The following is a 60,948-nucleotide window of genomic DNA, read 5'->3' on the forward strand; positions in this document are numbered from 1 at the left end:
TTGAAAATTCAAACAAGAGGCCAATGTTAGCCTCATGTACTGACCTGTTTAAGGTAGAAATAAACATTTGAAAATGAAAAATGGAGAATAAGAAGCTAACGTCTTCCGAAAATGGCCTTTAAGGTGGAAAGGGGGAAAAATAAATAAGGAAGGCAACATCAGCTTCGACTAGTGACAATTAACACTAGGAGCACAGAGAGCCGGTGTGTATTTGAGCGCTGTGACTGACTTTACTCCGTGTGTTGTATTGGTTTTGGTGTGAAAGTGAGACTTTAGTCATAGCTGTCAAACCAGCGGCTCTCTTTGCTCCGGTTTCAGTCAGTCAAATAAGTGCAATGCTTCTAGTGTTAAGGTGGAAATGAAAATTCTAATATGAAGATGGGAAGCTATTTTCTGATTTCACATCGTAATTTTTATCACTCATTTCATATAAGTAAAAAAAAAAAAAACAAGCAAAGGAGGTATTAATTTAATTTTTTTTTTAGCGTATTGGCTTTCATTTAAAAGGCGAACATACCAATAGGGATAAAGCATTACATACCTTAAGGCTACCACACACGGGCCATATCAGTCCAAGAATGGCAGAAGTAAACTTAAGTCAGGTAGAAGCTAATTTAACTCAGCTAACGCTAGCTAGTGCTACCTCACGGAGGCACAGAGCAGGAAATTTATCTGAGGTATCGCTAGCATAACTGACCTAGCGTTAGCAGGCAAGAAATAACATCAAAGCAACGCCAATGTTAATAAACACAGTACTTCCAAATTGGGTACACTAGAAGATACAGCGATAAACATCATAAATATAGGTTTAGTAAAAATCAACCTGAGTCAGGTAGCTAGTCACATTAGCCTAGGTCTTTAATTCCTTCGGCAGAATGATAATGTCCGTTAGTCAGGAAACTGGGATTTACTCGCTGACCAGAAATATGAACTCAACTAAGATCCCGATTAATACAAAACGGTTTTAATCTATAGATTAAAATTATATAAATGAAAAAACGTACAAATATGCTCACGGCCAAAAGAAATTCTTCTTTCTCTGGTGTTCAGCTTCAGTTTCTTCTTTTCTCGCTCAAACTTCTCGGCTTCCCGCCTATTTCGACGCATTGCTGCTGGGTTGTTGTTGTGAACCCAAATAAAGTCAAAATAACCCAACATCATGACCCAACATGCTCAGCACAGCAATTGGGTTATAAAAATAACCCAGCATTTTTTAGAGTGTAGCACTTTTAATATGTAATTACTTTCATGCAAAGCTGTGTCCTAAATTTGGAGTCAGTTCCACCTTAAGTGATGTAACTTGGTGCATCTTTTAAGGTAGAACAGTGTGTTTGTGTAAGAAACTGTACCTTGTTTGTAGTTGAAATTTAACTTGTCTGTAAGCTTTTACTCTCTGTTTGAATCAACACACTGTGTTGGACTAGTGCCCCCTCCAGGGTGTGGACCTTTCCTTGCGCCCAGTGATTCCAGGTAGGCTCCAGACCCACTGTGGCCTTGAACTTGATAAGTGGAAAGTGAATGAATGAATTCCCAGAGAAACTCATTTGCAACTTGCGATGTTTAGTTTTGTAGCACTTTCAGTCTGTGTTTACATTCACAGAAAGTTAGCGGATTTGGAATCGGTTCTCCGTTAAATAGCGCATTTGTAACAGCAACAAAAGTCAATATTACTCACCTGTGGAGCAGGAATAGAGCAATATCCTCATCTCTTTCATACTTTTCAATGTCCTGAGGTCTTGCCACTGTCTCAAATGCATCCAGATGCAGTTTCTCAGCTGTGCCTGAGCAAATGGAGGGGTTTTTCACAGAGACACTTGTTTTTTTTCCCATTTACCAAGCTGGGACTGTGTATAAAAACCTGACAGTTTTCCAGTGTGCAGCAGATCAGAGAGTTAGCAAAGTGTACAGACATGCCCAGAGTGGAGGGCAGCCGTAGTCTGGTGGTTAGGGAACTGGGCTTGTAATTGGAAGGTTGCTGTGTCAATCCCCAGAGCCGACAGGTCATGACTGAAGTGCCCTTGTGTGCTCACTAGTGTGTGTGTAAAAGTGTTTCACTGCACAGATTGGGGTAAATGTGAAGAACAATGTCCTCTGTGTGCAGCACAGTGGCCAATAAAGTGATTCTAATATTCAAATTCTAAAATGGTAATTTAGAATTAAAAAGTTGTATTAAAAGTGTATTGTACCAAAATCATGAACATTGCCTTGAAGGTCACTATGCCTGGTGTAAATAGTTAGCTAGAGGGATTAGTGGGCTAGTGGGATGTTTCACTTGAGAGATGTAGCACCGTAAGGCATCTTTGGGATGAGCTGGTGTGGCTTTTGTGACTCAGAACCAATTGCCCAACACCATTATTTGACCCCAGTAATGTCCAGTAATGGGCAGAAGGCAATCAAATCTTCATACAAATGTTCCATCTAGTGTAAAGGCTTCCTAACAGAAGATGCCATTACTGCAGCAGACAATGTCTAATGAGTGTAGATTCATTGAGTATCTAAAAAACACAAACAGCTGATTTGTTCAGACTGTGGTCCTGTGATTTACTGCCCTCTCCCAGAGTGACACCTTCCTTCAGACAGGCTGCATTTACCGTCCATTATGAGAAGGACTTTGAGCGTTTGTGTCAACAAGGAAATATACCTCTTTTAACTGCAGCCATTTATGCCATGTCTCACTTGTTTTGGCTTTAGAGTGCGCCACTTTGCAAAATTACATGCTTCCCTCGTCTTGTTTCTTGCCAAGTGTTGAAAAGCTGAAGCCAAAGCAGAGGTTGGCAGATGTCATCAAGGCAGCATTCTTTCATTCCACCATTTCAAAAGTCTCTCATGCATTAGTTACTAGTGAGGGCTGCCTCTGGACTCCAGGCCTGTTTCTCCGGCTGTCAAACATGCCAACTGTCCATAGAAAAGAGCAGGGAAGGAACATTGTGAAGGGGCTAATACTGTACCTCGGCATATTCCTGTTACCTCGACTGCTGAAATCCATGGCCTCATTCCCACATTGTCCTGGGAGCTAGCCATAGCCCACCAAAGATCAAACACACACACAGAGCTCAGCAGGTCGATTATAAATTATGAATATCCCATGAGCGAAAAGTGCAGCATGGATTTTCATTTTAATATCACAGCTGTGTCATCGTCCCTAAATCATTCATTCAGTCCACACCGCTGTATATCAGGTCCAGTGTCACCGACAAACACAGCAGCGCAACACTGTGGCCTCTATCAGCTGCTTAATGAACAGTTTTGTCCCAATTTGTCCAACTGTCCCACTGAAATTAGTGATATAATTGTGGTAAGTTCCAGCCAGTTTCAGTAGCTTGGTCTCAAAATTAATATAAAGACTAAAAGACCAAGCCAGAGAGTGTTTACAAAATTTGTGATCAATGTCCTGTGTGGAAAAAAAACACACACTCAAAGCTAATTCTACCAATTGTACCCTTAATCTTAACCCCAAACCTAAATCTAAGTTACCCTAACTCTGACACTAACCCTACCACCCCCAAAAGAGTGCATTGCAGTTTCCACATGTCATCTCCACATGATTTGACCTACCATTAGCATCAAGGCCAGAGTAATCAAAATGATCCCAGACTACTTTACCATGACCTTAAGGAAGGAAACTGTCCCTGTACAGTGTGGGTGGGGTCCTCTCGATGGGATCCTGAAGGTACTTGTATGTTTCAAGCTTCTATTTGTAGATGGCCTTCTTGGACCGAAGACCAGAGGTGGCCTCATACTCTCCACTTGGCCTCATTTTTGATGTGGCACAGATTTCACGACTGAATTGAGCCGTGCCCACTGAGACCTTCTTTAAGATGTGGATAAATATGCAGGACATACTTGTCAACAGAGTTTGATCACTAACGTCACACATCGCTCAGTTTAGCATATATCCTCATGGCCATCCGACACTTCAGAAAACAGCATGTGTAGTAAGATTACTATACTCTAGCAGTGATATTGAATGGAGGACACTATTGGACACTTTACCAACCAAATGAGAGTGCACTGAGAATGCTTTATTTGTGAGAGAATAAAAGATGTCAATCTGCTGCTGGGTTAAAAGGCTGGTACTGTTGGTTAACAAACCAGACAATTCACCAGCAGTAAAGAGTAAAACAGTAAAACACCATCTAACCATGAGCTGATAACATGACCCTACTGTGCTCTTTGGTGGTAAAGCCTTCTTGTTCTGCTGTTGAAAGGAGTTCTTTGCAATGTCTTACTTGGAACCTTCCCTTCAGGGTGTCGTCAAGACACTATGGCCAGCAGAGTCAGAATAAAGCCCACATCTGGAAGGGAACTGAGCAGGTAGGTTGGCGGAGCACTGCATTATTAATCTGCATTATCAGATTTGAACCTGAAAAGAAGTGGCTTGATCTGCTAATACTCCTCTGTGAACTGAGGCACTGCACTGCAGAGGAATGCAAATGTCCTTCGGGCGCTGAGAGGCCATTCGAAAATGCCAAAGGAAAAGCCAAATTAGGACGTTTCAAATGTGCTCTAATACAGCATTTGTCGAATCCATAATAATAGATTGAATGGCACAAAATGAATGAGTGACTAAGCCGATTAACATGTGTCTAGCGTTTTCAGAACAAGTTCGAATATATAGCACATGTCAAAATCTCCATAATTAAGAGCACTTTGATAAAAGGCTCAAGACCGCAATCCAGAAATAACGACAAAGCCGATTAGCATGTTTACATTAGAAGTTTAGAGATGGAACTGTTCGAATCTGTCAGAATACTGATGACGCTCGCCTTGAAAAATCATTAGAAATGCTTTGTTTATCTGAACTGCCATTTGCAAGAAACTAACCAAAGATCTACCAAAAATAATGACTTACCATAATATTGTACACTAAATTACAGCTTCCTAGAGTTGCTTTAATTCGTCCAGCCCCAAAAGCCATCACAGACCATTTTTACAGAGCGTCATGGTCAGAGCTGCAGGCGTTAGAAAACATTATATTTAATAATAACATTCAGCAATGACTCAGCAACTGCCAGAACTGCAGTGACACTGACGTGGTGGTGTTGTGTGTGTTGTGTTGATACATGTGGATCAGACACAGCAGTGCTGCTGGAGTTTCTAAACCCCTCAGTGACACTGAACTAAGAATAGTGCACCAGCCAAAAACATCCAGTCGACAGCGTCCTGTGTCACTGATAAAGGACTAGGGGATGAGCAACACAAACTGTAGAGCAACATATGAGTTACTGTCTCTGACATTACTTCTACAAGGTGATATAACACAAAAATAATGATTATAAACTGCTGTGTGGGATTCTGCTTTAAAAGCTTATGTTCCTCAAAGCATTCCATAATAAAAGTCACATGTTATTGTTCTGTAACACATAGTGAAGTCAGAGCAATTCTAGTGGAGCGCTGGATCAATAGTAAGCCCTGTTCTTCTTATCAGATTTCTGATTATGTTTTTAATAACCGCAGTCAATGGGTGGGTGCGTTGTGGCTGTTTAGTTTTTGTCTGCTTCGTCTCACTAAAGCAGTTTTGTATCGATGTTGTTTTGCTCTGTTTTGTGTTGTTGGCTGAGTCTGTGCCACTGACAGAAGCGAACAGTGGAGTGAAGAGTGTTCATTAGTGTTATTAAACATGATGTGATGGCAATGCGATAGAAGCCAACGCTGGTCGTATTGTTTTCCAAGAAACTGAAAATAATTATCTGTATATAACAGAAGTGATATCAGTACACATCCACAGACCCCCACTTAATAGCAACTGCAGTGGTGGTGTTTTAATTTCTAATGGTAAATTTGGTCAGTTCTGTCTGCTCCATTTTTAAATGGTGCATTTATGTATTTGTAACATTTATTCATCTTTTCATCAGCTGCCGAATGGTGTAAACATTCCATGATGAACTGAGCAAAATGTAAAGACTAAGTAAATAAGAACATACGGGTACTGAGTATATATAAAGCCTATATAAGCATGGAATAATATGTTTATTAGGCATATAATAGTAATTAATTACATATTAATAAAGCATGCATAAGCATGGGATAATATAATCATGTATTTGTAACAAATAGCATATTATAAAGCATTTATTAGTAATGAATAGCAAAATTAATAAAGCATGCATAAGCATGGAATTAAATATTTATAAAGCGTATCTAAGTAAAAAATTGTAAATTAATAAAGAGTGTAATAGTAACAAATAACACAATAAAGCCTGCTTTAGTAATAAATAAGTAATAATTAAGAAAACACAAAAAAGCTACCTACTGACCCTCACCTGGTCTTAAACTTACAGGACCTGAGAGAGAACCTGAGAAACCAGATCATTGCACCCTTTATTATATTCCCTCATGCTAATGTCTGTTAAACATGAATTAATGTGGATAGTTTAACACCGGAGAGCAGCTTGTGAAAAGCAGCTCTGTAGAAGCATTCACCCTCTGTCATTTTCTGAGCTACTGCTCCCTTTCGATATTTATTGGTTGGTGATGAATGCGTGTGAGCAAAGGCCTGAGGTTTTTCCGAATGTGAAACACTTATTGATGTGGTGGGGAGCAGGGGACAAGGCCTGAGAACATGAAACCAGTGGAGAGTGGACTGAGACATACTTTTGAAAATGTCTTTAATTGATTTAAATGTCGTTTTATGGATTTAAAGCTCCTTTCCAGGACTGGACAAGCTGTTTGTAAAGCTCTGCAACAAAAAAGGTCAGCAATGATCAACAACCCCAATTACAGGGCCTTGGAACGCTTACCTTGTCAATCTGCACCAGGACCATTATGGAGCTCCTACCCTGCACTTTTCATGTATGTTATTTTCCATTTGTGAATGTGGTTCACGCCACATCCGTACTCTTTTTATATGAGCATTTTCTGGCCTCTCCTTTGGGCCTAGAGAGCTGTTATATGTAAAATAGCTTCATATTGTGCTTCATTCATGATGTAGTCCAGTCTGAAACACTCCTTATAACTTCATCACAAATGAGCGAAGTTGAGCTGCTAATGGCTAAGCAGAACAATCTGATCTCGATTGGATTTCAGACATCCAAAGGTCCGTTATTAGGATTCATACAATGTGTACAAAATACCTACCCAGCCTATACAATCAGCCTTAACCCTAACCCTTTATTTTATTAGCCTAACTTATTCTTATTTAAGGGTTTTAAAAATAGTGGGATATAATGTATTGTGTATGATTTAATTCTTAATTGCATGCTACAAATCTTTGATCCTTGTGGTATATTTACTGAAGCATGTGAAGACCTCAGAAACTCATTCATTCATTCATTCATTATCTGTAACCGCTTATCCAATTAGGGGTCGCGGTGGGTCCAGAGCATACCTGGAATCATTGGGCGCAAGGCGGGAATACACCCTGGAGGGGGCACCAGTCCTTCACAGGGCAACACACACACACACACACATTCGGACACTTTGGAGTCGTCAATCCACCTACCAACGTGTGTTTTTGGACTGTGGGAGGAAACCAGAGCACCTGGAGGAAACCCACGCGGACACGGGGAGAACACACCAACTCCTCACAGACAGTCACCCGGAGCGGGAATCGAACCCACAACCTCCAGGTCCCTGGAGCTGTGTGACTGCGACACAACCTGCTGCGCCACCATGCCGCCCACCTCAGAAACTCGTGAGTGTCATATTAATAATGAACTGCTACACCTTGCTTTTTGGAAAATATAACACACACCATACTAAATGCTTCAAGACCATTTAAAGGTACTCCACATTTGTTATGTGTACTGTATATTGACACCTCGGGCGAAGGCTAGTGGAAGAAAACTGTTTGTAAGGTGAATTCCTGGGTAAATAATGGGATGTGACCTTCGCTGTGGCATTGATAAATAGTGAAGCTGTGGATAGCATTGGCGTGAGGGAAGTACCTTGTGGGACCCATCCAAACATTCATCCAGCTGATCTGCCCATAATGTCCTGCTTCTGAATGGGCCCTGGGATGGACGAAGGAGGGAGGGATGGAGGGAAGAAGGGAATGTGAGAGCTTGTATTTCATGTCCGAAGGCAGTGGTGTGTGGTGGCCTCCTTGATTGTTTCTCCCATTCCCTTCCCATTGCCGGCTGGCCCCATAGCACAGAATTTAAATGTAAATAGATAAGTCATTTCAAGCCAAGGAAGTGGAACCACAGATGCACTCGCTCAGATCGAGAACTCCGAGAGTTCCCAGGGGCCAGGAGACTAATGTCCTCACATACTGTACAGGAACAGGGCTCGGGACTGAGAAGTAATTTGGTCTAATTACTAAAACTGCCCTCAGCCTTAAGCCAGAGAAAGGGTCCTTGTTATCTTTGCCCTGCAGAGGAAATTCATTTGGAATCTCAGGCAGAGCTGGAGCCATTGATTCTACTTAAAGAAAGGCAAGCAGCTCCTTAATTTGGGTTCATTATGTTTTGTTTGGCAACCTCAGCTTGGCCAGGTTCAAGTGCAGCACTCCTCACACTCTAAAGCTCATTTGCCTTGGTGTTTTTTTACCTACAGACTCAGCTCCAGCTTCTACTCTGGACTGCATTTCAACACAAAGACTTCAAACATATTATAGTGGACTATGCCCAATTTACAGTGATGAGACTCTCCCAAGGCTGGTGAATGCCTAATGTCCCACAGGATCTTTCCATTCTGATTAATTGCTCATAATATATGACTTTCGTTCAAGCATCTGTGTCCTACAGAGCTCTGATAGATGTGCTGCATTGTCATGTGTTCCCAAAGCATCACCTGCCTTCGTTAGAGACAGAAACATCGGAATAATTTTCTCCTTCCACATATACATCAACCAAGCCACTTGCCAGGGGACACTGCCTGTCCTGTAAACGTATAAGCCTTTATTAGACCTGTTGTCCTTACTTTTTAATCAGGTGTTCTGAAAGCCATGTGTTCTCAAAGATTCTGCATAATTAAGGCTTAAGGTATAAACAACAGATTTCACTGGAGTTTTGCTTCTTGAATTCTGGTTCATCATGCACTTGGGGTGTTTTCTCTTTTGAGTTTTAGTCCCTCAATGCTTTTTCCTTTTGAGAAGTCTTGGTTCCTGTTATTGCCTTTTTCCACCAATATGGAATAGGTTCAGTTCCTGTTCGCAAACCTAATTTGAAGGCATTCTATTCATTTCCACCAACATAAATAGGTTCCTGAGCAAGAAAATCTGTTGCCAGCTGGAACCAAAAATAGACAGTTATTTAATGTGAAATGTGATGGCGCCTGGGAGCATGTCGAGTTTAAGGAAATCAAGAAAGAGCACAGAGCCTCAAATAAAGCATTATTGTGCAGTGAAGCGGAACGGGTCTTTTCCAGCATGTTATTTTGCTGTCAATGCTGTGCTGGTCAAAAGGCCATTGAACCAGATGGTCTTTGTTTTTTAAATGGAAAATAAATGGAAGGTGGGAAAAGGTGGGCACTGTTCACCAGCTCAGCCAAACCATATTCTAAAATACTCAGACATTAACAGACAGAAGTCTACATAATTTCCATGTGTATCATATCATACTCTGATCTGACCATGCTGTAAACAATGGATAAACCATGACCTTGACTCTATCAATTTATCTATGGCTCTGGCATTGAATTCAGCAACAGGAACTGAGGGACCCTACAATGATGATGATGTACCCTTGGTTTACATCAAAACTGGTGGAAATATGGGACCAGAGTCCTGGTAGAAATGGGTTATATGAGAGCCTTGGTTCTTCTTAGTGGTGGTTCTTCCTCATGTTTTAAGGGAGTCTTGGTTCCATACAGTGTTTAATCCGTAGTCTCTCTTCATTTTAATGAAGCATACTCTTCATTCATTAATTCATTATCTGTAAGCGCTTATCCAGTTCAGGGTCACGGTGGGTCCAGAGCCTACCTGGAATCATTGGGCACAAGGCGGGGAATACACCCTGGAGGGGGCGCCAGTCCTTCACAGGGCAACACACACACACACACACACATTTACTCACACACTCACACCTACAGACTCTTTGGAGTCACCAATCCACCTGCAACGTGTGTTTTTGGACTGTGGGAGGAAACCGAAGCACCCTGAGGAAACCCACGCGGACACAGGAAGAACACTGAAGCATAATCTTGGATAAAATAATTAGATACGATACTAAAAAAGCCAAGCTGTTCCTCATGGCAAAATGCACACTGAAGGGCTACAGAGACCACACCCCCTGCACTGTTCATTCCTCCATCACATGTACAGCATATGTCCAAATGATTTTTAGAAACCTGACACTCAGCACTACTGAAAGCACACATTTGGGTTCATATATTTATTGACAGTAATAGCATTGAAACATTTAAGCAACAATTAATGCTCACAGTTGCTTGCTATCTAATAAATCAGAAAAGCTTAATGAGCAATTACATTTAAGACAATAGTTTATTTATTTATTTATTTTTTGCCTCAATGTGTTTTTGTAACCCATCATTGATAATGTATTGGGGTTAACCGAGGTTAAGGAAGAAGCCTGAAACTATTATTAAGAAACTATTATTAAGAAAAAAAATGCAGAGGCCAGGCTTCAGAAGCTTGTGGGAAAATACCTTATATTTATAAAGTTCTGTATGCAACTAACTATGTGTCATGGTTATTATTTGTATTGTTATAACGTCATGTCTGATGTTGACAAAAAAGTGTAAACTGGTGATAGTATATGATATAGTCCCTAAATTATCCAACATTTCCTATTAATTCCAATAAATTCCCAAAGTTCCCAAAATTTTCAAGGAAAGTTTATATTTTGGAATATTTCCAAAGTTCCCAATCTAAAGTTCCCATGGAAAGTTAACAGTAATTTACTGAAAATTTACTGGAAGTTTATCCACGCCTTCGCAACCCTAGCCATAATCCTCTGAGAGATAGAGATGATGACTTATACCTATGATTTGCACACCCCACTGCAGAGTGGCTAGGCCTTCCATTGACTGCAGTCATAGGCACAGTGAATATTAGCTGTGATGCGAAGGACGGAACTCTATAAACAGGGCCTAACAGCCCATAAGCCCATAAACATAGAGAGAAGCCTGTCAAGGCAATGAGGGGGTAATATATGTTCAAGCATTATGGTGTGTATGTGAGGAGTATTCCTGAGACTGGGCGCCTGCCTTTCTCACCACTTTCTGCTTTCTGAAGTGCATTTACACCAGAGGCACATGTGCTGTGGACCTGTCAAACAGCTCTCTTCAAAGCAAGTACCTTTCGCTTTCCCAAGCTCCTTGTTCATCCTGCCACCGCGGTTCACCAAGTCATATTCCACACTGTGCATTTAGGACTCCAGTGTTCGTCTGACAAGTCATGTAAGTAGCAGAGGGCTTGATGGATGACTCTTATTTTCTTGTCAGCCTTGAACTACTTTTATGTTTATCTTGATATGTCTCAGATGGGCTTTCATTTGTCTCGTACAGTGCTGGAAAGAGGAGATTTCAGAGCTGAGGGAAAGGGAAGAACAGCATCTCAATAAATAGACTCGGAGAAAGAGAGTTCTCTGAGTGATAGCCGTGCATTGGGAGGATGCCACTTCAGCACAGACACCCAAATACAAATGAGAAATTGCCTGGGACGAGGACAATTTATCAAAACCTGAAACACAAAGGGTTCATCCAGAACCTGAACAAAACAGAAGGAGTCAGGTAACACTGTTTGTTTAGATATTAACCCCGCAATGTTATCCAGCAGGCAATGTTTTCTTTTTCTCAAGTTGGTTATCTTTGGAATTAGTCAAGACACACATTGAGCTTGAAGCAAAGGAAGTGCCCAGGTGGCCTTCTCAGTTCAGTCCAGACTGCTGTGAGTGGACAGTGTCCTGTGGCTAAAGTGACAAAATCGTTCCCCTGAAATTGTTTTTCAGTGCTTTCTCTTGGAATTAACCTCATGCTCAAGCAGTGCAGACACCAGACAATAGTGGATCTCGCCTTCAAGGTGGTTCATTGCTGATACGCTGGAGTTTTCAACGGTCTGAAGGTATACACCTAAAGATTCTCCACAGTCATATTTGGATCCAATCCTTCAGTGTTTCACATTTTAACGATTTGTTCCAATTTCAAAAGTGTGTTTCTCAGGTTCTGGGTGAAGGCCGTTCAGTCTTACTGCCCATTTGTCACGTTTGTTTGTAAGACTCTGCTGTAAGATCAGGATTATTTTTATTTAGATTAGTTTTATCAAATATGGCGGTGAACCGTGATGATTAATGTTTTCCAGTTAACCACAGTCCATCCTCAGTCTAAGAAGATAATACAGTACAACATCCCCAAACTCAGGATTGTTGATTTGAAGCAGAGAAACAATTCAAAATTAGTCAATATTCATGTGTGCAAAAACATCGTACAAATTTTGGCAAAGGTCTTTCATGTCTGGCCCACAGTACAGGAATGAAAAAATTCTGACATTTTTCACTGATTTATTTATTTATTTATTTATTTATTTATTTATTTATTTATTTTTGTTCTTGATCGTTGGTCCCCACATTACATGATCCACCCTCAATCAAACACCACAGATTTGTAGATTTGACTCACTCCCAACAGACTGCTACATTGTAAGAACAGGCAGGAGATTCTCTCACTACATATAAACGAACACAGCGGATAGTTGTGGAACCATAAACCCAGCTTGGCTCTCATTGTGTTATGGTCTTTTAGGCCTGATGGTAATGTCCTGTTTCACACCTGAGAGAGAGTCACCATCCACCCCACACTAATTTGAATCGTAAATATTGAACATATTTTAAAAGTAAAAATCACAATCAGAGGCATCAACGTTGGATTACGTACTCCACACTCTACAGGATCATCTGGGAAGATTATAGTTTACGATCAGACTTTTTTCGCAGTTTTAGAGAGCAGCAAATTGGCCTCAAAATCAGCCAGATTGTCACGTAGTGTGGGCCATCAGAAAATCTCTATATTTGGCCTGCAGTTGGCAAACAAGAGAAAGAAACATCCTGATAAAGCCTGAGTAGACTGATAAATCAATGTGAAAAGTTGGTTATTTAGATAAGAATTTGAGTTCTTAACAAGAATAATAGGGGCTTATAATCTCCTCAGTAAGTTGTGAATGGTAAGCATCAGTGTTGAAGAACTCACCAGTAAAAATGGAAAAGAGTGGATGAAGTGAAGTTACAACAGCAGTATTTGTGTTGGTGCTTGATCGATATGTTTTTTATTCTGATAGTATGTATGAGAGTACGTTATGTTTTTAAACACGCTAACAGTTCACCAGCTTTCAGCTGCCACTTATTATTCAGAGTAATTTCCGGCTGTGTTCAGCTACACGACAGATTTCCATTTATTTAGTGAGTTCACATAAAAGAAAGAGTGCTGTTCTCGTTTTTCACCTGAGTCTGAGCATATGCAGGAACACAATTACCGCCCACCCCGTCTCTTACTGCGAGAAAATCTTATGCCTCATTTATCTAATGTCATCACCTGGGTTCTTCATGACAAGGCACTCAGATGCTAATGAGCTGGACCGGAGGAGATGGAGAACGGCCGTATGGGGGCCACAACTCATGCCACAGAAAAACAGCTCAAATCAGCACCTGGGAATGAGACAGATGTAGAACACAGCAGATGGGTTTAGAGAGTTGTGACTGTGTTATCATTTAAATATGAAAAAAAAAATAAACTTCCTGAAGTTCTGAAGAAACATTTCTGCAAGCTGTAGGTTTCTCATAAAGATAGGTTTATCTCAAGCTCCAGACTCCTATTTCTCCCCTTGTATCAATTGGTTTTGTTGGTTTGCATCATATAGATCCTCAAACTATTTCTCTAGAGGTGGATTTTGATCTACAGATTGGAAAAAAATCTCCTCAGAAAGCAAAGATGAAAAACAAAGTTTTCAGAAGTTCACTTTGTGGACTAGCTGTGGGAGGTAAATATACTTTGTGGACATTCAACATTTCTTCTGAAGTTAGGGGAAGGCTTTAGACTGCTGGAACCTTTCTGTGAGGACTGAATGGCATTTGCCTCAAAGAAAAGTGATGAGGAATAGCACTGATGTTTAATGATTAGTCCTGGATCACTGGATTAATCCTGGATGACTTCAACCAGTCACAAGGTTTGATCACATGATCAGTGACTCTCGAGGGCTAATGATAAGGGTATTGGCAAACTTTGGGAAATGCAGTGCCATTCGTCTGCGTTGCTAAGTGTAAAATATCCTTCATGCCTCGATATGGTGTTAATCTACATATTATTCTCTGATATGAACCAATAAATATCTGTCTGAGGAAGTGAATAATCAATAACTGCAGCCACCTTCTATTTTTTGTGGCTTGCAGTACATGCATTACAAGAGACGTAGCAAAACTTTTCAATTCGAACTTTACAGCATATTAACTTCTGTAAAACTGTGTAAGTGCCTAAGCTGGTTGTTCAGAACTAATTCTGCTCAAGCCAAAATAACTTCACTACTGCCCTATTTCCCAAGCGACATGGAACAAGGCGTCTAGCTGTGGAAGACTGCTTCAGTTCCCAAAGATCAGGGATCAGTTTCCCGTACCCATTCTTAGCTTAAACCACTGTGAGCTAAATCACAACAGTGTTTTCTCAGATCACCATGGAAAGCAGATTTTACACACTCCTGGGTTTAATCGGGTGGTGTGTTATACAGCGCAAACAGCTGCATCGTCTGGAACGACCTTGTCTCGGGAGGCGGCGGTTCGCTGCTCCCACCACAACAGGAACATCAATTCTGGGTAGCCGTCTGTGTCTGTTGTCTCCACATCTGCACACTCTGAGCCTTACAAATCTGACTGTTAACAGCTAACACTCTGCTTACTCTGTTTAACCTGAGGCTTCTACTTTGGTGGAAGTTTCACTCACTGGGCAGAGACTGAGAGGAGATATGGAACATAAGTTAAAGAGGCATGCCAGCTAGAGGTGGTATGGTACAATTCCTCTTTTTCAGTATCAGATTGCTTCCTTCTCTAAAACCCACTACAATTGAAGTTCACTTAATATGATCATCTAGAGACAGACCGCCTTGCCGAAACAGTCTGGTCACAACATGAGTTGGTATATTTTTAAATAAAAGGCCATTCCCATTCCCAGTATTTGTAAAATGTGCCCACTTGATGATCTACATGTGAATTTCTGATAGCTAATGGCCCAATGATAAGCTGCCTTTAGCCATAACCCTAACACTAAACCTCTACCTAAGGCCAATCTTAAATGCTAACAGGTTAGAAGCAGAAGGATTTTCTCATGCAACATCCTCGCACAACACATTTACAGCACTGTTTCTTTGATTGTAACTAGAACTAGAAATATATATATATTTTTAAATGTTACGAATAGCTGGGTGGCTCCTTTTACTAGTATATGTACCAATTCTTGGATAAAACTCAGATTAAAATATCCTACAATACCTCACAGGAAGAACATGCGCACAGCTAACCACGACACACCACACAGTGACAGGCTGTGCTATTTCAGAACAGATTTGTTATAGGAAGGACTGGATCATAAGACATAAGAATAGACATCTGAAATGTCCAAAGTACTGTCTGTGCACGATGCATGAAAAGTGACCTATAAAATGTTTTATTCATCCTAATGAATGGTTAATAAATAGCCTGCTCTCAAGGTGGCTTCATACACATTAGTCTATAATTCCCAGAATTCATACAATGTGTGCTAAATCTGTTTGGTCCTGTATGAAGTGTGCTATTCGTAATTGTGAATATTCACTTTTAGTTTCTTAGAACACCTCAGAACGTTTTTTGAGTTTCTGATTACACGATGTGAGAAATCAATCTTTCCCTAAACCTAACACTAAAAGCCAATGTAAAAATAAACCCAACCCTAACCCTACAGCTAAATTTAAACCATAAACAATAAGCTCCAAAAGGTTAGAGACTGTGATGCTTTGTGCTTTGTGCCCTAAACGTAATCAAAACCCTAAATTTAATTGTAAGTTCCAAACAATTAGAAATAAAATGCTTCTAAATTAGTGCAATACAGTTACCAACAGGAAACAGATGTTTGACTGAATATGGCACAACAACTGGAGCACTCTCTTTAGTAAATCTTGCACATTTTTTGAAGATTTTTTTTTGTAATAATAACATGCAGCCAAACAGTTATGGCAGTTATGGATGAATATTAATAAAACAATTATAAAGGTTTCACAATGCCCCTCTAAACTGAAGTTTCACCTTCTGTTTTACTGAAATCAAATGAAAAATGATTTTATTTAATTAATTTGAAATTAAATCATAACAGTTCATAACCCCTACACATTTGTGATTTCCGGTTAGAGTCAGACCACCGTACAAGATTCACTGGATATGTTTAGACTGCCTTCCTTCTTGCAGCTGAGCGCACAATAAACCTTTCCCTCTCCTCCTAACCATGCAGGAAAATGCTACATAGGAAAGAGCCTCATGCTTTTGTCTTTGCTTACGAAGGGTTTGTTGCTCTCTGTGTCATATCCAATACTGTGCTGTCCACTAGCATTTTTTCCACTTTGTTTATCAGAATGTGTTTTCATTATCAGACTCCCTTACCTCTGAGCAGCTATTGTTTTTCTTCTCTTTGTCTTCTCCCTGGGCATGACAAGCTCGGCAACTAATAAAAGTTTAAACGTGCACATAAACTTTTAAATATTTAAGGTGTGCAAAGGTTAGCCTTCAAAACAAGATCAGATATGAAGAGGAGGGTGCCTGATGAATACTGATTAAAGATAGTATGCATCCAGTCTCCTACAGATCACATAATAGACACAGTGGAGTATCTTGGCTTCCTGTGCAACAAAGGTAACTGTCTTCTAGTGGAAAGTACAAGAGAAAGTAAGATGACACAAGAATACTGTTCTCAGGTTTCAGCTTTGTTTTTTGTTTTTCTGGTTTGGTATGAACTGAATACTGCTGTAAACGGTTGATAGTGAGCAGCCCTTGTAAGCTTCTTCCAGGTGAGAGCATTCTGGGGAAGGTGATACAATGCCCAATTGCTTCTGAAGAATCAAATCTATTAAGTGGCCTGTAAAACTCAACAAAATCACTGAGCTGTGATGAAAACGTTTGTTTTGGTGCACTGATTAATCCCTCAAATGCTGGAATAAGCCATGCATCTCCAAAGCACTGGCAGAGTGCTAACCGGCACCTGATTCATTCATTCCTTTAGAGGCCAGCTGATGTATTGTTGCCCAAGCGAGTGCTACTCAAGGACAGGTAGGTTCAAGGGAAAGCAAACCCCACTGTTCCTCAGACAGATTTCAGAGCTGCAGCCAGAGTTTCACAAGAACACACTGTAAGATCAGGAAGTGAAGTATGAAGTATTGTGCGAACTTCTGTAACTTTATCCAGCCATGGTGCACATCTCTGTTTATGTAGTCATCATAAGAAGTGTCCTCTTCAAGGCCTTGGATGGCTCTTTTAACTCACAGGGTCACGGCAGAGACATATGCCAAACGTCACATCTGAAAGAAATGAAACATCAGGGCTGAAGTTTTTCTTCTGAGATATTGCTTTGCAGTCAGACTGCAGCTGCCAATCATCACTCCAATCACTTCAATACTTGAACAGTATCAGCTGTTTGTGGAGAATTTCCTCAAACTTTGGATTATAGTGGTAAGGCAGTTAAAAAAATATATCACCTCGCTCATACATATCACTATTGATTTGAGGATTGAGTGTTTCAGGTAAGGCTGGTAATATTTCATGCAGGACTTTACACATCTTACACATATTCCCTTCTTTTTCAGGAGAAGAGAATGTAATGTACCTTTAGGGAACACAACTGGATTTTAAAGGTACATTTATTCTGTTTGAAACTTTAGTGACAAATAATGTACCTCTACTGTACCTTTTTTTCTGAGAGTGTATAATTCCATCTGCAAACACCAAGTGATCCTTGCCAAGGTGTAAGTGCCAAGAAAATAACTCCCTCAGAAGATAAAGAAAATATCTTGAGAGCAATGGAAACTCAGAAGGGGTCTTATTCACCTCTGATAGACACCAAAGCAAATCAAACAAAGAGCAGTGTATAAACACTGAGCAGTATAAACAAAGAGTTAATTGTTAGATTAGTTAATTGTCTCAAGTTCACAAGATTGCTTCTTAAGAATGCTGAGTGAATATAATCATACACACACTAGTAGTCATTTCAGGAGGTCAAAACATTAACATATTTAAACATTACCCTCTTCTATTCTGTATCAAAAAGGTATTGAAATGCAATCTGTAGAGCACTGTGTACTGGCACCACCATGCATACAATTGAGCTTAACAAAACAAAAAATACAGGGCAAAAGAATTGCCAAATGCCATATGCCAAACGTCAGATCTGAAAGAAAAGAAACATCAGGGCTGAAGTTTTTCTTCAGAGATATTGCTTTGCAGTCAGACTTCAGCTGCCAATCATCACTCCAATCACTTCAATACATAATCACGGATGGTATCAACTGTTTGTGGAGAATTTCCTCAAACTTTGGAGTATAGTGGTAAGGCAGTTAAAAAAATATATCACCTCGCTCATACATATCACTATTGATTTGAGGATTGAGTGTTTCAGGTAATGCTGGTAATATTTAGAGACTACCACCAAAGATTTTGCATGTCTCTTCAATTCAGCTTTATTTATAGAGTGCTTTTGTCTCAAGCATGGCCAAAAAAGGAGCTTTATACACTGTCAGAACAGCACTGTACCCTCAAGTCCTCATATGCAGTACCTTTAGTTGGAGAATGTAATTGTACCTTATACTGTTATAACTGTAGATATTAAATTTGTGTTGATTTCACATGCCCCTTTTCATGCAGGACTCTACACATCTTACACACATTCCCTTCTTTTTCAGGAGAAGAGAATGTAATGTACCTTTAGGGAACACAACTGGATTTTAAAGGTACATTTATTCTGTTTGAAACTTTAGTGACAAATAATGTACCTCTACTGTACCTTTTTTTCTGAGAGTGCATAATTCCATCTGCAAACACCAAGTGGTCCTTGCCAAGGTGAAAGCGGCAAGAAAATAACTCCCTCAGAAGATAAAGAAAATATCTTGAGAGCAATGGAAACTCAGAAGTGGGTCTTATTCACCTCTGATAGACACAAAAGCAAATCAAACGAAGAGCAGTGTATAAACACTGAGCAGTATAAACAAAGAGTTAATTGTTAGATTAGTTAATTGTCTCAAGTTCACAAGATCGCTTCTTAAGAATGCTGAGTGAATATAATCATACACTAGTAGTCATTTCAGGAGGTCAAAACATTAACATATTTAAACATTACCCTCTTCTATTCTGTATCAAAAAGGTATTGAAATGCAATCTGTAGAGCACTGTGTATTGGCACCACCATGCATACAATTGAGCTTAACAAAACAAAAAATACAGGGTAAAATAATTGCCTATCTACACTTAAAACTACACCACTGAAATGCAAAAATAAGAATGTATCCATTTGAAAAGGAACAGGTTGCCATGTGTTGTAACATATACTCAGAATTGTATTTGGGTCTAATGATCTAGCTGACCTTAGCCAGCTAAGGCAGTAAGGTACAAATGTGGAATATAATGATGCTGAGGTCATGCTGCCTGTATTGTTTGGGGAGCAAAACAGCAAAGTGAGGTGCATCCCAAATGACCCATAATTGCAGTGTCTGTGATCTCAACCTATGCAAAGGTCTGCCCTTCACACTGCACAAAGCATAGTGGCTCATCTTTTTCTTTGGCCCTGGACTGCCTGATTTCATCAGCCCACAGCTGTGCTGACAGCCAGAGCCTGAATAAACACAGCACACGTGGCTGCGATAATAAATGAGACGTCAGCACCTAGCCACGACTTTGGAGAATAAACTCGCAGCTGTAGCTCTGCTCGTAGAGAATGACTCCTAGCTTGCAATATCAGAAGGTAAGGTCTTACCCCCCCTCTCCCGCTTTTCAATGCCTCATCCCATTTTCCAAGAATGAAAAATGAGTGAGCATCCATTTGAGCTCTGGGGGCGTACCAAGCGAATTCCTCGGCCGGCCGCTGATGCTTTATGATACGCTCAGCCGGGCTAGTCATTGCTTTTATCGCCTCTCATTTGAGTTGCTGTTGTTGCATTTCCTTGCCCCTGTATCTTTGCTGTCACCTGCCCCAGAGCACCCCCACTTTCCTGCTTCCTTTACTCTCTGACTTCTTGTCTCCCACCAAAGCTCCTCTGATACCGGCCCAGGCTTGCTGCTCCAAAGTGCAGTGAACTTAAACAGTATTGATGAGTCCTTAAAGAGCTGCAGATTAAGCAGTACACCGGGATTGCTCAGCGTTATGGACAATGCCACAGACTCGGTATGTTAGGATGGTCCTCCAGTGGCAGATCATTTGAGGGCTGAACCATCCATCAACTGACTATGAGTTGACTTGTTTTTCTGGGTTATTTGTTTGGTACTGCAGTGCAATAATGGAGTGGAGGCCATTTTGTTATTGAGCAGAACCAGTTTCAAGCTAGTTCTGTAATATACTGGTGATGCAAATTAAAAGTGTACAGATTTTATGCCCAAGTCTGAATGTATTATGCCAAATAACCCTGGGAGTGACTCCGCCAATGTGGTATAAATCAGACTAGACACATTGTAGTATTTTGTTTCCCTGAGCTTCACTTCATATGACATTTGTATGGTTTTATGTTCCAAAAGCAGTCACCATTCATTTTTACAAGACTTCTTTTATCACCTTGGAGATAAACACACTGCTTTTGTTACTGTGTCTTTGCTCTGTTCTCTGTCAGGAAAAAAAAGTCCTATAAAGGTACATTCCTGTTTGCTGAAGGTGCAATCAATGTAAATGTACCCTCAAAGGAGCAAAAGAGGTCTGTCTTGTACAAAACATGCTCAGTGAGAGGGTGAAGGTCTGCCAGCTTCCCAATCAGAACTGCTTTAAACAGTACGACAAAATAAAGGTGCGCAGCTGAAAGGGTGTGTATGCAATCAATGCAGCTTAGAATTCTTAGAGTAAAAGTGATTTAAAACTGTACTATTATTCTCCCTCACTGAAAGTACTGAAGACAGGCACTTGAGGGTTTCACCACAACGACAGTTTTTTGATAATTTATGAAAAAAATGTCTTGGTTTCAGTGTAAACAGACAGGGCTCAACCGCCAGTTTAGTTGTTTATTGTGACATCACAAAGACAATTCAACACAAGGTGGTTTGCAGCTGAGTTTCCATATTTGTACTGCGAGTGAACTGTACCTTATTGTAACATCAACAACTCAGCCAGCACCCACATGGGTTCAAGCTGGGCTTGGGTTTGGGGTTGGAAAATTATCTATTTTGTGGGACCCAGGTGGGCTGCCTTCATCAGATGAATGTGGGCAGCCCAGTAACACTGGACATATGAGCCCCATAATAGGTTGTCCTAATTTAGAAAGACTGTGTTTTCAGTGTCCAGCCAACCTTAACTCATCCTGGTCTTTTCAGCCAAAGAACATGTAAATGTAAATGTTAATCTCTGCACAATTTGACAGGACCCAGCTGAACTGCCCATGGGGGGTGTTGGCTATACCTGCTGTGTCCCAATATTTTAGAAAAAGGGATTGCATCCATGATATTTCTTGCATTTTTATGCAACAACATTTAATAACTTGACAGATTGCAGATCACATGTTTGAATTTCAACAATGAATTTGGCTCATATTGGGTGTACATATTTATTACAAACACAAAATTGTGTCAAAAGCTGCCTCAACAGCCAGTCAGATATGGATCATGTCTATGGGGTTTAATATTCCTTAAGAGGACTGAGATTGCACAAGAGTTCAGCACTGATCCAGTCATTGACTCAGTTGCAGCTTTGGCATTAATATCGTAAGACAATATTGTCTTGGGATTTATTGTATCTTAAGATTTATTGCTTTCATTCTTTCTGTCATATGCTGTTGGGGGGCAGTGGTGTGGGGGGAGACACGTTGGCTCGTCCTATCCAACATGCCAATACTATATTTGATATTACCTTCGACCTCAGATTTAATGAGCGTCCCTCAAGAGGAATGGGGCGAGTCTTTGCTGAAACCAACTGAGTTTGATTAAATATGAGTTAGATGAGGAATTAAACATAACACAAATATTATTTTGTCCTCTGGGTAAATCTGCAAGTGAGATAAACAGCATGGCTATAAGAAAAAACATTAGGTGTAGGTCTCAGGCAACAATGATCAATGTATTGAGCTCTTGAAATAATTTAGTGGGAAAGACATCTTTATACATGTAAGACGGATGATAAAGTTGTGACATTACTGTCTATTGAGAGTCCCTCCAAAAATGTTGGTATATTTGTGGTTAGATGGAGTATCTTGCAAAAAATTACAATACCTTGGTAATGGTTTTCATTATCAAATTGCTGTACAGATTTTATGAGCAGATTTATCTTGTTTTCACATGTATGACTTGATGTGTATAAAATGTCTAATTCTACTAGTGGATAATATTGCTTTTTAGATGTGAAGCACCTCGGTGATCTGGCTTTCTTTCTTTCTTTCTATCTATCTATCTATCTATCTATCTATCTATCTATCTATCTATCTATCTAATCACTCACTCACTCACTCACTCACTCACTCACTCATGTTTAGCAGGCTGAAGATTCCCCACAAGAGGGTGCTATTATCCCAGTAGTTTTTGGTGCTTACATTTACATTAAACTTTGGCCTTATCATTTGAAGTTTCGCAGGTGTGATCCAGTTGATGCATCAGCTGTCCAAGGCTGGATATCTAGAGTGCCTCAAGCTCTGAGTCTGTAATATGGTGCCCTTGTCCCCTATCACTGCCCAGAGTGCTGCTTAGCACAGATGTCTTGTCAGCTGATCTGACAGATGTGCATCAAGACTCAGTGATGGAGGAATTAGAGATGACTATTTGATTCATTAGGAAGTATGAATATGAGCTATAATCACTAGATCTATTTATTTTTTTTTTGTTTGTGCCAGTTGCTGATATTTTGAAATAATTCAAGTGGCCACCCAGCATGTGGGAGTACAAGGTCAATAGTTTTATTAAAGTGGGTTTTATGTCACTGAGGGACACTTATTTTTGGGCAGTTTGGCTGATTAGTCTGTATCGTAAGGACATGTTCTGGAAAGAAGAGCAGAAAGCAGAGAAGATGAATGTCAGTTTTGTTTATCAATTCACGGCAGGGATTGGTGAATTGAGGGCGGTCAAGGGGACATGATTACTGCCGTAGCCCCAGAGGTCCAGTGGCTGGCCCGGGTCACTGAGGCATGTCTCTCTCGTCAGCGACAGTGTCAACTCCACAGTCCACCACAGGCCCAGGGCACGCATCAATGACTTTGTTGACTAAATGGAAGTGTTTGGTGATTGGCTCAGAGGCCAGATTGGGAAGTGCTTTTAAGACGACATCATTTAGGAGGGGTCTACAAATGTGCAGCCGGCTTGAAGGGGGCTTTTGTGGAGCTGGTCTGGTGGCAGATGATAACCCTCTGTAAAACATCAAGAGTGTTTACTTGGATGTGCACTCACCAGAGACATTTATGTCCATTTTAGATGAACTCCAACCTGTTGTAGCAGCCCCCCACTGTCCCCCACACATACACTGGCCAATTTATTAGAAACACTTATTTTACGGGCTCACTAGTGCTATGAAGTGTATATCTTTTGCTGCACAATATAGCATTGTAATCATTGTTCTGTTTCTGACAGCTGTTGTCAAGATATTCTTTGGGAGGTGGACCATTCTCAGAACAGCCGCGACAGTGACATCTCGATTTATCTGATTGTTATTCGAGCCCAGCTCATCTCAAGGGTGTTTACACCCCCAAAAGTGAAATCCGAACGTCATCCGATTACCAAAAAGTGCATGTTAAAGCCAGGTGTAAACAAACCCTTAGTAAACAAGACAAGACGTTGTATGCACATCTGTTAGCACAACATTAGAAGCCATAACAAAATATAACACAGTAGAGTCTGGAAAATATCCAGATATATCTAGCTGCCAGCAAATATCCTCCAACTACTAAAAGCAGAATGAGTGTATATTTCAGCTCAGACTTGTGTAAATGTGTTATTAATGAACAGTCATCAGTTGCTTTGTGTTGAGCCACAGGCTTTTGTATGGTTTAAGGGAAGCTTTGCATGTCTTCACACCAGCTTGTCTCTCCAGGGTAAACTCTGGGATTGTTGGTGTTTTTCCATTTTATGTTATGGCAAATTATTAAAGTCATTAAAAATGCATGGGGAAAAAATGTGAAAGTGAAGCCACATGATATTTCCCCGTAAGTAAAAGTCTGATGGAGGTTATTAAATCCACTTAACATTCCGCCTGCTTTGCATCCAACCTCTGTCAATCTCTCTTTCTCAAAACAATGTGGTAAACTCCATTTCTATACTCCTTGTAAATTGCATTTGGTGGGCCTCTAACCTCCCCTCTCTTTGTTATGGTGATATCAGAAGGGTGTGTTAATTAGTAAGTCGGGGGGCAGCCCAGGTTCACTGCTTACCCTTATGTGTAAATTAAGCACTACATTACACTCCTGTGTGCTTTAATGAACACACGGAGATCATGGAGCTTGGCTCACTGTGCCATCGCTACTGTTGAGTGTGTGTTTAGTCCAGGGGTGGACAATCTTGTGGCTGCTGGATTTTAGTCCATTAAGCCAGAGCACCCCTGATTTCACTCCTTTAATTAGTTGGTCTCAGTAAAACAGCTGATCAGGTGACCTCCTGCCTGGTTGGAACAAAAACCAGCAGCCACTCCGGCCCTTTGCGGATAAGATTGTTCACCCCTGGTTTAGGCAGATGTTGGAGCATAAAGCATGGCGAGGAAGACCTCTTCCATCTTCAATATACAATCACACAACTCCAAATCAGGCTTCGTGTTGGTTTGATTACTGAAAAACACAGTGAAGGAGGTTGACAAAGTGTGCAGAGCAACAGATTGGCTACAATGTGAAATTGTAGAACTACTACAGTTACACATGCTTCTGTATGGCCAGTGGAGCGGTGAAAATGGACAGTGAATGTTTTGTAGAAACACAGAGGTGGTTGAGAAGTGTACACTTCTGTTTTTGGAGTTCTCATTCACAAATAAGTTGCTGCTCTCTGTTCGTAATGTGAACAAATCTGTCACTGAAACAGCCAGCATTTGAACATTAATATGTTAATGCACATCATCTCCAAAATGAAACAACAAAAACATTTTATTTTTGAGAAGACTACCTGCATATAATTTTGTAGGTTGTGTGCATCACATTTTACTCTGAAGGAGACTGAAAAGCTTGTTGACTGTATGTGATTAGGCACGGTGGCGCAGCAGGTAGTGTCGCAGTCACATAGCTCCAGGGCCTGGAGGTTGTGGGTTCTATTCCCGCTACGGGTGACTGTCTGTGAGGAGTTGGTGTGTTCTCCATGTGTCTGTGTGGGTTTCCTCCGGGTGCTCCGGTTTCCTCCCACAGTCCAAAAACACAAGTTGGTAGGTGAATTGGAAACTCAAAAGTATCCGTGAATGTGTGTGTGCGTGTCTGTGTTACCCTGTGAAGGACTGGCGCCCCCTCCAGGGTGTATTCCTGCCTTGCGCCCAATGATTCCAGGTAGGCTCTGGACCCACCGCAACCCTGAACTGGATAAGCGCTTACAGATAATGAATGAATGTATGTGATTAGAAGAAGACAAAAAACACAGTTTGTTTCTGCCGTTCCACCAAGGGATCAAACGAATCTTCCTCCACCATACATAGTGCACAGTGTAGGTCATAAAATAACGATTTCTGCACACACACACAGTGCATAGTATATTAAATTATAAGCTTCACATATTCCAATTAAACTGGTGCCCTATTTTGGTGTAGTTCTAGTTTTATAACCTGTGGATTGCACTATGTAGGGAATATGGTGCTATTTGGGACGCAGCCCAAGCTGGTGATTTGCTGTGCTGCCAGTGCTGCATACAGGCAAAAAGACATGTGAAATCCAATCTTCCCATTCACTTTCATGTCACTTGCCCACAAAACTAGATACGTATCTGATGTAGGACCACATATGAAAGTGACTCAAATTTGATTTGAAGAAATCTGATTTGACATGTCCACACAGCTCTAGAAAAAATCTGATCAGTGTCACATTAAGGAAACAAAATCAGATTTGTGTCTGATTTGAGTCATTTCAGCCTAGTAATGCAATGAATGACACCACTATTGACTGTGGTACAACTCCTGCTGGTCTTGAGAAATGAAACCCTGACCTGCTGTCCGCTCGTGACTGGACTAATGTCGTTATCATTGGCTGCTAATGTGAAGCAGAGTAAGATGGACGTGGCAGGGTCTGGCAAGGGCTTCTAGACCTTGAGCAGGTCCATCTCCTCCGTAGGAGTAATGTTTGCTCAGAAACAAGCGTTGGACATTGGACGAGAAAAAAAAAAAAAAAAGAATCTCAGCACATACCCCCACTGTTTAAATGGAGCATCAGCATCGGGGGGATTTATGGATCAATGAAGATAAAGTGGGCCATCTGTTCCCTGGGCACTGTCCTGTTTCCATGTGATAGGAACTCCATCTCTGGAATTCCGGGAATTCACAGCATTCATTGCATTACAGAAAGTGATAAAGAAGGAGCTGAGGGTGGGTTGTAATCTTAAAGGCTTTTGTGTTACTGCTTTTATCCATGGATAATTAGCTTTAGCTTTGTCCCAGAAGCTAACGCAATGTTAGGAGTCTTACCCAAGGATACCACCGGTCTCCCATATGAGGTGACCTTTCATACTGGGGTAGGCCATGGAATTTCACCTGTATACCCATAGACATTGTTAGACATTGTACAGATCCATTGTGACTCTCTGTGAGAGGCAAGTTGGTATGTTTCCAACAGATGTAGTGATGGCTGCATATTGCATTTCATTCAGAGGGAGTGGAACTGGAAATGTCTCACAGATTTAAATGGAAAGATATCCTTCACATTCTTACATTAGCATTTGTAGGAAATCCAGCAAAATCCGATGCCTTTGTAACAACAGGTCTGATCAGGTTGGTGCAGGTGGATGCTCACTGGACCGTGGAGAACACCAGGAACATTTTCTTCCCAGACAATAGATGCTACAATGAACAGAAGCAGCTTGGAAACCATTCTGTTGGAACAACAATCGTTCATTGACTCAGGTATTCAAATCCAATTACAACCCAAAGCGAGGAGTGGGCTGGTCAGTTAAAATCATCGATTTGACTCTGAGGGTATCTTTGTTCTGTAATCTTCTTTAGCAAGCCAAGCAGGAAAGAGATAAGGCCCGTGGTCAGCCTTTTTCACGTTGTTAGATCCACGTGTGCGAATCTGTGTCTGGAATATGAAGATGGATTGCTGTTATTAGCCGAGGTGAGGCGTGATAATGCTTCAGCCCACAGCACGTCTGATGTTAAATTTCTCAGATGAAGAAGGCCACCGGGTGAACTTTGAACACGGGATGTAATTATAGCTAAATCTAAACGGCTAAATGAAGTGGAACTGCATTTTTAGCACCGCTGAGCATAATTAACACACTTTCTCAGCTTCATTTTAGGGCTGTGTTCGAAATGACTCCCTACTCACTATTCCATACATTACTTACTACATAGTGCACTAGAATAGGGAACTGAATTCAGAAGGGTAGTGAACAATATTGAACACTATCTCATGCGGGTCAATACAGGGTATGATAGGTGTCCACAAGCTGCTAGTGTGTATCAGTTGTACACTACTTGTTTACTTGAGTGGTGCATTGTGGGATTGTTTGAGTGCACTGTTTTCAGACACCACTCCAAAATGGTGGCACCCCAAAACAGGGAACTATACCTATAGCGAAATAGGGCACTATTTCAATCACAGCCAGTGTTCACACCTACTGTGTTTGGTTCATATGTGCTGTTTGTTTCACATCCAATTGTGCAGGATTATTTATAGAGGTATGTGAGGATTTTTGGATTTGATGGCCTCAGCACTTCAGCCTTCATTAACCCAGTACAGTTCCCTGAGGAGTTACACTGTCACAAATTAGCCACTGACATTTACGCTAGGTATAGCCCATTATGTTTTCCCTCTTTATTTTTGGCTGTTGACAAACTTCCCTCTCCGTCTCATTAGAGTTGGCACAGGTGTCTTGTTAATGCCCAGAGAACAGTGACCCTACGTCCCCAATATATCAGCTCTGCAGACCAACCGTTGCCTAATGGTTAGGGAAGCAAGCTTTGGATCAGAAACTCACTGGTTTTATCCCCTGGAATGGCAGGAATATCAGGGTTGGGGCTGGTTGATGTGGGAACAGCACATTCTCCTCCCTCAACATTCACAACTGAAATGCCTTGAGCAAGGCACCTAACCCCCAGGTGTTTCCTAGGTGCTCCAGCTGAGGTGGCTGCTCACCATTCAAGATATGTGTGTGCCCACTGCCCTCTATTGTGCTAATATGCTAATATAGTATTGTGTGTGTTTGTGTGTGTGTTTGTTGTGTCCAATACCTTATATAAGTGTCCATCCAGGCATTTCACCAGAAGCAGGACAGGGAGCTGAAAAACAGGACTCTCCATCCTAAAGCTGGACATCTGACCACTCTAAGATCCTAAGGCGTTGGTGTTTTTTCTTTTCCTCCTCAGCTTCAGTTTTCAACTCAGAAAGTAAAATGTGGCATGGCTTATTTCTCTCTCAGTCTCAGGTTGAGATGCAGGTCACTAGGAGGTTTAATGGAGAGCAGTGAGGGGTGATGTACTCTTTTAAACATGGCTAAGACCATCTCCTCAGACAGCGTATGTTTCTTTAACAAAGAACAAGACAGACATGGTTTGATTTACAAAACCATCCAGAATTTCTGGCCTTCGTTGAAGAGGATGTAGAAATGATGAGCGGCACTGGAGGAAATGTCCATTCGGTGGAGATTCAGGGGAAACGTTGTCCGTCTGAAAGATGCCATGACCAACTGCATTAATCCCAGATTAAAAGGAAATGAAGTCTTTCTACTTTTGGCCTCCAGCGGGAATTATTACACTGTTTACGGCAACTTTCCCTCAGTCGCTGGCACTAGGCCACTGTAATCAAAACAGACTGGAGCAAAAAAGACTCTAAGAAGGAACTGCAGACACCACAGTGGATATTTCTACCAAGTGCAGTTAACAGTAATTGAGGAAACAATTATTAAATTTCAGGGGGATGATATTTAAGCTGAGGTTTGTAGTTGTATTTCTAAGACTTTTTATAATTATTTTTTATAAAAACCAGGCCAACTTTTCCATTGATGGCAGACACTCACCCAGAGCAGCTGTTACAGATCCTGCCCATTGCAGCATTAGGACTCTTGCCCAATGACTCTCATTGACATAGTATTCCTGCTTGATTTGTGAAATGAACCCAAGTCTATACACTCGTATACTTGACTAGACTTAACCTGTTTCTTTCCTGGTGTAATTTACCAGATAGAGGAATCCTGGCACGTGAATTAGAGCTCTCTGTGTGTTCCACATATCCATCACTGTAGAAATTATTCACAAGGCTTTCTCTCCTAATTGCTCTGAATAAGGAAGCTTATTTATAGCAATTAGAGCTCATCCCTGTTGTGTTTAATCAGAATTATATATTACGTTGTTAAAAATGACCTTTTCTGACCTCATCAAAATAAACACCTCATCTAAGACGTGCACAACATCAGTGACACCTCACAGTGTTAATACTGGGCCTGAGGAACAAAGCTACACTGCTCTACTCACTTTTGCCTGGCCATGGGGGTCCTGACCATGGTGTAGACCAGAATGAATGGGACCCATAAAGTATGCAGAGCAACAGGCTGTTTTTGTATTGTGTGTATAATTATAGAACTACACTGCACCTATATGGTCAGTGAATTTGATCAAATTAAGGATGTAGGAGGTGGTTTAATGTTTAATGCCAGTCAGTTTACAGCAATCTTAAAATGTACAGTAAAGATACAGTAATATAGCACTCTCATTCTAAAGGAAAAATGGAATGGTGTTAATATAAATTACAGTGTATGTACTCAAAAAAAAGGAACTTAAGTGGAAGCATTTAAACAAATACCACATTGTAGTTATGCATATGTAAATTGGCTGGGTTTATAATTCCTCTGAACTTAGTGAGGTAGTGTTAATTATGTGCGGTCCTGGCTTGGAGTAACTTTCTTCATCATTGGAGCTACAGCTCCAGTGTCTAGACTGTCTTTTTCAGTTCTCAAGGGCCTTAATCTTATCTAGTACGCCTTTATTAGACTTGACGTCTTTCATCTTTCTGCTGGATACTCCTTCTTTAATAAGAGAGACATGTTTTTTCTCACATCAGTCTCAGAAATGCTCGTCTCTCACTCTGGGAACAATTAGGAACTTACTTACATTTGTATCACGTCCTGAAAGAGCGACTGAATTCTACCAGCTGCAATTCAGCTCAGCCTTGAGGAATCTTTAGAAAACAGTCGGACTGAATCATCATAACGTCCAAGAAAACCCCTCACACCAACGACGAGTGTCCATTGTAATGCATTGGTGTATTTGGGTCATGTAGTTTGGCGCTGTGGTATATTTGGGTCGAGTAGTTTGGCAAGGTAGTATATTTGGGTTGTTTACTTTGGTGCGGTGGTATATTTGGGTTGTCTACTTTGGTGTGGTGGTATATTTTGGTTGTGTAGTTTGCCATGGTGATATATTTGGGTCGTGTAGTTTGATGAGGTGATATATTTGGGTTGTGTAGTTTGGCGCAGTGGTATATTTGGGTCGTGTAGTTTGATGAGGTGGTATATTTGGGTCATGTAGTTTGGCACAGTGTTATGTTTAGCAAGGTGGTATATTTGGGTTGTGTAGTTTGACAAGGTGGTATATTTGGGTTGTGTAGTTTGGCATGGTGTTATATTTGGGTCATGTAGTTTGGCGCTGTGTTATATTTGCATCATGTAGTTTGGCATGGTGTTATATTTGGGTCATGTAGTTTGGTGCTGTGGTATATTTGGGTTGTGTAGTTTGCCACGGTGGTATATTTGGGTCATGTAGTTTGGCACGGTAGTATATTTGGGTTGTTTAATTTTGTGCGATGGTATATTTGGTTCAGGAAGTTTGCCATGGTTTTACACAGCAAATTCTCCAGTGTTAAATCAACACTATTAGTTACACCAATTTTGTTAATTTAACACTAATAGTGTTGATTTAACACTGGTGAATTTGCTGTGTATATTTGGGTTGTGTAGTTTGATGAGGTGGTATATTTGGGTTGTGTAGTTTGATGGTATACTTGTGTTGTGTAGTTTGATGTAGTGGTATACTTGTGTTGTATAGTTTGATGAGGTGGTATATTTGGGTAATGTAGTTTGATGAGGTGGTATATTTTTGTCGTGTTTGATGAAGTGGTATAATTGTGTTGTGTAGTTTGATGAGGTGGTATATTTGTGTTGTGTAGTTTGATGAAGTGGTATAATTGTGTTGTATAGTTTGATGAGGTGGTATATTTGTGTTGTGTAGTTTGATGATGTGGTATACTTGTGTTGTGTAGTTTGATGTAGTGGTATACTTGTGTTGTATAGTTTGATGAGGTGGTATATTTGGGTAATGTAGTTTGATGAGGTGGTATATTTTTGTCGTGTAGTTTGATGAAGTGGTATAATTGTGTTGTGTAGATTGATGAGGTGGTATATTTGTGTCATGTAGTTTGATGAAGTGGTATAATTGTGTTGTATAGTTTGATGAGGTGGTATATTTGTGTTGTGTAGTTTGATGAAGTGGTATACTTGTGTTGTGTAGTTTGATGTAGTGGTATACTTGTGTTGTGTAGTTTGATGAGGTGGTATATTTGGGTCATGTAGTTTGATGAGGTGGTATATTTGGGTCATATAGTTTGATGAGGTGGTATATTTGTGTTGTGTAGTTTGATGAGGTGGTATATTTGTGTTGTGTAGTTTGATGAAGTGGTATAATTGTGTTGTGTGGTTTGATGAAGTGGTATAATTGTGTTGTGTAGTTTGATGAGGTGGTATATTTGTGTTGTGTAGTTTGATAAAGTGGTATACTTGTGTTGTGTAGTTTGATGAGGTGGTATATTTGGGTCATGTAGTTTGATGAGGTGGTATATTTGTGTTGTGTAGTTTGATGAAGTAGTATACTTGTGTAGTTTGATGAGGTGGTATATTTGTGTCATGTAGTTTGATGAGGTGGTATATTTGTGTCATGTAGTTTGATGAAGTGGTACAATTGTGTTGTGTAGTTTGATGAGGTGGTATATTTGTGTTGTGTAGTTTGATGAAGTTGTATAATTGTGTTGTGTGGTTTGATGAAGTGGTATATTTGTGTTGTGTAGTTTGATGAGGTGGCATATTTGTGTTGTGTAGTTTGATGAAGTGGTATACTTGTGTTGTGTAGTTTGATGAGGTGGTATATTTTTGTCGTGTAGTTTGATGAAGTGGTATAATTGTGTTGTGTAGTTTGATGAGGTGGTATATTTGTGTTGTGTAGTTTGATGAAGTGGTATAATTGTGTTGTATAATTTGATGAGGTGGTATATTTGTGTTGTGTAGTTTGATGAAGTGGTATACTTGTGTTGTGTAGTTTGATGTAGTGGTATATTTGTGTTGTGTAGTTTGATGAGGTGGTATATTTAGGTAATGTAGTTTGATGAGGTGGTATATTTTTGTCGTGTAGTTTGATGAAGTGGTATAATTGTGTTGTGTAGTTTGATGAAGTGGTATATTTGTGTTGTGTAGTTTGATGAAGTGGTAAAATTGTGTTGTATAGTTTGATGAGGTGGTATATTTGTGTTGTATAGTTTGATGAAGTGGTATACTTGTGTTGGATAGTTTGATGAGGTTGTATAATTGGGTCATGTAGTTTGATGAGGTGGTATATTTGTGTCATGTAGTTTGATGAGGTGGTATATTTGGGTCATGTAGTTTGATGAGGTGGTATATTTGTGTCATGTAGTTTGATGAAGTGGTATAATTGTGTCATGTAGTTTGATGAAGTGGTATAATTGTGTTGTGTAGTTTGATGAGGTGGTATATTTGTGTTGTGTAGTTTGATGAAGTGGTATACTTGTGTTGTGTAGTTTGATGAGGTGGTATATTTGGGTCATGTAGTTTGATGAGGTGGTATATTTGTGTTGTGTAGTTTGATGAAGTAGTATACTTGTTTTGTGTAGTTTGATGAGGTGGTATATTTGTGTCATGTAGTTTGATGAAGTGGTACAATTGTGTTGTGTAGTTTGATGAGGTGGTATATTTGTGTTGTGTAGTTTGATGAAGTTGTATAATTGTGTTGTGTGGTTTGATGAAGTGGTATATTTGTGTTGTGTAGTTTGATGAGGTGGCATATTTGTGTTGTGTAGTTTGATGAAGTGGTATACTTGTGTTGTGTAGTTTGATGAGGTGGTATATTTTTGTCGTGTAGTTTGATGAAGTGGTATTATTGTGTTGTGTAGTTTGATGAGGTGGTATATTTGTGTTGTGTAGTTTGATGAAGTGGTATAATTGTGTTGTATAATTTGATGAGGTGGTATATTTGTGTTGTGTAGTTTGATGAAGTGGTATACTTGTGTTGTGTAGTTTGATGTAGTGGTATATTTGTGTTGTGTAGTTTGATGAGGTGGTATATTTGGGTAATGTAGTTTGATGAGGTGGTATATTTTTGTTGTGTAGTTTGATGAAGTGGTATATTTGTGTTGTGTAGTTTGATGAAGTGGTAAAATTGTGTTGTATAGTTTGATGAGGTGGTATATTTGTGTTGTATAGTTTGATGAAGTGGTATACTTGTGTTGGATAGTTTGATGAGGTGGTATAATTGGGTCATGTAGTTTGATGAGGTGGTATATTTGTGTCATGTAGTTTGATGAGGTGGTATATTTGGGTCATGTAGTTTGATGAGGTGGTATATTTGTGTCATGTAGTTTGATGAAGTGGTATAATTGTGTCATGTAGTTTGATGAAGTGGTTTAATTGTGTTGTGTAGTTTGATGAGGTGGTATATTTGTGTTGTGTAGTTTGATGAAGTGGTATAATTGTGTTGTGTGGTTTGATGAAGTGGTATAATTGTGTTGTGTAGTTTGATGAGGTGGTATATTTGTGTTGTGTAGTTTGATGAAGTGGTATACTTGTGTTGTGTAGTTTGATGAGGTGGTATATTTGGGTCATGTAGTTTGATGAGGTGGTATATTTGTGTTGTGTAGTTTGATGAAGTGGTATACTTGCGTTGTGTAGTTTGATAAAGTGGTATACTTGTGTTGTGTAGTTTGATGAGGTGGTATATTTGTGTTGTGTAGTTTGATGAAGTGGTATACTTGTGTCATGTAGTTTGATGAAGTGGTATAATTGTGTTGTGTAGTTTGATGAGGTGGTATATTTGTGTTGTGTAGTTTGATGAAGTGGTATACTTGTGTCATGTAGTTTGATGAAGTGGTGTACTTGTGTAGTTTGATGAGGTGGTATATTTGGGTCATGTAGTTTGATGAGGTGGTATATTTGTGTTGTGTAGTTTGATGAAGTGGTATACTTGCGTTGTGTAGTTTGATGAATTGGTATACTTGTGTGTAGTTTGATGAGGTGGTATATTTGTGTTGTGTAGTTTGATGAAGTGGTATACTTGTGTCATGTAGTTTGATGAAGTGGTATAATTGTGTTGTGTAGTTTGATGAGGTGGTATATTTGTGTTGTGTAGTTTGATGAAGTAGTAAAATTGTGTTGTATAGTTTGATGAGGTGGTATATTTGTGTTGTGTAGTTTGATGAAGTGGTATACTTGTGTTGTATAGTTTGATGAGGTGGTATATTTGGGTCATGTAAGTTGATGAGGTGGTATATTTGTGTCATGTAGTTTGATGAGGTGGTATATTTGGGTCATGTAGTTTGATGAGGTGGTATATTTGTGTCATGTAGTTTGATGAAGTGGTATAATTGTGTCATGTAGTTTGATGAAGTGGTATAATTGTGTTGTGTAGTTTGATGAGGTGGTATATTTGTGTTGTGTAGTTTGATGAAGTGGTATAATTGTGTTGTGTAGTTTGATGAGGTGGTATATTTTGGTCGGGTAGTTTGATGAGGTGGTATATTTGTGTCGTGTAGTTTGATGAAGTGGTATAATTGTGTCATGTAGTTTGATGAAATGGTATAATTGTGTTGTGTGGTTTGATGAGGTGGTATATTTGGGTCGTGTAGTTTGGCGAGGTGGTATATTATGGTTATGTAGTTTTGAGCGGTGGTATATTTTGGTCATCTAATTTGACAAGGTGGTATATTTGGGTTGTGTAGTTTCACGAGGTGGTATATTTGGGTCGTGTAGTTTGATGAGGTGGTATATTTGGGTTGTGTAATTTGACGAGGTGATATATTTGGGTCATGTAGTTTGATGAGGTGGTATATTTGGGTTGTGTAATTTGACGAGGTGATATATTTGGGTCATGTAGTTTGATGAGGTGGGATAATTGTGTTGTGTAGTTTGATGAGGTGGGATAATTGTGTCGTGTAGTTTGATGAGGTGGTCTATTTAGGTTGTGTAATTTTACAACAGCTTTGAACACAGCTCAGTCAAATATTTTAGCCCTCCAGCTCTTCTCAAATGTACTGGGTCCTCACTCAGTCCAGAGGACACAGCTCCTCCACTACACAGCAGGATGTGTGGGGCTTTTACACTCCTCTCACCAACACTGTGGTACTGGGCGTAGCGTTATTATCATCACTGGACTTATGCCCACTAGTATGTATCCCCTGTTAATTTCTGATGCATCCTCTGGGATTTTGTTCAGAACTGGTTCTAAATAATTCTCCAACTGCAAATCAATGGTGTTTTTCAATAACAGGATACCAGTAACGGTGCTGAAGCTCCTTCAACATGAATTGTGCTCAAGTTAACAGCATTAAAACTAGGATCAGTAGGAATCAGTCAAGCTTCCTTTACTGAAACAGACAGGGACAACTCTACGCAAGACTAGCTTCGGAAATCTCCACAAATGTTTTAATTAAAGGAAAGACAACTCCATGTCACTTCCACAACCGTCCGTCAGGCCTATCCTTTGTTCTTTTCCACTGCTGTGTCCAGTGCCCGTCTCTACACAGGAGCGTCCAGCTCTCTGACAGGATATTATATTGGATTTCATGACAGCAAATCAGTGCCGGCGCCAGATGGAGGATTTTGGGTCACGTTTTATAGAGTCACACTTCAACAGCTCTTGTTATCGAACTCTACACTGATGAGCTGTGTTGGGACAGAGCCCAGAGCACGACTCCAGACTCAAGCTGGTAGCAGAAGTTTCCTCAAGGGCTCTTTAATACAAGCAATGGCTAGGTCTAGAACCCTGACTGTATCAGAACCATCAACACATCAATGTTGTTGCAGCACTTAGAATGAAACACCACCCAAATCATAGGGAGTTATGAGGGGTCATTAATAGGGTGAAAGGGTTTACAAAGTATGCATAGCAACAGATGTAGTACAGTCTAAAATTGTAGAGCTACATAGTGCTCCTTTATGGTCAGTAGAGGCAACCAGTGAAGAAATGTTGATGTTATGGGTGACTGGTGTTTAGTAACAATGCTCCACAAATTCAATCAATCATAGAGCCCATAGAAATGGAGTCTAAATCTAAAGGAAAGGTTCTTTAAGGATTGTTTAAGCGTGTGCTGCTGCTGGGAGTGTAGATCTATGTCCAGATGTTCACAGGGTAATTACACACGCAGAGCTGAATCACGGTCAATGCTGGCAGTAACGAGGACATTTACGGCTCCAGTCGTCTGAAGGACTTTTATTTACTGAGCGCCAGTTAAAAATATTCAGGCCATAACAACAGGCCATAATGCCATGGCATTTTCACTTTCATTAATGCACCTCGGATAAATCCTGTCACAGCAAGAAGGATCTGTAAATTCAACACGACATCCTTGCATGCTCTTGCCTCAGGCAGCCAATTTAATTCATGAGCCACACACTGAAAACACTCGGACACTGGAAACACTGTCCACGGTTTATCACTGAAACTTTCTCCTCCTCCTTCAGACATCCTGGACTCTTATTAGCAGCTCGGTGATTTAAAAACGTCATGCGGACAGCGCTTTGGTCAAGCTCTGCTGCGTAACATTGAAGTTACAATTAGGGCTGGCCCTGAATAATTCCGATATTCGTTTGTTGGGTTGGTATTTGATTTATAATTTTGTATAGATTCATATGTTCGTTTTTTAGATAGATGTGGTGATAAAGGCAACCCTCCACTCCACATGTAATTAGCCTTGTCAACATAAAAGTCTTGAACGAAACCTAAAACAGCCTAACATGCTACAGCAACCTACGTACAACGAAGCATGTCAATTTTGTCAACTTGTCAACACCTCAAATTGGAACACTTCCACAAAGCTCTGGTTTATTTGTGTACACTCTGTGCCCTTAGCGGCACTGTGTATGCATGAGTTAGCTAGCAACTCGGTGAGCGGAGCCGTGCTGGGAGCCAGAGTGCAGCTTTAATTTTACAGCAGGCTCTGAGAGCTGATTTTCTGAACAATAGGGCTGGCCCCAAATATTCGGGTATTCAGATATTTGTTCACTGGGTATGTAGTTGGTTTCTTATTTTGAGATTCTGATATTTTTGGATAAATGTGATTATCAATAAAGGCAATGCTCCACCACATTCAGGCTCCAGCAGTAAACACAGTGCTGTCCCCACTCCACCTGAATTCAGGCTCAGCAACATAAAACATTGTCTTTGTGCAAGTGAAGCTTAAAACTCACTTAAAACACTAAACAACACACTTACAGCTAAGTGAGTGGATGCCACAGTTCATTTTGTCAGCTTTGTGCCTGAAATTAGAGCACCTCCACTCAAACTGGTTAAATTGTGTATACTCTCTGCCCTTAGTTTGTGAGCTAGTTTGCAGGTTAGACAGCGTAGCCTCACTTTGAACCACAGTGCAGCCTGGAGAGAGGGATATTAATGCAGGGGTCGGAAGCAGATTTTGCTAATGACAACAATATACACCACCCCATTCTCTGAGTATTGGAATATTTGCAGGATATTCCGGCCAAAACTCTGAAGCCCAAAAAAATGGCTTTCAGGACAGCCCTAGTTACAATGTAATAAATATGTAATAGATATGATAATAGATATTGCAAGCTGCCAGCTGCAAAATGTTCATTGCCAAGGCCAGAGGTGAATAGTAACTAGTTACATTTACTCAAATACACTGGAGTGAGCAGTGGAACTGGGATGAATAGGATTAGTGTATGTGATTGAATACTAATCATCCACTAGACAACTCTAAGTAAAAAGCAGCATGTGACATAAGCTGGTATGACAACAAACATCACAAACAAAATCCATTATGGCAACTTACTGTGATATAAAGCACTTGTTAATACACATTTATAAAATGGTTATTTCACTCTGAGATGCAAAATTGAGTGCACTCTGAGGAGACACGAAGTATTAAAGTAAGTTGTGTAAGTTCAAAGGAACAGAAAAGCATCTGATTTCCATTATATCAAGCGTAAAGAAGTCTTTCAAAACAGACTTTTTTCATAATTCAGCCACGGCTGGATTATCTCCGCTTTTCAGAGATGATATCTCTCTCATGAGCCTTTCTATTAACAAGTGGAATATTACCCAATTCTCCGCTCCCAGAACACATCAGATTATAAAACTGCACAGTTAGGCTCATACAACAATGAGGCAGCAATAAGCAGAAGCCATTAGAGTCCTGTAATGGCTTATATGGATGGGTGAGTATAAAGAACTATAGGAACAGCCAGAAATGTACCTGTCTAACAGTCAGATGCTTTTTCCAGAAAGACCCAGTATAAAGGCCTTTATTTGGACATCAAGGTATTAATTCAAATCGGTCACAGTGGGTACCCTGGGTCTGCTTGTGCTCCCACAGACTGAGCAGTGTTATGAATGTATCAGCTTGGAGACAAAGGCGATCAGTGCAGTGGGTTCATGCCACTTCCATCTGGAGGAACAGGGAGGCCTTGCCCTTAAGCAAGGTAATACTTCACATCCTGTGGAACCTTGCTCCTCCGGATTGGAGTTTATGAGTTTCGGGAGTCCTGGGACAGTTCTGAAGTAGTCCATCTTCTTGAATGGCTTCATTAGGGTAAGTCCAAAGCCTACCTGGAGTCAGTGGGTGCTAAGCAGGAATATTCTGTGACACTGACAGTGGAGGGTTAAACCCAGGACTGTGTGGAACCACCATGTTGGCAATAAATGATGTACTCTTGATAATATAATTCACTAGAAACTGATTTAAAAGGCAAGAGGAATAGGGCTTTTAGGAAGTGTTGCCAGACTTTTGTTGTTGTTGTTAATTTGTCTCCTGGGGAACACTTTTGTAAGTAAGTATTTATTTATGAAGCACATTAAACCCAGAAGTGCTGTACAAGCAAAATACATTTAAAAGGACAATTTAAGACAACATTTAATTTTCAGAGCAAATAAAAAAAGGTTGTTAGCCTGGACTTAAAAGCATCAACAGAGGATGCAGATCTAATGTCCTGGGGCAGACTGTTCCACACTCACACTGCAGCAACAGCAAAGGTTTTGTTGCTGTATAGAACCATATTTAGGTTACTCCATGTACCTTTAGGTGTTTAACTTAATGCTTAGTTGTATTCACACAGGGCTTTAAGAGCAGTTCTTTGAGTCCACTTTCACACCACATCAAGAACTATTCAGGAACGTTTATTTGTCCATTACTTACAATTACATAATCTTTAATCCACTGCTATAATAACATCCTTATTACATATTTACAGCACATTCTATAGAGCTATGTGCATCTATGTGTTTTCAGGTGACATAAATGTGGTTTCTTGAACATATGAGATATGAGTTCTAATGGAGGATTATCTTGAGGAAAGAGTGACCCCTTCTGGTGAAACAGTGCCACAGTTCTTATGCCAAATTCATTCAGCCAGACACACTGACCCAAAGGGTTGAACCGGACCTGGTACTGCTCCAGAGCCCAGTGCTGGGGAAGAGCTTTATACTTATTTAGGGTATCTTAGCTTTGGTTACTGTGGTTTGAGGCTCATGTGCAGCTGCTCCAGAGCGAACCTATTTCATTTCAGTTTTTGTATGAATATTTTACGGCCCATTAAAGCTGTGTCCAGGTGGCTGCCACTAAAAATAGATGAATTTATTGATTCTAAGTGGGTCTAGAAACAATTGGCACTGGTAAATGGGTTTGACCTCACAGTGTCTCAGGGAATGTCCAATACGTCTGAGGCTTGTAATGTGTGTATATAAAAAAAGGTATCTCCCCAGACGTGGATTCATTCTGGAAACCCAGAAAAGCTACAAGATTTTATAAATAATCAGATTTAATGATATATTTAATTCATTCATTTATTCATCTTCCATAGCCGCTTCTGCCTGTTTGTGTTCACAGTTGTCTGTAGCCTACATTTACTGTGCAGAATCATTGCTTACGAGAGAACACATTCTAGACAAAATATTTTCAAACAGTTCCACACACTCACCCAGTCACTCACACTCTCACACCTGTGAACAGTTTCACACACTCACCCAGTCACTCACACACTCTCACCTGTGGACAGTTTCACACACTCACCCAGTCACTCACACTCTCACACCTGTGGACAGTTTCACACACTCACCCAGTCACTCACACACTCTCACCTGTGGACAGTTTCACACACTCACCCAGTCACTCACACACTCACACCTGTGGACAGTTTCACACACTCACCCAGTCACTCACACTCTCACACCTGTGGACAGTTTCACACACACACCCAGTCACTCACACTCTCACACCTGTGGGCAGTTTCACACACTCACCCAGTCACTCACACATTCACACCTGTGGACAGTTTCACACACTCACCCAGTCACTCACGCTCTCACACCTGTGGACAGTTTCACACACTCATCCAGTCACTCACACTCTCACAGCTGTGGACAGTTTCACACACTCACCCAGTCACACACACACTCACACCTGTGGACAGTTTCACACACTCACCCAGTCACTCACGCTCTCACAGCTGTGGACAGTTTCACACACTCACACTCTCACACCTGTGGACAGTTTCACACACTCACCCAGTCACTCACACTCTCACACCTGTGGACAGTTTCACACACTCATCCAGTCACTCACACTCTCACACCTGTGGACAGTTTCACACACTCATCCAGTCACTCACACTCTCACAGCTGTGGACAGTTTCACACACTCACCCAGTCACTCACACTCTCACACCTGTGGACAGTTTCACACACTCATCCAGTCACTCACACTCTCACACCTGTGGACAGTTTCACTCAGTCACTCATGCTCCCACACCTGTGGACAGTTTCACACACTCATCCAGTCACTCACACACTCACACCTGTGGACAGTTTCACACACTCACCCAGTCACTCACACTCTCACACCTGTGGACAGTTTCATACACTCACCCAGTCACTCACAATCTCACACCTGTGGACAGTTTCACTCAGTCACTCACGCTCTCACACCTGCGGACAGTTTCACACACTCATCCAGTCACTCACACACTCACACCTGTGGACAGTTTCACACACTCACTCAGTCACTCACACTCTCTAATATGTGGACAGTTTCACACACTCACCCTGTCACTCACACACACTCACCCTGTCACTCACACACTCACACCTGTGGACAGTTTCACACACTCACTCTGTCACTCACACTCTCTAATATGTGGACAGTTTCACACACTCACCCAGTCACTCACACACTCACCCAGTCACTCACACTCAGAAAAGTTCAGCTTTTGAAGGGCGTGTCATGTCCGTGGGGTAAACAGTGAGCAATAATATTTTTCAGAGATCCTCTAAGTGTACACTCTCACACCTGTGAACCGTTTCACGCACTCACCCAGTCACTCACACACTCTCACCTGTGGACAGTTTCACACACTCACCCAGTCACTCACACTCTCACACCTGTGGACAGTTTCACACACTCACTCTGTCACTCACACTCTCTCATATGTGGACAGTTTCACACACTCACCCTGTCACTCACACACACTCACCCTGTCACTCACACACTCTCACCTGTGGACAGTTTGACACACTGACCCAGTCACTCACACACACACCCAGTCACTCACACTCTCACACCTGTGGACAGTTTCACACACTCACTCTGTCACTCACACTCTCTCATATGTGGACAGTTTCACACACTCACCCTGTCACTCACACACACTCACCCTGTCACTCACACACACTCACCCTGTCACTCACACACTCTCACCTGTGGACAGTTTTACACACTGACCCAGTCACTCACACACACACCCAGTCACTCACACTCTCACACCTGTGGACAGTTTCACACACTCACCCTGTCACTCACACACTCTCACCTGTGGACAGTTTGACACACTGACCCAGTCACTCACACACACACCCAGTCACTCACACTCTCACACCTGGGGACAGTTTCACACACTCACCCAGTCACTCCCACATTCACACCTGTGGACAGTTTCACACACTCACCCAGTCACTCACACTCTCACAGCTGTGGACAGTTTCACACACTCACCCAGTCACTCACACTCTCACACCTGTGGACAGTTTCACACACTCATCCAGTCACTCACACTCTCACACCTGTGGACAGTTTCACACACTCACCCAGTCACTCACACTCTCACACCTGTGGACAGTTTCACACACTCACACTCTCACACCTGTGGACAGTTTCACACACTCACCCAGTCACTCACACTCTCACACCTGTGGACAGTTTCACACACTCATCCAGTCACTCACACTCTCACACCTGTGGACAGTTTCACACACTCACCCAGTCACTCACACTCTCACACCTGTGGACAGTTTCACACACTCATCCAGTCACTCACACTCTCACAGCTGTGGACAGTTTCACACACTCACCCAGTCACTCACACTCTCACACCTGTGGACAGTTTCACTCAGTCACTCACGCTCCCACACCTGTGGACAGTTTCACACACTCATCCAGTCACTCACACACTCACACCTGTGGACAGTTTCACACACTCACCCAGTCACTCACACTCTCACACCTGTGGACAGTTTCATACACTCACCCAGTCACTCACAATCTCACACCTGTGGACAGTTTCACTCAGTCACTCACGCTCTCACACCTGCGGACAGTTTCACACACTCATCCAGTCACTCACACACTCACACCTGTGGACAGTTTCACACACTCACTCAGTCACTCACACTCTCTAATATGTGGACAGTTTCACACACTCACCCTGTCACTCTCACACACCCACCCTGTCACTCACACACTCACACCTGTGGACAGTTTCACACACTCACTCTGTCACTCACACTCTCTAATATGTGGACAGTTTCACACACTCACCCAGTCACTCACACACTCACCCAGTCACTCACACTCAGAAAAGTTCAGCTTTTGAAGGGCGTGTCATGTCCGTGGGGTAAACAGTGAGCAATAATATTTTTCAGAGATCCTCTAAGTGTGCAGCTGTTGTGAGTCTGTGGGGGACGTCCTGGGCTAATGAGATCGAGGCTGGTTTGAGTGGCAGCGTGACATGGAGCGTCCGCTCTGACACAACAGCACTGTTGTTTAAGATTAATGAGCTGTGAATAACTTTGGATGAAGGTAAATATAGTCTGAAGAGCCGCGGGTGATGGAAGATACACTTGTCGAGCAGTTACAAAGAGAGACCTTCTAACGTCGGCAGAAGGAGACACACGACCAGGTAACAGGGCTTTAAACAGCCACAGGCTTAAGATCATTTAACATCAGCCAAGGACCTAAGGGTCAGGAAGTACTGGTGTATTGCCTCAGTGTGTGTTAGAAATGTAGTGCTTTGTGTAGCTGCATTTCTTCATATCTATCATCAACTCTCATTCATTTATTCATTCGTTCATTTATTCATTCATCGATGGCCACTTAATACTAATTAGGATTTCAGTGGGCCTAGGGCATGTGAGAGTGTGGCTGGGTGAGTGTGTGAAACTGTACACAGGTGTGAGTGAGAGTGAGTGAGTGAGTGAGTGAGTGAGTGAGTGAGATGCCCTGTGATAGACTGTCACCTTGTCCAGGGTGTGTTCCTGCCTTGCGGCCAGTGATTCCAGATAGGCTCAGGATCCCCCACAGTCCTGATCAGGATGACGTGGTTAGGAATGAAAGAATGATTGATGTGTATGTATTTATCTGATATCACTTCATTGATCTGTTTATCATCAGCATTTTTATTTGAACACAGAATCCTTTCAGAATCCTTCAAATGGTCATTCATTCATTCATTCATCTTCTGTAACTGCTTCATCCTGATCAGGGTCATAGTTTGCCCAGAGCCCACCCCAAAACATGGGGCACAAGACAGGAACACACCCAGGACAGGGCAGGAGTCCCTCAAAGTGCCTCACGCACTAATTCAGTGCTGTTTATGTTTCAGGAGATAATCATCATGCTGTTGTGTTGGAGGCTGTTGCTGGACGAAGAACCTGATGCAGATGAAGGACTGAGATCCGATGTTGAGGTGGTAGAAGAGGAAAGGACTAAACCTGAAGAGCACCTGGTGAGAAGAGACAGGCTGGTGTTTCTGGTCCTCGGGAGTTCCCAGGGACCCCGGGGCTGAAGGGAGCACAGGGAGAGAGTGCTCTTTCCTATCACTCAGCTGTTAGCATGGGCTTCACCAACATGGTTCCATCCGCCAACTTCTCCATCCACTTCAACAAGGTCTTCTATAATGACCAGCACAACTACGACAACGTTGCCGGAAAATTCAGTTGTGTCCTGAGAGGGGTCTACTTCTTCACCTACCACCTTACTGTCTACACCAAGGATGTCAAGGTCAGCCTCTACCAGAATGACAAGACCGTCATATTCATCTATGACCAGTACCTGGACAGAGATGTGGACCAGGCGTCCGGCTAGAGGCGGGGGATGAGGTGTGGCTGCAGGTGTATGGGGACGACTCTACATTCTCTGGCTTCCTCTTGTACCCTGACATCCCAAAATCTGACCACAAAGTTAATCGGTTTAAAAACAATTTTGCAGAAAAAAAAAATAAAAAATGCCCTCCTCACAGCTTTTGTAGATACACTGCCCCTTATTCATCAAGGCTGTGTAAATGTGAGAGTAGATCTGACCGCGCTAAATGACCTACAAACTCTTCATCATGTGGTGAAGAAACATAGAGAGATTTGAGCGCAGTTGATGAATAAGCCCCAACTGACCATATCTTATTTACACATCATTTACATGAAGAACGCCCTAATTCATCTAGAAGATTCAGCAGTAAGTCAATGAACATATGATGTACAGAGGCTCATGAGCCAATGGCTGTGCTCACAGGTGGAGTTTGAGCTGGAGTGGTGAGTGTACTGCACCCCCTACTGGCCAAATTCAAGTTAAAAAGACAGCCTCTAATCCACTGCAGTAACACACTGTTTACAAGTGTTTACACAATCAATCAGTTATGAGAAGCTATTGGCTCACGACTCTCAGATTCTTTCACATTCTTTAACATTCACATACTTTCACTGGGTCACTATTAAAACATGCTCCTGTTCATACAGATGTTTAATGTGATCAATATATAAATGAGGCACTGGTGGCTGATTCATCAACTGCGCTCAGATCTCTGATTGTTTCCATGTCATATGAAAGTTTCATGTATCAGACGATGTAAAAATCTATGCCCCATATGATACAGTCAAATCTGTGCTTGTTTTTAGGGTTAATGTGCGCTTTGCTTCATTCCAGAATTGGGCATTATTTCCAAATGAATATAAGTTAATTACATGAACCCAATGACCATCAAATACAAGCTGAAATATTTCTCCATTCCCTCAGAAGTGATTTCAGCACAGAAGCTGGGGTGTGTTTGAATGATCAGTTTTTAATGGAGACTGGGATCTAAAGCTCTTTAAATTTAGATTATTGTCTTTGATGTTTATACTCTGTGTAAAAATTATTAACGTTGTGAACTCTACTCATTCATTACATATATATATACACTTATATAGTAGTTAACAAAAATACAGCTGGAAATCATGGGAACATTAAGGCAGCTGTTGGTCGTCTCAGGCCTCTGTGGTCCACTGGCCGATGTCCAGTCCTAGCAGTTGCTGTGGCCATGTTTATAGAGTATTTATGGTTTGATGAACAAGGTCAACAGAAAGGAGAAGGGCTTACTAAGGCAAATAGTTTAAATGGATACAGTGAGGGAATTATGCTAAATGAGTTAATGTTATGTTTAGCCATTTCCATTTATAGCTGAGGTTTTTCTTCTTTTTTTACCTCTTTCAGTTAAAAACATGGTCAAAACATTACGTCCAGATCTTGTCCAAAACAAATAAACTTGGTGAAAGGTTTTAACTGAATATAACGAGTGTGAGAGACTGTGTGAGTGTGTGAAACTGTCCACAGATGTTGGTGTTTGAGTGACTGGGTGAGTGTGTGGGATGCACTGGAGCTGTGTCCAGTGTGTGTTCATGCTTTGTGTCCAGTGAAGCCCTTGATCCGGATGAAACTATTGGAGAATATGAATGAACTTCCTCAATATACACTGACTATACAGCATGGGTCTTCAAACTACGGCCTGCTACTTCCATTTCCCCAGCCCCTTTAACTACAGCCGGTGGTCTGCCCAAGAGCATTTTGGGTGCAAATTAATATATTGGTCTCTCAGTGTCTAGTCAATGTATTTCGTACACACAGTTACGATTGGGTCTTTTACTCCAAGTCCCACCATGGCCTGGTGGTTAGGGAACTGAGCTAGTAACCAGAAGGTTGCTGGTATGATCCCCAGAGCCGCCAGATCATGACTGAAGCGCCCTTCCCTGGGCGCCCACTGCTCTGGGCTTGTGTGCTCACTGCATGGGTAATTACACTCACTAGTGTGTGTAAATGTGTGTTTCACTGCATGGATCGGGTTAAAGGTGAAGAACAAATTCCTCAAACACAGTGGCCAATAAAGTGAATCTAATTCTAACAGGTGAGAGGCGCTCATGCACATGTACCATAAAATGAAAAGCCACCCCGTACTCCACTGTGACTTTACATTTTCAAAATATTATGACTTTAATCTCAAAATAAAAACAACTAAATGTTTTTATATTTTGATAATTATTTATGACTATTTATGAGGTGGTGCAGCAGGTTAGTGTCGCAGTCACACAGCTCCAGGGACCTGGAGGTTGTGGGTTCGAGTCCCGCTCCGGGTGACTGTCTGTGAGGAGTTGGTGTGTTCTCCTAGTGTCTGTGTAGGTTTCCTCAGGGTGCTCCGGTTTCCTCCCACAGTCCAAAAACACACATTGGTAGGTGGATGGGCGACTGAAAAGTGTCCATTGGTGTGTGAGTCTTTGCCCTGTGAAGGACTAGCGCCCGCTCCAGGGAGTATTCCCGCCTTGCGTCCAGTGATTCAGGGTAGGCTCCGGACCCAGCACGACCTTGAACTGGATAAGCGGCTACAGACAATGTATGAATGAATGAATGACTATTTATGACATGGTATATAGTGTTTTTTTTTTTTTTTTTTGATGTTTTCTTTTCTGGTTGCAGCCCAGCTCCCCCCAAAAAACTGTGAGCTGGCCCGTTGATTACAAATTTGAGGGCCCCTGCTATGCAGAAAACACTGTAGTGTTGATCCATCACTGGTAGTTCTCACAGCAAAACAGAAGATGGCAGCAAAAGCCCATTTATTGGTCAAATCTGAGGCGTTTAAATGCCTCGTGTTTCAGATCTCCCAAAATGTCCTCATACCTCCTTGACATTTATTTTACACCTAAACTTAAGCTAAAGGCCTGTAAACTGAATATGGAATATTATATACACCACCTCTGTTCTAATATCGCTTCATCCTGTTCAGGGCTGCTGTGGGTTTAGCTCCTACTCGGAACACACCCTGGACCCAGTCACTTACACATTCTCACCTGTGGAGAACTACACTTCACCTAGCAACATGACACAGAGGAAACCTACACAGACACATAGAGAACACAGCAAACTCCTCATAGACAGTGGCCAGGGGAAAGGATGAAAGCCAGGACCCCAAGGACCCTGGAGCTGTGTAGCCACAACACTACCTGCAGCACCACTGTGCTCCCCCAGTACCAGGCAAGTGTGTGAGTGACTGTGTGAAGCTCTGATGGATCAACACCCTGACCAGAGTGTGTTCTTGCCTTGGGTCCAATGATACCGAGAGGGCTCCTGGTCCACTGTGGCCCTAAAGAGGGTCAGAATATGCAGAATATGGATGAACAGATGTCCCATCGCATTCCTAATAATGCACAAAGCACTGAGAAAAAAAACATATTTCATAGTCAAAGTAATTCTGAAAGCACGGAAAAACATTTGTTTACCATAAGTCCCCCTCAAAGCTTACTGTCTTCTTTCACGCTGAATGTAGAAAGGCAAGCACAGCCATGCTCCAAGCACACATTCCGTAAATGCACAGACAAGAAATCAGCCCTATCTCTAAAACGGCCGTGTCCATCACTGCGCGCTCCTCTCCGCGGCCGTCAGATAGCATCTGAAGTATGTACAGTACATTTCCAGCAGGCCACAGTTAAGAGTGTGGGGGTAGACCTGTGGCTTCAGACACGCTCATCAAATGGCTTTTAGAGGAGGGTATAGCTCCCTTCGGGTCACAGTGGCTCTGACAGATGCTCTGGGAAAAGAAAGAGAAGACATTAACCCAGTCTTACATTTATCTTCATCTCAGTTCCATTAAACTGATTAAAATCTGCCCCCGGGGCAGTCGGCACACACTTGTCCACAGCAGTCATAGTAAAATGGATCTACATGAGGAAATGGAGCTTTCTGTGGATCTGCTATCAGCGTGTAAGTCTGAACAGGGTCACCAGGTCCAACAACAATCTTCAGCCCAAACTGTGCTTAAAAAAAAAGATTAATAGCCTTGATTTGGGAGAAAAACAAAACCCTGACAACGCTGAATTCTGCTTCTAATATTGGGTTCATTACTCCACCCGGACACACACACCTCAGAGCACGGTTTGACACACAATTTCATACATTCACCCAGTCGTTCACAAACTCACATTCACTAATTCTCTGTAACAGCATGTCTAGTTCAGGGTCGCGGTGTCGCTGAGCGCAAGGCGGGAAAACACCCTGGAGGGGGCGCCAGTCCTTCGCAGGGCAACACACACACTCACGTTAACTCACACACTCACGGGGTTTTTGGATTCTGGGAATAAACCACAGCCCCCAGATCCCCTGGAGGAAACCCACTTAGATACAGGGAGAACACACTACTCTCTTCACATATCAGAGGAGAAGACAGTACCCTCAGACCCTGGAGCTGTGAGGCAATATGCTGTGGTTTACACAAGCAACGGCATAAAACGTTCATGCTTCATTCTATCCAACGGTTTTATCCCGGAGGGTTTTTAAGGTGGATCAAATTGTTTGGACACAGAATATATTTTTTTTTAACCACAGCACATTTGAACTGCCCCAAATATCCAACATGTGTAAGCTCTCGTGAAAAGTCCCCAAACTACTGCCGAGAATCCAAAACAATGACGGAGCTCCACCGCCCCCAGAAAACAATAAACACTGGTGACAGAGCCTGTCTTCAAAGTTGGTGTCGAAGGTACGGTCAGCTTCAGACCCTACATCGATGACCCTCAGACGCTCTGAGCCTGAACAATGATCTTGGATTAAACCTCTGACCTCATTCGGAGGCAGATAAATAACAGCTTCAGTTTATTGAATCAGCTCTTTTCCATCGTTCCACACGTGGCCAGAAATAGACAGTTTCTATTTGCAAGACCATTTTACTGGGCGCCCTAGAGACACACCGGCAAAAAAAAAGACACACAAAAAGGAAACCATCCCTTCCTGACCACAGTCATCCCAAAACCTTGATGCTGACTTATTGCATCCTCTATTTATACCACAGCTGGCCACAATCCTCTGGACATTATGTCCATGGCCTCAGCAGTGGGACATAAACGGCTTAAAGGCAAATTTAACATGACCATGCAATGTTTACCGTCAGGGTACGCTCCACCTTTATGCCCTCTGTTGAGGTCAGAGAGTTGAAAACAATGTCCTGGACATGTGTTTGACTGGTTTGGCAAAGGTGGGCCTTTAGAGGGACTATATAAAGGAGTGTTTGAGGGGCTCATTTTCTCCAGTATTTGCATGGTCTTGAAGATAAAACTGTATCAACACGGGTAAACCAAGAGGGAGGTTGTTCTATTTTGGCCTGCTACTATGAATGTACCATGGGAAGATACAAGCTTAAAACAGAAACCTCAAGGAGAATACCTCACTGACCCCAGCCTTGTCCTCAGTGACATCTAGCTGGCCTGGTTAACCTTCCGTGCACTTGCTAAACATTTGGTCAGAAATCCCATGTGGCTTTGTAGCTCCATGTACAGTTCCAAACTATGGTGTTTCATTAGCTATCTTGTTTTGCCTGTGTTATTCTTCACACTTCAGATGTTGTTTTGTTTTGTTTTGTTCCCAAACTTGTCTCCAGAGGTTTACTCTTGTTACAAGACCCCACAAGACTATGTTTATGTTGGCCATAGCTCTTCATTAATGTCCAGATTCTGACCAAAGATCTGCATTACCCTGGTTATTTTTCGGTGACCAAATCTCTCTTGCATTGGTTGCAGTGACAGCTAAGGTGACTTGTTCAATGGGTAATTTTAAGAGGTAGCTATTTTGACAACTAGCTCATTGTATTGTACAAATTAATCAGGAAACTAACTCGACGCTGTCATTTAACATTGAAGAGTTTTATTTTTCTGGTCAGCTCATATAGCAATATCACAAGTAACCATGAGAGCATAAAGCTTTGTCTTTTTGTAGGGAATAGTGTAGGGGTTTGGAAGACACCTCAGTTCATTCATTCATTGTTTGTAACCGCATATCCATCTCAGGGTCATGGTGGGTCTGGAGCCTACCCAGAATCAATGGGCACAAGGCAGGAACACACCTTGTAGGGGCTTAATGTGAGAGTCTGAGAGCAGTCTAGGGCAATTTTCACCATCTTGAAATCGCCCAAACAGAGGCAGGACTGTACGGAACAAAATCTAGTGGACTGTGATACTCAGAGACAGGACAAACTGTCTGGCAGAGCTTGGTTAATACTGCGGTAGAATGAGAGAAAAAAAAAAAATTTTGCTAGCGCGTGGCCCGTCGCCCCAATGATGAGCTGCCCATGTGTAAACCTAAAATAAACCTGCGTGGTGTTTCTGATAAAATGGCCAAACAGTGGAAGCACAATGTTTCTAATAAAGTGGCAGCTCCCTAGTCTTGTTCATGTCCTTTAAATGTTAATAGAACCCAGCCCACCAATCATGTCAAACTATCTCTGCAGTCCATTTTCATTTCAAATATTACATTTGTGCCACTGGGGTTGGTGTTTTTTCCTGAGCCAGCGGGGTCTAACCGAGTTCCCGCAGCTGTACAATCACTGAACCGGCCTCCATCTCCGCTGGGATCCAGACGGCAGGATGCCTGAAGTGGCCGTTTCTCTGGAAGAGACGGAGAATAGAGCTCTCTGGTTTGGCAGCGACTCTTCGGCAGATTAGAACTCAGTCTGCCAGGTTCAGGGTAAAGAAATATTCCTGGGAAAACATCACTAGCAATTAGCATCACATATCGCCCAGTCTGCTTTGCCCTCTCTGTAACACAGCGGAGTCCCAGCAGTGATAAGACACATGGCCAACGTGGACGTTTGTAAGTAGTTTCTCCACAGCTCTGATGTCTTGGTTATTTGTCTTTTTTCATTAGAGGAAAACTTTCCACTGTTTCGTTCTGGGATACGGATAAGTGCAGAAATCCTTTTGGAATAGTTCACACAGCTTTTGGATCTGAAGGACAGTTATCATACGAGTTCCAGTGAAGAGGCTGACATTTCCAACTGTACAGCAGTGCTCATAGATCATGTAATAACAGCAGAAATGGTCTGTGTAAGGAATGTGCATCAAAGACTACAATTATTTTATAGAGTAATAAGTCATTACCACATCTGTCATGACTGCAACCCTTACATGAAGTCCAGCTCTGGTTCTTGAAGCCTTTGTCAAAACAAATAAAATAAAAATATGCAGCGGGAGTCATAGCCTAGCGCTTAGGGAAGGGGCTTGAAGGACTGGAAGGTCACCAGTGTGATCCCCACGTCCAGCAGGAAAAGTGAAGGAACAGTGTGGTCTCCTCCCTCAACATCCACCTATGGGTTGACCTTGACCTTGATGACCCCTCAGTTGGTCCCCACCATGTAAATCATAATGTTTTAAAGTTGGGTTAAGGTTAGGGTTAATCTAGTAGGTATTATGCAAATGTTAAATGTAAGTCTCTACAAAATGAAAGGTAGGCTATGTGCTGTTCTCACAATCACCCAGTCAACACACACACTGACAATTCAATTCCCAATCACATTCTAATTACATTCATATTCTGCAATTGTGTAACAAACTACAGCCAGCATTTTGAAAATTGTGTAAAATACACATTACATTTGTGAGATTTTAGTGATTTTAACAAAAGCTATGGCTCCCCCTTGTGGAGAAAATCCAGCTTGCTAAGATTGAGTTAGTGAAATGATTACAAAGCATGATTTTTTTGTTTATTTGTTTGTTTGTTTGTTGTCTTTGACAAATTTTGACCCAATCTTTGGTCAGCTCAGTTTCCCTGTTTTATCTGAGCTTCCCTACATCTGTTTTCATCTTAATCATTGGGTTCTGCCCTTGGGGGCTTTGTCTTTTTTTAAAACTTTCACAGTGGTTCATCCTCAAGTTTCTGAGGTGCCAATATATATGGAGATCTGTTTTGGGACACTGTCTGGGGTAGGAGCACTGTAAATATAAAACCGTATCAAATACCTCTCAATGGATCCAAGAAACAATTCAAACAATTCAACTTTACCTTAGTTCTACCTTGTAGAAGACCACATCTGTACTCTCTGAATAGCACTACTGTCCTCTCGAAATCTGCTCAGCCATCTACCTTTGCCCCCCTCGACTCTGTCATCTCCTCCTAGTGGTCTCCACCTGAGACTGTGTTTAACCCTGTGGTGGTCTGGGGATGTTATCAGGACCCCCTGAACCTTGATGAGTGAAGGACGAAATCTGTGGTGTGAGTGTGTGGCCCACAATACAAAGGAAATACAGACCTGACTGAGGAGGACCCACTACAAATGTCTCCACGCTGCACATTTCCCTTTGATTGGTCCGATCACTGGACAAGAGTGACCTCCCACACATGAAAGGGCAAGTACTCAGCTAAAACATTCTGGAAGATCAGAGCGTAGTGATAGCTTCTTTGTTTTGAATTGATTTCTTGGCAGTGATTGCATTGTAAGGTATAACCTTAAGTAATATTCTACACTAGATGTGAATGTTGCGGTGAGGATTTGATAGCATTCAAACATAAAAGCATCAGAGAGGTTGGGTATTGATGTTGGACTCTATTACTGCACAGAATATATATCATTTGCTCCACTGCCCAGTGCTGACATTGGGCAAGGTGGCTCATTAAATTGCAGTGTCCCTCTCCCTCACCCCCTCCGTACTTATGGTTTTACCTTGTTTTGTATTGCATTGTATTGTATTGTACTGTAGGGACATTGTTTTGTATTGTTTTGTATTTTCTTAGCCATATCTTTTGCACTTTAATGTGTGTGCACTGTTTTATGTTGCACTGGATTTGTACTAGTTGCACTTTAATGTTGTGTATTGTTTTATGTTCTATGTCTTTTGCACTTTAATGTGTATGCACTGTTTTATGTTTGCACTAGCTTTGCAGTAGTTGCACTTTAATGTTGTGTATTGTCTTATGTAGCACCTTGGTCCTGGAGGAACGCTATTTCGTTTCACTGTGTACTGTAAACACTGTATACTGCTGAAATGACAATAAACTTCTTGAACTTGAACTTGAACTTGAACTCATGTTCAGCTGCTCCATAGCACCCCATTCCATTTGTTTGTTTTGGCCATTTCAGCATGCAACATTTGTCCAAATCGAAACCAATGTTATTGCTTCATCCAATGCAGATTGACTACAATGTTGGTCAGAATAACACCACCTCGTGAGAGCAGGAGTTAACACTATATTTTCCATTATGGACAAAACAAAAGGATAAGGATCTAGAGACGTCAGTTTGTTGATGACACATCTGTGTCATTAAACGTTGCTGTCCCGTAAATACGTCCACATTAATTACAAAGCACAATCTGACCAAACAGGTCCAGCAACGCACACTTTGGTCCAGTCGTGTACACTCCAGATATTGTCAGATTTATAGCTCTGGTGTTACGGCTAGTTTAACAGCTGTACAGGCCTCAGTGATTGTATCTCATACTAGACAAACATGAGCACAATATTTATCAGGACATTTATCAGCTGCATTTCTACTCTCACAGTCCATCGGCTCCATCCTCCCTCCTTTTAGCAAGTCACAGACAGAGTGCCAAGTTTGACAATGTGCTTAATGGGATAGTTGGACAATACAAATGATGAAGTTGTGCATTGTGTCTTCTTTAATAAAACCAATGTACTGTTAATGCAAAGCACCCCTTGCATTGAATGAATAAGTGACTGAGTGAATCACAATCCAGTTCTACTATATGCACAGCATTTGGGAATACAGACAGTAAATTATAAAAACTACTAATTTTAGAAATATATATTGATCCTGGTGGGGGTAAATATATAGCTGTATTCATTAAATATATTGTGTTGCATTCTGTGAAAATAGTATTCACATTAAGGCCAAATTCAGGCAGTTTCCAATTGAATACCCATGTCAATTATTCAGGGTTTTTGTTGTTGTTGTTGTTTCAAAAATAGTCAGATTTATGTCCAAATTCCTCATTTTTACTGGGACACAATCTTTGGACTGATTTCAGCTTCTTGTGAAGTTTAAGCTAATTTTCGGATTCAGATTTGTTTGCCGGACCTGGTAAACCTGCATATAGACGATGGGAGGGTGGCCCAGCCCAGCTTCGTCTTGGAGTCACTGGGCCCTGCCCAAACAAAGACAAACAGTGAGAGCCTACAGACATGGATCTTATCTGGCAGCAGAGGCTCAGATATATCACAGCGATGTCTACAGTTCCTCTGTGGCCATGAATCGACACATGCTGGTGTCTTTTCAGGAACCATTTTGAAACAGGAATACAAAAAATACCTATGAGGTTTATTGTCACGCAAGGCTAAGGCCAGATACTGATTTCCTGGTTTGATTGGAAGCTGCAGCCTGTTATCTGTAATCAGCTTCTGCACTTTGGTCTGAGGTACAAAGTCTGTAACCAGATTTCATAACTAACTGCATGACTAGCATAACTGCTTTACATGCTAGTGTACAATTAGCAGTAGTATTTTGGTAAAACTTAACACAATATTTCCTTTAATACATGTATAGGCCATTATACGAAACATAAGTTTACATATATTTTATATATTTTTTTCCCTCTAGAACAATGTTGCTAACAAGTAAATCAAACATATAGCATCAAGCATACTGCTTATCAAAATTATTTTACAGTTGCCTAAAGCCATGTTTAGGTGTAAAATACTTTCTTATAGATTCACTTATGTGGTTTCTGACACCGTATGACATTTGACGATAAAACACAGACAACAACATAGCTAACAAATGAGCTTCAGTCTCTAACTATGCACCAGAAACATGGAGCTACAAGGCAGGTGTTTCCAATAAAGTGGCCAGAGAGTTTATGTGCGTTGTTAGGGTTCTACAGAGATGAAAGTACTTGGATTCATAATTCAACCAGGATCATATGTCAGAATTCTTGATTAAAGATATGATCCAGTGTAATTATATAACCTTTTTTCAAACGTTGCATTATCCACTTATATGTTGTTAAAACAAGTTATCGCCATTCAGAGAAGCGTAATAGGGTTAACCCTGAGTTCATCTATCTGAAACTCAAGATAAAGGTCCCTCTCTGACAGAGGTCAGCTATGGAGGAGTCTGCAGAGTGAGTGGATGCGATAAGCAGAAACAGATGGAGTTGCTGGGGACCGCAAAAACAACATGGACGAGACGCCATCGCACTGCTTTACATCATCCTTCACAATTCACAACAAATCCAATCACGCACTCCTCTCACAAAGCAACCGCCTGGCTCTGAAAAGGAGGCACTTTCAGCAATGTTAGAGGGCAGAAGTAACAAGGCTGTAACAAAAGCCCACATCTCGGCCAGACTTTAAGTAATAAACTAGTAACGTTGTAGAGTTTTGCAGGAGCGCCATTGGCTGCATATCATTTGTCATACAACCATCACCGATATTTCAGTAACGGGGATTCAGTCATTCATATGGGTCCAATTTATTCACCTTTCTTATTAGATGTCCTTGAGAGCTTTTGACTCTGGGTAAGTTCCGGAGTTTATAATTATGGCAAAAAATGTGACATCTCATTAAATGTGTCTCATGCAACATTTAATGTGCCCTGCCTAATAAAGTACACAAGGGTGAAACAGGAAGAGAATGTATGATAATATGAAGAAAATTAGCTTTGTTTCAGTAGAAAGTTCAGTAAATATTTAAATACATTTTCCATAAAGTTTGAAATGTAGAAATCTTATTGAATATTCACCAGGTTTGAAAATGTGTCTAAAAAAAAAAAAAAAGCTTAAACTTCTTTTTCCAATCAAAACGTGTCTTGCAGAAATGAATATACGTTTCATAAATATGTTTTTCCAACAAATTAATATATTGCTTTGTTTTAATTTTCCCATGTAACAGACATGAGAAAGGTCAGTTAACAAGAATAAACCAAGCCGACTCGTAGGACTGGTCTTTTCTCTCCTCTGCTCCACAAGGACGCCCTAGACCGAAACGAGAGAGGAAAGAATCCTGATGTCTGCTGGCATGGAGCCAGGCGGAGGCAGGGAGTCGGGTTTAAAGATAAACAGTAATAAGCCAGACTTTCCTGTGGCTGAGCTTAATTGTATTTACCTCAGTGTCACATTAGCTTTGAGGCCGGGCCCGGGTCTGGATTTAGTTTGCAGCCGGAGCTTGGAGGTGACCTGCACGCGATGATGAACAGATGATGAATGGATTCACTGGAAGCGATGCTCTTAGAGCCATGTACAACACGACCCTGTAAAGAACACTAAACCTAAGACGGGTGTGCTGGGTTTGCTTTAACCTGGTGTGGGAGTTTGAAAAGCCGGTGGAGCCACAAAATTCTCAGATGTTTGCTAATAGATACAGAAAGCACATTTTATCTGAGTCTTACAGCCATTTATACAAATCATAACTTCAAAATATGTACAGAATTATAGGCAAATTCCAGTAAAAAAAATAATATTAAAGAGCAGTGATTAAAAAATTGTGTTCACAAATACCACATTTACAAGTTTGTTTCGCATCAATTCTGTTGTTTCATGAACATGCTCATTCCAACTTGTTCAAAACATTTGGAACGGTGGAAGGTTACTAGCGTGCTCCATCACCTCCTATTGTATCCACAACTCATAATCATCTGGGGACTGAAGGCACCTAATTAATCCAGCTCTGAAAGTAGATTTTGGCCATTCTTCCACTCATAAGTCTTTAGATTTATATCTGTACGGGGCCTTTGTCTTCATATTTTGTCTCATGAACTTTACACACACAGATTTCTCCAGATCCCTTGAATCTAATGATAGCAGGAGCTGTAGAGGGTGAGAAAGCTGAAACCCAGCAGCCACACATTGCAATTAAACTGCACTGGGGCATTTTTTGGCCAAGTGTCGGGCCTTAAGCGGAGGTCTTTCTTGGACAGTGATTTTATTCGCTAGCCTGATTACATCATCTGTTTAATGTGTTTATGAAGCATTTTCTAATATTTCTAATATAAAACTGCTTCTGTTCCATCTTTGAAATGGAATGTATTACAAGCATCTGTATCAGGAGAAGAAATAAAGTTGGTTAAATATGTTTAAAGATGACATAATTAGTGTCTTGTTTTGTGGTGGATTTGTTCAGTTACAGTTCGAAATGCATTCACAAATCTATCAGTGTTTGTTTGAATTTCACCTAATTTTCTAGTATTGACTTTGTATTTCAAGTGACCCCCGCAGCCCTCACGCAAAAGCCAGAATGTAAATCCGGGTCTATTTTTTGCTTTGCTGAACCATATGAAAATATGTTCTTGTGCTAAAAAAATTCCCCCGCTCGTACTCTGTGATTATCTCTGCTAGGCTTCAGGAATTGGAAACCATATTTACGTCATGATGGTCACGCTTTAATGTAACTTAACCAAACTCATCAGCGCTGGCGGCTTTTCAGGGATAAGTTTAACCCTGGCTGCTGGGCTAACGGATGAGGAGAGAGGAGATAGGCTTGAAGAAATAGAATCAGGACATGGATACAAGACTCAGAATCAGACATTAAGGAATTTTTCACGCTAACGTTAACTGTAGTATCAGAATGATCAAACAGATGGAACGTTTCCTCTTTAACACTGACCCACATCAGTCAGTTAAGACTTGCGTGGTAGTAAATTTGCTTCTTCTGGCATGACATAACAATAAGAGTTAATGCTAGTTTTAGGTGAGAGTTCTTAGACTTGATACAGTTTTAAAGTAAGTGTGTAGCTAGCACAATGCTAATTGGTGAGATATAAGCCTCCATGACAGGCTACATTAGCTTTGTAGCTCCAACTATTACTTTAACTATTTATGCTGGTCACATTCAATTGTATCCGATGACCACCCAAATTTTATTTTATTTTTTTTATTTCCGCCTAAGCCCAAAGTATGTGTCCGTTCCTTACGCATCGATTCCCCACATTCTGTTTGCAGCCATAACATGAAGTGTATATTTTCCCCCAATGAACAGAAAAGCCCTTCCAGCTGATGAAAAGCATTCGCTGAAACCTGAGCCATTTCCCAATGTGCCCAGCAAAACTCTGGAAGATGTAGCTTTCTTCACTGAGCTGGGCTGGCCTGACCTACGCTGTCACAGCTCTGTTTGCAGAAGGAAGTCGGAGGGCCATGTGGATCATGTAACAGCCTCTAAATTGATCCATATCTGAAACTGACCAGGAGACGACCGACTCTAGTGTCAGCATGTGAGTCCATGCCTTGTCACTGTGAAAGAAAATAGAAGGTGGCACTGAGTTTGTTGGTCATTCTTGGCCTCCAAAAAGGCCTGAGTGTATCAAGGGTGGTGCCACAGGAACGCTAATGTGGATGCTATTAAGTGAAGAGCTACTACACAGGCTTCACTGAATGTTCATATGGTCACTGTCATGAAAAAGTTAGCTTTACAGGAGAAGGAAAAATCCTACTTAACTTTCAATGGAAGTCAATGTAAAAACATTCTGTTCCAAGTCATTTTGAAGCATTTCTATCTGTCCATTCATTATCTTTACACAATGTGAAGGACATCTGCTCAACAAATGCTCAACAAATTTGTGTCAACAAGTATGGAGATACAGGTTTTTCATTGGGTAGTGACAATGTATGTAGACACCCCATATAGTTAGTGAATTCATCTACCTCTGGACAGAGATATTCAATTGTGTTGTGTCCCAAACTTATATTGTATACTGTTGCATTGTTATAGCGATTAAAAATAACAGTGGTCCAACTGTGCCCAGTTATATACGGACTGTAGAAAAACCTGAATCAAAACAGGCTGCATAAAATATTTGAGTGCTGAGTGCTCAGTGCCAAGCATTGATTAGAGGGTTATAAACCTCACAGCCACCCACAATTTACTTCCCAACAGTCAGCAACAGCATAACATTTATTCGTTTAAACTTGCACTGTCGTCTGCATTAACAGCACTCAAGCATCACTGTCCTAATTCTGATTCAACCAATCTGAGGCCAAATGAGTACGATTGTGACATCATAGTCATTGTTATGAATTTAAAACAAGTTGTTTACAGTCTGTTTCCGTGTATGAACCTACACCATTCACTTCGCCAAGTCTGTATGTAATGTTTTGTCATTTCAAAGTAAGGAGCTATCCCATAATATAGACCTGGAGTTTCAGAATTAATTTTTAGATTTCCCAAAAGATCAGGTTTGCGGTCAGATGTTCTCAGAGCTAGTGCTGAATGAACGTACACAACTCCAAGGTGAGGAGATACCATTTCATACCGCAGCAAGCAAAGTGGTTTGTTTAAGGAACTAAACATACCAAAAATTATGGAAAGGATTGAGATTGTTGGACTGGTCCACACTGTATTAACTGCAATTTCTCTCCATCAGAATTCTCTGGCTGGCGACACACCAAAGACACGAGAGAGAGGTGGGGGGGCAGAGCCATGTTTTGCTTCTGAAAACACAGAGTTGGTTTGGTTTTTGCTTGCATTCTGGACAGGTTCAGACCCAGTTCAGAGGAACCTCCCCATTTAATGACAGGTAACAAAACAATTTAACATTCATTAAAATAGGATCTGCCTGTGCTTTAATGACAGCTGACAAAGTGAAAAGCGTTATGGCTACGGTGAGCAAGGGTGTGGGAGACACTCGAGGAGAACAAAGAGATCTTACATTAAAAAAAAAGCTTAAGGCTTTAATATGCTATTATGGAATTAGAGGACTCTCACGGTTTGAAAATATCTCAGCAGACCTCTGAAATAAAGCCTCAGCGATCCTGCACTAAAATCCATGTCCTTAACCACTCACATAGTGTACATAAAAAACATTGTTATATAGCTTTAACTAAAGGTGGAAGCTAAATAATGTCTGTGGGTAAGCATTACAGTTTTTATATTAACATATTAGCATTGTTATAGACATGTGCATGAAAAATATTAGATATTATCAGATGTCTCATCCTTTAGAAAGCAACAGTGATCCATTCACTTGCTGAAAGTCAAACAGCATAACATTTGCTTAGTGCAAATATTACACTCCAACAACTCCGCCACAGACTGTCTGCAGTTAACAGCATTCATCATTACTTCAGCAGTAGTGGGCGGGGCTAAATTAGTGTAGGATTAATGACTGGGTGAGTGGGATTATGTAAATATATTTATAGTGTGACATCACAATGATGATGCTTTCCAAACAGGCTGTTTTTGCCACTCACGTATATACACAAATATAT

At 41.2% G+C, this 60,948-nt stretch overlaps 1 protein-coding gene across 1 annotated transcript; it reads left to right on the forward strand.

Moving 5' to 3' along the window:
• The first annotated feature begins 11,515 nt into the window (after positions 1–11,515).
• LOC136678528 (adiponectin-like) lies at positions 11,516–58,919 on the forward strand. Its single transcript, XM_066656574.1, is given in 5 exon segments — positions 11,516–11,634; positions 44,455–44,816; positions 44,819–44,897; positions 49,458–49,508; positions 58,724–58,919. Coding segments are annotated over 5 exon segments (807 nt in total).
• The last annotated feature ends 2,029 nt before the right edge of the window (positions 58,920–60,948 follow it).

The sequence above is a fragment of the Hoplias malabaricus genome, chromosome Y (genome assembly GCF_029633855.1).
Source record: "Hoplias malabaricus isolate fHopMal1 chromosome Y, fHopMal1.hap1, whole genome shotgun sequence".
Taxonomy (NCBI): domain Eukaryota; kingdom Metazoa; phylum Chordata; class Actinopteri; order Characiformes; family Erythrinidae; genus Hoplias; species Hoplias malabaricus.